Raw genomic sequence first — 72,089 nt, forward strand, 5'->3', positions numbered from 1 at the left:
CTAATTAAGCATATTTTCTGTATGCATAGGGCTGAGTAGATGTTATGAAGAAAGTAAGAGAAAAAGAGAAGAAAGACAAAGTCAAAATGAAAGCATAGTCCTGGTTCTCAAGAATTTATAAACAGTAAAATAAGAACATATTTATAAACATCTACAATGACATCTTTGTTTTCTGAGATCCAAAGATGATAAAATGTAGTCACCAAATATCAGCAGGAAGAGAGCCCAAGACCCCAGGAACGCTGGACTGGATTCTTAGTCTCGTTCCAGGAACACCGGACCCAGGCGATGACTGATTCACTCCTCAGCCAGCCGTCCGGGGAAAGAACAACCAGTCACTCTGCTGGATAACATAGTTGCTTGAGTTTTTAAACTAGAAAGGTTTAAGCATGGGCTTAAAGGAGACAATTCATAGGCAGTCATACCGATAACTGTACCATCGAAACCTGTGTTGTCTTTTGGCTAAACTTTAAAATGAAACGTTTGGAAGGCTAACCGTTAAGATGACCCCAAACTGGCCAGGATGATTGTCTCCCTATCTTTTCTCACCAATTTATAGTCCATCAAAAGGAGCTAGAGTTTGCTTCTTGACAGAAAAAAAGTTTTCTAACAGGTCATCACATAACAGCTACGTTAGACTAAGTGGTAGGTTTTAATCTTAGTAGACTAGAGTAGCTTTAGTTGTACACTTTTGACTACTTAACTTAAGGCTTTCAAAGGAAAACATTCACAAGAACCCCCAATGAGTCAGCAGAGACTTTGAAAAGATTGTGTATATTTTCTAAAGCTTATTTTAAAAATCACATAAAGGAGAAAAGTGTAGAACATGTACCCACAAGAACTAAATTTAAAAAAATGTGCGTAGCAGTGAACACATGCATAATAGCATATGGATGTAGCTGACGGAAGAGTTCCTGGCTTCCATTCAAGACACCACTCACAGCAGATGTACCGTCATAAATTTGAGCTACATAAACCACATCCTCACTTATGAGGTTCCAGTCAGTTATCTTCAAATCCAGTATGGTTGATGCACACTGGAACTTCAACTTTAATTTTAGATGGAAGGAAGAGAAATTTGTATCTGAAAAAGCCAGAGCACACATATCCCAGGTAAATAAGTACTTTTTCATTCTTTAGCTCTCTCAAGTCCCTGGCACCTTTTCATTTCAGCTTTTTTTTTTCCCCCCTAACTGATTTTGCACTGCAATCTGTCATCTGAGTTCAATAGTGTAGTAAGGATGAGCAGCAGTCCTTGGTAGTAGCCTCTGCATTTTTTCTAGGATTAAATTACACTTCTCAAGCAGATTAGAAGGCTCTGAGCATAACAGTGTAATCTTTATTACTTTATTATTTCATGGCTCCCCCAAAAGAACTACCTTTATTTATTTGCTGGTGGGAGTTCTTGGATTTTCACTTAAAATCTTGACACATTTTTAATATATTTATAAAATATGTAAAAGTTTTACAATTCAATATTCTATGAATCAAATAAAATATTTGAATCATCTCTGTATGGGCCTGCAGGTGTACTAGGTTATTAGAGCTTTCTCTTGACTGATTCAATAACTGAAGGCTTTCGTGATACAAGGTGCAGTGTTTAGTGGACTGGCAACTGGTATAATGTGCTCTATCAACAAATCAAATAGATGGTCATCTTGGGTCCTTCGCTGGATGGGTAGAGCAGATGTTGGAAAGGAGGATCCTGCTTTGCAAAAATCCTTTTGACAATAATTTGATAACTTTGGCAGAATTGAATCTGCTAATTTGATTCTTAGATTTCTAGGTGGTGGAACAGTACCAGATGCCTCACAAAATATTAGCATCCATGTTTAACTGCTCCTCATCACATCCTGTTCGCTCCTCGTTTGGGAGCATCATATTAAATTAGATGCAGCTGCTGAGTGAAAGAGTTCTTTCATGTTCCCATTTAGTATGAAAACAATAGCAAGAATAAACATTCAATTTCCTAACTTTTAGGAGTTCTTCCTTTGATTTTTACTTTTTTCTTTTTTGGCATGGAAGAGGGGTGGTTTGATCAGGGTACTGTTTTAGAGACAGACCATCTGAGTAAAAGAGAAAAATCACCTGGAGACCTACTCAGTGCCCTACCTCTCCATCAAAACTCACTAAGTGTGCCTGAGGTGGCACTTTTTGCAAATAATTTGTCTCACTTTTAAAAATGATATATTAGTATGTTATTTTCTCTAATTCTGACCATTTTGAATCAAATTTTTAGTTCCTTTTTTGCATTTTAGTGACATGGACATTACTTTGTTTAATTTAATTTTCATTGCTCAAGGAATTAAGTTATCATTTGTTGGTTACTAGGTTTCAAAAGAGAAGAAAAAAACATTTGGGGGGAAATAAGGAAGTTTCATCCCTGATCTGTATTACAGTTTCTGATATATTTTTAGATGCAATGAGTAATGTCAGATAACAGCTGTTAAAATGATCCTGATTGAACACTCACAAAGGAATGGGGATTTCCAGAGTGTTTTGTGTGCATACCTGGTTGATAATTTGAGAACTTGATTCTCTCTTCTCCTCCAATTCCTTGAGGTTTTTTTCTTTGGTAATGGTCTTGCATGTTTTCCAGCTCCCTGCAGTGGAATAATGGGGAAGATGAAGTCCATTTCCCACTCTCTTTATGTCATCAATCCTGTGCTAATGTGGTCTGGACTTTGGGATAACTTTCTTTGAAGTTTGTTTCCTGAGTCGCATTTGCCTGTTGATACGAAGTGTTCTGAGGTGCAAACCTAGAAGAGAAAGTCTGGAATAGGGCCTTTTTAATATCTGAAATCATTAATACTTTGACTACCTGTGGAATAAGAAATGTGTGATTTGGCTGGTTCTAGCAAAATAAAGTCCTTTCCCTTCAGACCGGTCTCAGTGGAGCTGCCATTTCCTTCTGACTCTGAGAGACAAGACCGAGTGCCAGATTGTCATTTAGTTTTAACTCCATGGAAATGAGGCAAGGGAATCTGACCATGACTAAACCTTTATATCCAGCAAAGGAACACAGGGCAATCAAGGAAGCCTGCTGCTGTCCTAGGAGATTTGCAAGACGTGTTAGACAGGCAGAGATGGAATCCCCAGGAACACAGAGGTGACAAAAACTCTTACAATTTATTTATTCAGGACTTTCATTATGCCAGAATTGAAGCACTTCCTTAAAGAGGCTGCCCTGAAGACAGCTGTGGCTGGCTTTTATCACCAAGAAAAGGTAAACAGAAAAACTGACCCACCAGCCACCAGGAGAATGACTACAGCTCTCAAGAGAGATCTAGCTCAGTGCACTATTCCAGCTGTTTTCCTTTCCTGGCTTCTAGGTGGGTGTTGTGGGAACACAGACATGCACCTTTATCAACATAGGTATTGCAGTTCTCCTGGTAAGTTGCTTGTACAAGACTCAGAGGAAAGAGAAATGAGCAGCAAAATACACTGTTCTCTTCCTTTCTCTTTCCTTCTTTCCTCTCTTCCTCCCTCTCTCTCCTCCTCCCTCCTTCCCTCCATCTCTCCCGACTAGTTTAAATGAAACTATTGAAAAAGGTAAATTTATTTGGGGAAGTAATAGCAACTTTTAAAATTTGTAAATATCTTTTAAGTCCATTATAAAAACACATTTTAATGTCGACCTTGCAGGTAGATGTAAAAATGTTGTGGACTCCCTAAAACATTTTTGTTAGTCCTTTCACATTTTCTCTATTATGAGTAATATATATAACAATGTGGACATGATCATTACATGCACCTAACCCTAAAGGTGTATAATGTGGTTCTAGCTTGGTGGGTTAGATTTTAAATTTCCAGATATCTTCTTGCTCACAGTCCTATTTCTATTAAGAACCAATTTAATTTCTTTCAGGTCTCAGGCCTGTGGCTTCAGGCCAATTTGCCAAGCTGCTGGTGTTGTATTGATAAAGTGGTTATATTCTTAAGGACTTTTGAACTAATAGCAAATTTATATTTATTAGTTAGCTTGATGGGGTAAGAATACTCAGTATGTTGCCCAAGTTTCAGTTTAACACTTCATTTTGCAAACTCTTTTACATTGCTGTTTTAAAACAGTATTTCTCACAACAATCCTGTAGGATAGGCTAATGCTATTGTCCGGAAGCTGTCCTGAGACAGCAACAGAGCCAAGATTAGAGTTCACAGCTCCTGGAACTCAGGCGGCCATGCCTTGTCCCCATCTGATGTGTCTCCCACCCTTTCTTTTAATTATATTAAATTTAGGTGCCATTGCAAAATCACAGGTTAAGATAAAATAACACTGTTTAAATGGAAATGGAGTCCATGTCCATTAAGGCCTTTAGTGGCTTTTTTTGTGACCTTGTTGCTCCCAATCCTTTGGAGACTTTTAGACAAATGGCTCCTCCAGAATCTGTTTCTAGTCTTCTTGGACTTCTTTGGCTATTCAAACTGGAAGATCATCTCATTCATTCAACTCCTTGTTTTGCAGAGAAGGAAGGCCAGTTCTGGAGAGATGAAGGGACTTGCCCAGGGCCTCAGGACAAAATTGGGTCAGTTTCAAGATAAGACCCCAGGTGTCTGATGCTGGCTTCAACACTCTGCTCCTAGACTACCCTGATTCTCAAGACTGGTTTCCAAGCCTCTTTCCAAAGACTTAGAAAATGAACAGAGGTCTTAGTCAATGTCCACACAGCATGAGTTTGGGATGCTTCTTGGTTCAAATGAAGCCTAGACCTTTACTTTGTGATCTGAATGTGAAGGATAATAGTTTGTTACCTACGTAAATTTTATTCTTCATAATAGTTGTTAATATGTAAAACTTTGGGTGAGAAGACCCAAGTTAGAAAAATAAGCCTATGCAATATACACTTTTGAAAATGTATTCTGAGAACAAGGGTTTCTCACACTTCACTCATTCACATACAACAGTCACAATTTTTACCATATCTGTGTTTCCATTAAATTGATTTTTTACTATAAGTAAGTGTATGAAAAGAGGAAAACTTTATAAAACTATGAAAAATGATAAGCCAGTATCATCTGCCATGAAATATTAAAATAAATTTGTAATTATAAATTTTTAAAAACATTTATCTGTGCACCCATTATAACTATCTCATGTATTATCAGCAGTGTGTGTACAATGCCTTGGGAAGCATTAATTTAGGCTGGCAGTTACTAATATTTTTTAGGGGTAAAGAGAGGCCCTTTGGGAACCATTTTTACTTCTAAAAATGTTTAGAACCCCCAAACATATTTTATTTATGTGGGTTATATCTATAAATATTTGTTATATTTGAAGTTAAAACCAGAAAGTGTTTAAAATATATATTTATTCATTTAAAAATAAACCCATTATGCAGTAACGTAAATATCATAGTTGTTATTAAAGTAACTATATTTTTCCAAAGCAAAAAAGGTGTATTGAGACTAGAGTGGCATTGACATATTTTTGTAAATTAGTGTCTTGCTTATTAGAAGACAGTTGGGTTCTCACTCCTATGTCTGCATTCACTATGTTGTGATATACTGTTTTGGTTGAAATATATGGAGAATATCTGGCTTCACACAGATATACAGTTGGAAAAAGAAGTGTATTTTAATAGTCTTTCTACATAATTGTAGATATTCTTCTTTGATACTGCACCAAAGCTCAACAAGATATAGAATCTGAAATCAAATCAATAAACTTTTACTTTAATATCTATTGGTCTACCTTCCACTTTGAATGAATCCTTTACCCATGCATGATTTTGTAAAAGCCTATATTGGTCATTTGGAAAATATTAGTTCACTGAGTTATGTAGGTCTTCCAAGATTTGGCACATTTCCTTATATAATATTTAAAAATCACATTTGTAAACATCACCATTGGTCACATCAGGAAAATAGTTAAGCACTGGAAAGATGTTAAGCTCATGGTGACTGATATAAGTTTTCCAAAATTCCAGTTTTTGCCTGAAAGTTTCAACTTTATCATTAGTAACAAATACTAAAAAACATAGTTTTCCCCCTTGAATTGATAGGTCCATTTAGTTCAGTTTAAAGAAAATGTCATCAAAAACCAATGCCCCAATAATCAGTTTGTCTGAAAATCAAAGTCTGTAAAGTGTGTAATCTTACCAGTAAACTGGTGCTCCGTGAGTAAATGGCAGCTAGGTTAGCTTGCAACTCAACCACACAAGTGCTTCCCTCAGACAACCATCACACTTTCGTATGAAGTAGACATACTTTATGTATACATATCCCATTTTGTCACACAAAATATTTAAATTACATGTATTCAAGGGTCAAGATTTAATAAAATTAATAACCCTGTCTTTATCAAGGACATTCTTAAGTGAAATTGGCAATTGTTTTTACCATGAGTACATTGTGTTGAAAAATACAATGACTATAAGGAAAGTTTGTTGTCATTGCCTTGATTCATGATAAGGGCCTAGTGAATTTACCCACCATTGTTTTAATACCACCAGTGCACATTCAACACTGAAAAAAGTCAAATAACATCTTAGTCTTAACATTATTGTAAAAATAGCTTTGTTCTCATAAATGGCCTGAAAAAAATCTTGTTGACTCTCAGGAATCTGTGGCCACACTCTGAGATCTGCTTATCTGGGCCAACCCCTAATTTGTAAAATTAAAGGGAAAAGGAAGGAACTTTCTATATATTAGGTACCTTATAAGCATTGTGTTATGAACTGAATTGTGTTCCTCCAAATTCATATGTTGAAGTCCCAACCCAAGGACTTTAAAGAGGTGATTAAGGGTGAGGTCTTAATCTGATACGTCTGCTGTCTTTATAAGAAGAGGAGGAGATACCAGGGATCTGCCTGTGCACAGGGGACTGACCCTGTGGAGAGGCAGCAAGAGGGCTGCCATCTGCAAACCAAGGAGACAGGTCTCAGAAAAATCCAACCCTGTCTTCACTTTGATCTTTGGGCTTCCAGCTCCCAGGAATATGAGAAATAAATTTCTGTTGCTTAAGCTATCGAGTCTGTGGTACTTTCTTAGGACAGCCCTCGCATACTAATACACATTGCTGTTTAACCATAAAATCTTCAAAGCACATATTGTTATCTTCATTCTATGGGGCTGGGAGTAGGAGCTCAGAGAAGAGGAGTAATTTGCCTATGCTGAGGCAGAAAAGAGAGGAAAGAGCCAAAATCTGAGTCCAGGTGTGACCCTGAAGTCAGTGGTCACAGAGCCAGTGCATGAGTGAGCTCATACAGGATGCTGGGTCCAGCGCTCTGTCTGTGACAGTGTCCTGTAAAAGCGAGGATGCTATTTCTTACTAACGATCTTAATAAATTCTGAGTCACCAAGTGGGAAAAGAAGTGATTCTTCTATAGAGAGTAGGCTGCTGAACCATTGTCCCTTCCGACTTGCCAATCAACAGCATATTGCAGGGACAGGCAGAAAGACGACGCAGGTTCAAGGAGGAGGTGTTGAGTTATTTATTGATTGATTTGGGCTGTTGGTATTAGCTCCTATGGACATGTCCATTAGAGCAAGTAGGGTGTGGTTGTTTTTAATAAATTTTAATAAACAATTTCTATTGCTAGTGAAATATAAATATTGCCCAAATTAATGGGTTTGCAAAAACTTACTTCTGCTCAACAGACACTCCAGTTTGGTTTTTAAAAAATTGTGATTATAAATAGAGACAGCATGACTCAAACACAGATTCTTATTGCAACTAAGAACTACAAGACCAACCACACCCTACTTGCTCTAATGAACATGTCCATAGGAGTTAATACCAACAGCCCAAATCAATAAATAAATAACCCAACACCTCCTCCTTGAACCTGTGTCATCTTTCTGCCTGTCCCTGCAATGTGCTGTTGATTGGCAAGTCAGAAGGGACAATGGTTCAGCTGTCTACTCTCTGTAGGAGGATCACTTCTTTTTCCACTTGGTGACTCGGTTTACCCCTCAGGAGGTATGGCTGAAAGTTCAACATCTAATGGGTTTTAACACCTACATTTTACCCTCTAATCTCCCTCACATCCAGCATTAAGGAAGCAGTTGCGTGTCCTGCCATAATAAATCTGAGTCAAAGTAAGGCCCATGCTCCCTTCTTTTCAGTGAGCACAGAGAATATTGGGGTTTGGATGGATGAGGAAGTTTTTGTCCAGTGCCCTGATCAGAGGAGGGCTGGAAGCCCCATCCTTTGGAAGAGAACAACTCTAAGTGCTTTTCCTGTGCCACATGCCATTTGCATTAGAATTTTGATTGCTGAGGATTTTAAGCTTTGCTGGTGAATTTCTAATCCTTTCTTTCAAAGTTCCTGCTTCAGTTGATGTCTTATTTTTTATGCATTTAGAATTAATTCGACAACACCTAAAGAAAAAGAAAAATGGTGCACACCTATGAAGTACTGAGCATAGATTAGACTCCAGAGATCTTAGGATAAACAGAAAAAGGATTGTTTTGGTCTAAAAGAACTTTTATTGCTTTTTAATGTTCTTTTAATTCAGAATGCCATTGCATTGCCTTATTTGTCTGTTTTATTTATAGTATTATTCAGTACCTGATAGTATCATATTTATTAATATGCTTATTATCCATTTCCCCAACCACAGTGAACCTCCATGAAAGCATAGATCTTGTCTTTTTTCTCACCACTGTGTCATCGCACCTGGGATAGTGCTTGAAACAGCACAGACGTCCATATAGAATGAGAAATCTACAGCTAGCAGACACTGGTGCTGGGCATTGCTGAGTAGGCCTGTGTGAGTTGAGAACAATGTCCTGTTTCTCTAAGGACACTAGTCTTATAACTGAGTTCAGAAGAATGGATACGAGCTCACCTTGTATACTATTTTCTTAGAAGAGGTTTTGGAACATCTGAAACCCATCTGAAGCTGTGATGTTCTGATGGTTGGAGTGATTGCCACAAATTCTCAGTACAGTAAAATGCTTCCCCAAGAATCCTTTTGGCTAATTGTTTATAACAGAATACCACGGACTGTGTGGCTTGAACAACAAACATTTATTTCTCACAGTTCTAGAGGTTGGGAAGTCTAAGATCAAGGTGTCCGCAGATCCAGTGTCTGGTGTCCATAGATGCCTTCTTTTGGCTGTGTCCTCACATGATAAAGGGGCAAGAGAGCACTCTGGGGCCTCTTTTATAAGGGGACCAACCCCATTCATGAGCGCTTCATCCTCAGGACCTAATCGCCTCCCAAAGGCCCTACCTTCAAATACCATCACAGTGGGTGTTAGGTTTCAACATATGAATTTTGGGGGATACAAACATTCAGTCAATAGCACCCTTTGTACCACCTCCTTGAGTTGAAATAGAAAACACTTTCATGTGGATTCCACTTTATAACCTAGCATTCAGAAACATCTGCTGTGACACTCTTACCTTGAATGATATAGTAGAATTTAAGCAACTTGTCAAGTGGCTCTTGAGGAAAATGTCTGTGGAGATTATCTTTACTATTTTGAGAAATTCTATAATCAGAATTGGCTTCTACCTTGCATGTGACTTCTGTGGCAAAAATTCTGTCTTCTGAGGCTTCCCTTCATCCTCTGAGAGATACATCTTGCTGTGATTTCTGGTTCTAGAGTAAGAAAAACATCTGTTGTCATTCAGTGTGATTATATACTTTTGGGCCTTTGGTTTATAGCCTTGAACGCACACAGAACATGTGTGCATGCATACTTTGTGTAGGTGGGTGGAGCAGTGGGAATTGGCCCTTTGCAGGTTGAAACCTGTGGTTTTCTCACACCGGGCATTTCCTGTGTGTGGCAGACCAGATGGTAAGAATACTCTGCATCATGATGGCTGTGACTGCTGAGAATGTTAGTTTTATTAACTATGAGTTTTTCTTGACTGTTAAACGTATCAAAGTTGGTGTAGTTAAGAGGCATTCACAGAAATTTTTTTCAGGTCCTTGTAAATAAGATACTTCCATAGCATTTCATATATATTTCCAAGTTTCAGTAACAGATGGTGCTGCTCTGCAATATAAGCAGCAATGTCCTCACGAGACTATTGATTTTGTTGGTGAAATATAAATCCCTAAACAGTGACTGATGGGGTGGTGAGAAGTGCTTCTTTAATAATTCAATAATTTCATTAAATGATCTGGTCCTAAGTGAAACAGAAGTGGTGAGAGACCTGACTGGACTGCATTTGTCTCATATAAAAACAATAACATGGTCTCCTTTGTTCATGTTTATCTATGAGTTTGCTTCAAGATGAAGTTTTTCAGCTTATGAATTCTAAGAAATAGGGCAAATGATGGCACCAAATTCTTCACTATATTTCACAGCAGCCATTTTCATGTCAGTCTGCCCAAATGCAAGGCAATGGCTTGGTTATTTGTTTGCTAGGTAGACTTGAACATTGATTTATTTTGCCTGCTTCTATTTAGTTTTGTTTTTTTGTGTGTTTTTTTCCTTAGCAGGCTCTCATCTCTATAGAGGATGGACTGTTTATAAGGTGTAGAAGCCAAGGTGAGTTCAGCATAGAACTTTATTACAGCTAAGAATGACATAATAACCAAAGCCGCCTTCTCCTTATGTGCCAGAAGCAACAAGCCACAAAAACTCTAAGAAACAAATACAACCTGAAGCTAAATCATGGAAACTCCTGAAAACAAAACTAACATTAACCCAAATGTATCTTCATGCATTTGTGTATTTATTACCTATGCAAAGTCCTATAGAATCATATTGATTTAACCTTGATTTAATTTAAAAAAGACTTAAAACATCAACAAATTCATTTATTATGCTTGCTTTTACAAAGGAGTTATAAATCTAATGTTTTGTATTCTTAATTTGTTATCTTAATTAAGGACTCCTAGATGGTCATCAAGATATAATATATCTTAAAGCAATACAGTTAACAGTTATAAACACATGTATAATTTATATATGTATATATTTTGGCAAGTCTTAGAAAAAAAATTTTGGTATGCTAATGAATTCTAATGGGCAAGTAGCTGTTACTTAAATAAATAACCCATTAGTCTGAAAAGTGAAATGTCATTAAAAGGACAGTTTACTAACAGTGTTGAAGAATAGTAATTAACTTATACTCTTTAGCACTGGCACAGATATTTGTATTTCATTTTGCTGATATTTGTGTCAGCTATGCCAAATTGATTAAATTAAACCAGCAACTATTTAATAAATCTCTACAGTTTGCTGTGCTAAAATTTTGGACTAAAAGAAAGTAAAAGACATGATCTAGATTCTCAGAGAAAATAGAGTGTAAGTGAGAGAGACAAGACCTAAGTAAATTTAAAATATAATAATTGTACATGTCAACAAATTGGGAATGTTTTAAGGCCTTACATCATCAATTATTTACCATTTTTTATCATAGTCCATCATGACTTTCTAACATTTGATGAGGAGTACTCGGTAGAAAAAAAAATAGTGCTGGGGTAAAACCTGGGTTTATCAAAAAGGTGTAAATCCTAGCTCCTGCATAAAAAAATCAATTATTTAATTTAGCAGATGGATTGCCAAAGCAGAAAGTCCCATGAATGGGAAAGGGAAAGAAAGCTGAGAGCTAGGATGTTCTGACAAGTTTTATGGAGAACTTGAGCTTGAGGCAGACTATGGCTAAACAAAGGAAAGGGAGGTGATGGCTTAGGGTGGGGACAAAGGCTGGAGCCAGCATCATAATGAGGTGTTGAGAGTGAGACTGGAGAAGAGATTTATGTAATTGGAACCATATAGTGTGGATTCTGAGGGTTGAGGAATTTGGACTCAGCCATCTGGAAGAGAGTGGCAGGATTGGAGTGATCTTGGGAAGACTGATAAGATAGAAGACTGCCCGGTAGATCTGTGGTAAGGAGTAGAGGCTAGAGGAAGCAAGACTGGCTGGGAGGCCCTTGAGAGGGGATACGATATGAACATACCTTCCTAAACCAAATCACAGGCTTCAGAAGGGGAAGAACAGTATTTTGCTTTTCATTTGTTTGTTTGCCTTTCTGTTACATTCAGTCCATAATGTATACTGCAACGTAATAACCCCTTTTCGGGCCACTAACTTGTGAGCTGTCTAAAGACAGGTGCTGACCTTGGCCTCCTGGAACAAGGGTGCCTCCTCATGAATAAAACAAGTTAGAGAAACCTAAGGAGATTCAAGCAGAGGTCATTCTATAGTGAGGTAATAAATTCTGGGACTATCAGGGGCTAGTCGCAAGCAGCCGTCATTCAATTACCTGGTAACAACAACTGGAGGTAAACAATTTGCAGTCTAAGCACACTGCAAATGCAAATGACTAGTTTCCTGGAGATATGATCAAATAAAACTTAGGTTTTAATTAAACTGTGACCAAGTTAATTGAAAGTTACTGTATTGTGTGATAATTATCAACTAGCATGGTATTTATTTTGCTGTAGTATCCTGTTTTCTTTATCTCCTTTTCTTCTGAAAATGTAAAAGTCCTTTTAGTCTCTTAGTTACAGTCATAGGCCAAAAAATTAACTTAGCAGAATGTATTATACATTAATTTGAGTTAAATCCTGGAAGCCTAAATTTCTTTTTTCGCCAACTGTATTTTAAGTTCTCAAGATAAATTTTGCTGTGGCATATCTATTTTTTATGAGCTTTTTATAAAATGTAGTAATAACAGCAACTAATAATGCTAACAAAAATGATGATAGCTGTCATTTCTCTCTGTAGTCTCAGTGTCCTTTGGTGCTGAGTGTTCACAACTGAGTCATTATGGTCTATGTTAAAGATTGTTTCTAGGTTTTATTTATCTTGTTCAGCAAATAAAGAAGCCTTTTAATTCAATTGGTTTCTTGGCTGATTGGTCTCTCAGTGTGATTAATCAATGGGAACTAGGGGCCCAAATCACATTTTCACTTAAGTTGATAGAAATGTCCAGTGTGGTTGTGATCATTTAGAAGGAGATAAGATGGGGTCAGTGACTTAAAGATCATTTTTTCTTATTTTTGTCCCCTAACTTTATTTTCCCCAGCAGGCTTTCTGGTAACTGATTCTCCTGGTTATGGAAGCCTACAGGGAGCAGAAAGGTAGGTAGCAATTTCTCTTCAGTAGACAGTTTCCATTAATTTTGTTATTTCTCATCAACAACTGATGTCTACCCAAAGGTGATCTAAGTGAAGGTAAATGATCAGCAATCTGTTTCACGTCATATCTAATACTTTCCCAAAAGCACTTGTGACCAACATCTGATAGACTTTAATAAAAATCTATAGCTGGGAGAAAATTTGGGGGCTATTTTGTTCACCCTCAAGTTCTTCTCCCCCATTTGGTATTAGACACAATGGTACTACATCTTTTCTTCAAGGTGCTCAGGCAGGACGATCCTACGGCAGCCCTAGGAAATTCATTTCAACATTAACATCCTTCACGGCCAGGAGAGAAGTAATTTGGCTCATATATAATCCGGTTGCTCCTCCTCTGTGTCGAAAGCCCTTAATGACCGGTGTCTTCCCTCAGCAGGGTTGAGGGCATTCTGTCAAATGCCATGATGGATTGTGTGCTTGGTGACCTTCTCTCACTCCCTGCAAGGCCGAGAGAGTGGGATAGAAAGGTGGAGAGGAGGTGGGGGAATACCCCTGTTTAACAGGAGGAGCAATTATTTAGGGAAAGAAGGAAAGTCACCTCTGTGCTCAGGAGCTGCCATTTTCAGGATTGTTGCAGTTTAATTAAAGGGAAAACTGACCTCATTCTTGCGCATCTCCTGTGGTGTCTCCTCTCACATAGACATGATATAAATTAGAATTCATTCAGTGTTAAACACACTTGGGCATTTCTTCTTATTTCAAGTTTTCCCCCACAAGAAAACACACACAAAAACAGTTAAGGAGCATAAAGAGCTCACTACATTTAAAGGGACTCAGTAAGAGGCTGTGACAACTGAATCAAGGGTTTCTCGTTTGAAAACTGCTCAGGTAAGGAGAGCACCTCTTCACCATAAAGGAGCCAACCACATGACAAAGACCACATTTAGTTTGTCCAAAATTGACCTCAAATTATAGACAGGGGAGGGTTGCAGGCAACGCTCTGTGGCCAGAGCCCACTTTGAATCTGTAACACATTTATTGGCAAGATGCACCACCATCAAACCACGGAACAGCATATTTCAAATAATAAAGTGTCTAAATTTTTATATTTGTGCTGTCCTACACTGGCATTCTTGTGAGGCCCCCTCACTACAGTGCATTGGCGCCTTGTCTTCCCATCAAGGCTGAAAGAGGAATGCTCGGAAAGCCTAGGACCTGGCGTGGTGTCTGGAAATGACTAGGCGCTGGTTAAAAATTGACCGGACTAAATGAATATACATGAAAACTGCCATCTTTCTCATAGGTTTATCCAGAAAGACGAGTTGACCCTTCTTTGGAGTTTTATTCTATTAGCTTATGGAGAAAAAAAAGAACAGAAAAAAGAAAAAAAAGTACAGGTTTCACCCGGGCTGTTTCTGATGAAGGTCATGGCAATTTATGGACTGAGAAAGGCAAGGAGAAGGGGGCACAGAAAGTGAAGGGAAAGCTTCATGAACCTCTCTGGGATCTTTTGGGTTTTTGCCGGGAACTTACTGAGACAGATTTGGGGTGGGTCCCCAAATGAGGGTCTAGATGATGCTCATTTCATTGTTTAATGTGCAGGAGACAGGAGATGTGAGGTACAAAGTCAAACCGAGGGGACAAATGCAAATGAAAATCATGTTTCCTTGAACACATTCTATAGCTTGTCATTTCTCTTGCCAGCTCATACTTATGGCAGCTTTCTCTCTGGACCAATATGTCATTTATTTTGGTTCTCCTAAGTCACACACCACTGGAATGCGATTGGTATTCTTACCAACTGAGAACCATCTGCTCTTTTCTAGACAACAGCTATTCTGTTCTGTCTCTCTCCTCCTCCTGCTTCTTTCAGTTTCCTCACATACTTTCAATCTTATGCATGCTTTTCTCTGGGAATAGGAAATAGTAAGCGCCTGAGGAATTATCTTTTTTGGTACATTTCTTTTCTCAGGCATTGGAATTTTAAATTGTTTTTTGTTCCTTTTCAGAGTTTTGATCATCTATATGTAAAATCAATGTTTATCTGTAACCCTGGCAAAGGGAAATGTAGATAAATAATGAGTCACTTTTTAACTGCTGACCATTTAAAGTCATAGTATTTCCCTTGTTTCTCAAAAAATTAGGTAAAAATGGTAAATAGTTACCAGAGGAAGTGGCAGGTAGCAGATAAAACACAGCGATTTTGATGTAAACTTATTCTCCTCCTTGTTGACAGACTGCCCAGCAAGGCTCATTGCATTTTTAGTTAGAACTTCAGAGGAGCAAACTCACTCCTGGGCTAGTGGTTTTTCCCTGGAGTTTATGGCTTTGACACCATGTCCAAGTCTCATTTCTCATTTATTTGTCTGCATGGAGTAGTAGAAATGGTGCCAGACTTAAAGGAAGGGGATGTGGGTTCAAATCCAACCCCACGTCAAGTTATAAACAGCTCTCCGGAACTTGAGTTTCCTCATAGGTAAGGTGCAGTTGACACCTACACTACACAGATGTTAGGAAGATTAACTGAGACATATGGAAAACCTTAGAATCAGCTGCTGTCCAGTAAATGTTGGTTGAATTTTAACCTGAAATTACTAAAGCTTAGTCCAGAAATGAATCTGAATAATTCATCGTTGCATCAATTATTTGGGCTATGCACAAAGAGAAAAACTCAGGGTTTCCATTATCTGCATAATTATTCAATTCTGCTCTGCATCTTCTAAACATACTTAAAGTTTAACAGGCAATCATATTCTTTTTGTAGGTAATTATCTGCAGGGAAAAAAATAGAATTTAGGAATTGTCTTTTCCATTTTGTCCAAAGATTTTCTTAATGACACTATTAAAAGAGACAGAAACTAATACAGCATGCCAGCCCCACATCAAAATAAACCTGCTATTATCCAAAATTCTCTGAATTTATCAAGATGTTGTGAATCTAATTAGTAGGATTTTCATCACCCCTCACCTTATTAGTATAAAAAGCATAAAACCACTGTTAAAGTCACCTATTAATCAATTTGCTCTTCTACTTTTTGGTAATTGAGTTTTCCAGATGAAATAGTATATCAGCTTTAACCCTTTTTATTCAATTAATGCTTTCCTTTTCCTAGTCAGACCATTTATGCTGTTTTGTATGAAGACTGTTCATACTTATGCTGTTAATCATTAAAATAATTAAAATTGTTTTTAATAGGCACTCTTTAGTTTCCAGACTCTAAGTCTTTATGCCCGATAATTTTTGATGCCATGTAAGGCCCTATCTAATATTATAATTGAGCAGTTTAACTTTGATGTATAGATTTGCTGTTAACTTATTAATGACATAAAGGTGAATTATAAAAATATCCCTACCATCTAGCATCCATCATCCATAATATATCACCAATCTTCCAGCCTTGAAACAAGTTCCTTTTTGGCCTAATATCATTACTTCATCAATTTTAGGTCTCATGATCCATTGAAATGAAATCCATTTGGTTGAAATCAATAAAATACCATATAGTAGCTGTCAAATTATCTTTTAAAATGACATTTTTATATAAAAAATGTAATTGGTCTATTTTATATCTTTGATTTTCCCCATGTTTATTATAGAATATCTCTTGAGGTCCAATATTATATTCTTTTAGAGACAAAGTAAGAAATATTAATACACTCGAATGAGGTAATTGAAAGAATTTTAATAAATGAACTACATAATATGGTGCAGGCAGGGTTGAAGAAAACCAAAAGTTACAGGAACATACTCCAGAGTGAGCCACTATGTGAGCCATTACCAATCTTAGGCATAAATGACCAAGGGGAGGAAGAAGCCATTATTGAAGCTGAAGGAGTGGCTGTGACTAAGAGAGAAGCCTGACTGGCAAGATCTATGTCTTTGTTGTGGACACGTTAAGCCCAAGGTGACCCTGCAGGTAGGAAGTTGAAGGAGTAAATACCCCGAATCCATTTTCCTCCTGCCCTTCCAACTCCTACTGAAAATTCCCACTGACCATCCTCAGCTAGAGGCAAGAGCACTTTAGGCGCAGTTCCTAGAGGTCAGCCTCTGTGGCACAGAGTGGGCAGAAGTGGTGGAGCATGACTCTGAAGCTGCAAAGGGCAAATACCAGGTACAGGCACTAAGTGCGTGGGTCTCAAACACTTTTTGGTTTTGATCCTTTAAATTCTAGTCACTTTAACTGACCAAACACTGATGGAAGATATATTAGATGAAAGCCACTTTTGTGGGCTCTGAGGATGCAGAGATAAATAAGCAGGGCTGGGCTAGGGTGAGGCAAGCAAGGCACCTTGAATTTTGCACCCAAGATGTTTCACTTGCTTCATCCTGGTCTAAGGCCTATAAATAAGGCTCCATCCTTTCCTTCAAGGATTTTTCAACCTAGTCAAACAAATATAAATAAAAAGAACTATAACACAGAAAGTTCAATTACAAGTACCTTGCTAAAAAGAAGTAGTGAGAAAGCCCAGATGCTAAATCTCAGTTCCTGGGATCTGGTATGGCTCCTTTCAAGACAGATCATCTAAGTGGGGTCTTGAAGGGCAAGTAAATTTTTACCTTTTTGTTGTTTTTGTTGTTTGTTAATTCTCACCCAAGGATATTTTTTTCATTGATTTTTAGAGAGAGTGGAAGGGAGGGAGGGGAAGCGAGAGAGAGATTGATGTGAGAGAGACATATGGGCCAGGGATAGAACCTGCAACCCAGGTATGTGCCCTTGACTGGGCATCAAATCCATACATAACCTTTTGCTGTGTGGGCCGATGCTCCAACCACTGAGCAACACCAGCCAGGGAGGGGGCAAGTAAGATTTTGAGAGATTTATTCCTTCAACGTGTATTTACTGAGCTTCTATGTGCCAAATGCTATTTTAGATGGTAGAAAAGACGAGAGACTAAGAGAGAGAGAAGGTCCTTGCTTTCATGGAGCTTATGTTCTGAGGGGAACAAAAGACAATAAAAAAGTAAATAAGAGGCTATCAAGAAGAGAAAAGTAGTGGATGTTCAGAGACTATTCTCCATAGATGTTTTGCAGGTCTGCATGAATATGAGCAAAGGCACTAACTTCCCTCTTCTGAACTGTCTTTTTATGGATAATTTTACAGCAAGAGCCTTGGAAAATAGTGTCCTCATCTGGAGCAGAATGGGGGTAGATCTGCTTACTATCCAGTACAAAAGATTTTGGTTCCCTAAGACCAGTGTTCTAACACAACCTGGTGTGTGTATAGCATTCATGTGGGTCCCTCCACATGAATTTGATTGGCATAAATTTGATCCCACTGAATTTGAGAGGCAAGGAGAAGTAACAGAAGCATGAAGCTCATGTCATTTGCTGTGCTGTGAGTAATAAAATACTCTTTCTCTAAACCTGGTGTCTTAGTCTATTTGGGTTGCTGTAACATAATACCATAGACTAGGTGGCTTATAAACAACAGAAATTTATTTCTCACAGTTCTGGAGGCTAGGAAGTCCAAGATCAAGGCACCAACAGATTTGGTGTCTGGTGAAGATTCTCTTCCTGGTTCAAAGATGGTCCTTCGGTTGCTGCATCCTCCAATGACAGAAGGGGCAAGGGAGCTCTATGGGTCTTCTTTTATAAGGGCACTAATCCCATTCCAAAGGCCCTAGCTCCAAATACCATCATAATGGGGAAACAGTCTATAGCACCAGGAGCCTTGTGTCTTCTGCCAGCATCCATGAAAGTATGGTAGGCTACTTTATCAGTTTTCAAGTAGGGTAAAATCTCAGGTCTTTCATAGTTCTTGGCAATTTTTGGTGAAAGTGTAAGATACTGACAGAATGGCTTTCTGGCAAAGAAAGGAGGAGGACCTCATGAATAAGCTTCAGGAATATGAAAGGACTCCATCACTTCAATTTATTTTATCATATAAACTGCCTTATTTTTAAATTGCAATCCAACAGCACTTATTTTTTTCCCTATTAGTGGGGTGTAATTTACATACAATGAAATTATTTAGTTTTAAGTATATGATTTGACAAGTTTTAACAAATTTATACACTGATGTAACTATCACCACAATCAAGATACAGAGCTTTCCCAACATCTCCAAATGTTCCCGTGGCCTCCTTTGCAGTCTATTTTCCCATGACCACCACTGGCTCAGACAACCATTTACCTGGTTTTTGTCATTATAGATTAGCTTCATCTGTTATAGGATTATATACGTGGAATCATCGTTATGTACTTTTATGTGTCTGGCATCTTTTATAGAGTAAAATGTTTCTGAGATTCATCTGGTGAGCTGCGTGCAGTAGTTTGTCCTTCTTAATGAGTGCCCTTCCATTGTAGAGATACCATAATCTGGTTATTCATCCACCTGCTGATGTACATTCAGATTGCTTTCAAATGTTTTGAGATTATGAAAAAACTGTTAAGAATGATCATGTCTTTTTGTTTTCCTTTCTTTTGGGTAAATACTTAGGAATGGAATCACTGGGCTACATGTTAACTTCATGAAGAAACTGCCAAATTGTTCTCCAGAGCGGCTGTATTATTTTATGTTCCTATCAGCAATGAACACAGTTCCACATTTCTCCACTATTTGCCAACACTTGGTTTTGTCAGCCTTTTTACTGACAGCCATTCTAGTGGGTGTGCATGGGTATCTCATTGTGATTTTAATTTGCATTTTCTTGGTGAATAATGATGTCGAGTATCTCTTTATATACACATTGGTCATCTGTATATCTCCTTTTCAGTGTCCAAATCTTTTGCCCATTTTTATTTTTTATTATTTATTTATTTTATTGTTGAAAGTATTACAGATGTCTCCCTTTCTCCCCCCATTGATCCCCTCCACCAGGAATCCACCCCCACCCCCCAGGCTTTCTTCACATTATTGTCTGTGTCCATGGGTCATGCATATATGTATATAAGTTCTTTTGATTAATACCCCACCCAATACCCTGACCCTCACCTTTCCTCTGAGATTTGTCAGTCTGTTCCATGCTTCTATGTCTCTGGATCTATTTTGTTCATCAGTTTATTTTGTTCATTAGATTCCACATATGAGTGAGATCATGTGATACATGTCTTTCTCTGACTAATTTTTCACTTAGCATAATTGTCTCCAGTTCCATCCATGCTGTCCCAAAGGGTAAGAGATCTTTCTTTTTTACAGCTGCATAATATTCCATTGTGTAAATGTACCACAGCTTTTTTATCCACTTATCTACTGATGGGCACTTGGGCTGTTTCCAGATCTTAGCTATTGTAAATTGCACTGCATGAATTCTTTCTGATTGGTGTTTCAGGGTTCTTAGGATATGCTCTTAGAAGTGGGATCACTGGGTCAAATGATAGTTCCATTTTTAATTTTTTGAGGAGACCCCATACTGTTTTCCATAGTAGCTGCACCAGCCTGTATTCTAACCAGCAGTGTACTAGGGATCCCTTTTCCCCACATCCCCACCAGCACTTGTCATTTGATGATTTATTGATCGTAGCCATTCTGACAGGTGTGAGGTGACATCTCGTTGTTGTTTTAATTTGCATCTCTCTGATGATTAGTGACTTTGAGCATTTTTTCATATGTCTCTTGGCCTTCTGTATGTCTACTTTGGAGACATGTCTATTTAGGTCCTCTGCCCATTTTTTAATTGGATTGTCTTTTTTTTTGTTAAGTTGCATGAGTTCCTTATGTATTTTGGAAATTAACCTCTTATCAGATGTATTATTGGCAAATATGTTATACCATATAGTGGGCTCCCTTTTCCTTTTGTTGGTGGTTTCTTTCACTGTGCAGAAGCTTTTTATTCTGATGCAGTCCCATTTGTTTATTTTCTCCTTTGTTTCCCTTTTCCTAGGAGATGTATCAGCAAACATTGTTACGAGAAATGTCTGAAATTTTGCTGCCTATGTTTTCTTCTAGGATTTTTATGGTTTCACAACTTACATTTAAGTCTTTTAACTATTTTGAATTTACTTTTGTGTATGGTGTAAGTTGGTGGGCTAGCTTCATTTTTTTGGTATGTATCTGTCCAGTTTTCCCAACACCATTTATCGAAGAGACTGTCTTTACTCCATTGTATGCTCTTGCCTCCTTTGTCAAATATTAATTGAGCGTAAAGGCGTGGGTCAATTTCTGGGTTCTCTGTTCTGTTCCATTGATCTATATACCTGTTCTTGTGCCAGTATCAGGCTGTTTTGATTACAGTGCCTTTTAGTATAACTTGATATCTGGTATTATGATCCCTCCAGCTTTGTTCTTCTTTCTCAGGGTCGCCATGGCTATTTGGGGTCTTTTGGTTCCATATAAATTTTTGGAGTGTTTGTTCTAGCTCTGTGAAATATGCCATTGGTATTTTAATGGAGATTGCATTGAATTTATAGATTGCTTTGGGTAGTATGGACATTTCAATGATGTTAATTCTACCAATCCATGAGCACAGTATCTTCCTCCATCTCTGTTTTCAGTGTCCTGTAGTTTTCTGAGTACAGGTCTTTTACCTCCATGATTAAGTTTATTACTAAGTATCTTAATTTTTTTGTTGCAATGGTACATGGGATTTTTTTTTAGTTTCCTTTTTTTGTGATTCACTATTGGTGTATAAAAATGCTAAATATATACATTGCTGAATTCATTTATTAAATCTATTAGTGTTTTGGTGAAGTCTTTCTGGTTTTCTCTGTACAATATCATGTCATCTGTGAATAATGACAGTTTGACTTCCTCTTTCCCAATCTGGATGCCTTTTATTATTTCTTCTTATCTGATTGCTGTGGCAAGGACTTCCAGTACTATGTTGAATAACAGTAGTGAAAGTGAACATCCCTGTCTTGTTCCTGTTCATAGGGGAAATGGTTTTAGTTTTTGCTCATTAAGTATGATGTTGGCTGTGAGTTTGTCATATATTGCCTTTATTATGTTGAGGTATGTTCCCTCTATTCCCACTTTGCTGAGAGTTTTTGTCTTTGTTGAGAGTTGTTGAATTTTGTCTAATGCTTTTTCTGCATCTATTGATATAATCATGTGATTTTTGCCTTTCAATTTGTTTATGTGATGTATCAGATTTATTCTTTTGCCCATTTTTAAATTGGTTTGTTTACCTTTTTATTATTGAGGTTCTGACAGTTTTTTAGATAATCTGGATACAAGTCCTTTGTCAAGTGTGGGTACTGTGAATATTTTCTCCCAGTCCAGCAGCACTTTTTAAATTGCTTTCATTTCAAAAGAGCTCAGCTCTAATAAACTATGTTTTGTTTAGTTCAAGACGACTGCTGTTGTTTCAAGGTTATTGTCACAGTATTTTGAATAGCATAAAAAAGCAGTGCATTTTATGTATATTCATTTCTATTTGTCCAATTATATACCTGTGGCTCTGAATGCTTCTTAAATTTTTGGTGGTTTCAGATCCATGGCTTGGGTGAAAAATATTCCAGTCACCATAATGAGGTGGAAGTTATGTTACTGAGTGTGGCAAGGATGGTCATAGCCTACCCCAACATCATTGTCCTTTTCTTCCTGATTTTATCAGAGGAGGCAATGTGCTTAGCTAAAATACACTTCCCAGCTTCTTTGAAGCTGGGTGTGGCCATGTGACTAACCCTGGACAATAAGTTTTCACCTTCTTGTGGTAAATAAGAGGAAGAAAAACATAGTAAGTTTTATGGATTTTTTTTGTAGTCAATGTCTTTAAGCTTAAGGCAAATGTCAGTGGTTCTTTTATACTTATTTAAAGATTTATTAGATGTAATATTATTGTTCTTCTCCTTTTCCTTTCTTTTTTCATTCCTTTTCTTTCCCTTCCTACCTTTCCTTTCTCCTCTCTTCTACCTCCTGTTCTTTTTCATCTGTCTTCCCCTTTTCTCATAAATCAGAGCTTTTTATATATAAGTTTATAATTATCATAGGTAGTTAGACTAGAGGTGGTAGGTTAAATGGCCTGAACTGGGTAAGGGGGATGCAGCAGGGTACAGTTTTATTTTGATGCAGGATCTTCCTTAAACTTCCATTCTAAGCTATTTTATACTTCTTCTCTGGCACTTAAGTTCATTTGCTTTTAATAATCTACTGTTCCATGGTTCTGACTTTCCATTGCCTCCTACACATCTGTTTGGATTGATATTCTGCTGTTCGTCATGCAAGCGTGATTTCACTTTGAAAATGATTTCCTTTTGATGGATGTTCTGGTTGTTCAGGCAAGCATGGTCTTGTGCTCTTAACGGTCTCTGTTAGCTGGTCTCAGCACTCCAATAGTCATCCCTCGGGTCTCAGGCATTCACTCATGCTAGCTCTGGACTTCTTTGTAATTAAATGCCAAAACTGTTGTATTCCTTGAATTAATCTACATCAGGGCTTGGCAAACAACTGCTGGTGGGCCAAATCTGGTCTTAGCTTGTTTTTGTATGGCTTATGAGTTAAGATAGGTTTTTATATTTTTAAAGAACTTTAAAAATAAAAAACCAAAGAAGAATATGCACTAGAGACGGTATGTAGTCCATAGAGCCTAAAATACTTACTTTTGGCTCTGTATTGAAAAAGTTTGCCTATGTCTGACCTATATTAATAAAATTAAGTTTTTATGTGACACCTACCTGGTCGTGCAAAACAGTGAGCTATATATCTTTTCAATGCTCTTTTTGGTATGGTTTGACTATAAGCTATGTAGACTATTAAATAATACTTTAGTGAGATCCAGGGAGATATCAAGAGATAGATAGTGATCTCCCAAGGCAGCTGAAATGGAGATTCAGTGAGAGGTTGTTTATGATTGAGATATACCAGACAAATAATGGCTGCAGATATGAGTCCCAAATTGAAAATAATAAGAACCAACGCTCCAAATTAAATGAAGACAGAGCTGCTTCTCATTTAACCTTCTCTATAGCAAGCTACATAGTGAGCAGCAGCACCAAGGATTTATTTCTCTGAAGATGAGAAACAATTCACCGAAGAAAACTCAGGAGGAAGTTAGCCAGTATTAAATAACCCTTTAACTCATTCATACCATTCATTATTCATATAGCAGAAAGAAACAGCCTTGGTTACTTGCCTTCTGTATTATGACATCTGCAATCAACTTGGGCAGAATACTAGTTATTTTTACAATGAAGAAACTTTGATCATATTGTCTCTCTAATCTAGCCCCAGCATTCATTCTATTTTCTCACTCTACTCACTTCACAAACCCCTTATATTATGCCACACTCCCTCCTGTGCCTTTGTCCAGGTAAGTCTCCACCTAGAATACCCTCCCCCTAATTCTGTCTATTGAAATTCTGTTTATCCTTCAAACTCCAACTCAAATATCACCTTCACTAAAAAACCTTCCCAGATCCCCTCAGATGGAATGCCTCCTTCTGAACCCTGGGGTTCCAATAGGTGTGGGTCAATTTTTAGGCTTGTTTCTTAGACCTGTGGCTTCCCCACCATGCAAATATTATAAATTCAAGTTGCACACCCAATTGTTCACAGAATTCGAGTTTTGATTTCTGGTAACTGTTTTCCAACCCAAGGCCCCAGAAGGCCAACAAACTTCCTCAAGCCTTGTCTAGGCTAGTGGAGAGTTTTCCTGGACCATTTTCCCTACAGCAGGCAGTGCTTCACAGCTCAGACATTTATTCTCAGGCCCAGCAAGCCTCACTGGGACCAGGCTGAACTTCCTGTCCTTGAGTTGCAGTCCCAAGGGCCTCCATGCCATCTAATCCCTTTTGGCTACTGCTGCATCACACTGCAATTGCACACTGCCCTGGCTTTGTCTTCTTTGTGTTTGCTTCCTACATTTTTACCTTGCTTTTGTGCTGGGCTTGTATAATGGTGTTGTCCTATTTTATCCAGCATTTCTATGTGTTGGAAGCTGTGCGTAAGACTGGTGATGCAGAGAGGGGCCTTCTCACATTGGCTCATTTTTCCATGTAGCCTGATTGTCATAGAACAGTATAAAGTTCTGTTTAATTATGGAAATTGTCAATATTACTCATCCCACTTAATTTAAGTGAATAGAAAGATCTAGAATATGCTTCTTATGTAATATCACTACTTCTTTAACATCTAGATATATAGGGCTCCTATACAATATTGTTTTTGAAATTTTCCAATTAAAGAAATAGATCCTGGTTAGGAATGGTTAAGTGGCCAGAGATGATTGGGAGAAAAGAGTTAGGCCAAGGGAAATTTCAGACTAATGAAAATATAGTCAATTTTCAATTATCTAGGCAGATGGCACTTTGCCACAATGCAGATAACCAGGAATTCACTTAGTGGCACAGTCAACTCTATGCCAAATTATGTTTAAATTCTAATTCAGTATTCTGAGCCCACACTTTGAACACTTTTCATATAACTATCGTGACTGTCACACGTCAAACAAGGGATAATTTATATTGAAAATAGCTTGCATTTATAAAGGCCAAATCTTATTTTACAGGTAAATGAACTAACTTCATGCAATTTCGATCAAGTCCACAAAGGGGGAATAACAGGGTTGATGATTAGAAGCCGTATGTAGCAGGGCATTATTTTATTTCTAAGTTTGGATCTACAGAATATTAAAGCAACTTGATCAATTACTTCATAATGCTCATTTTTCATAATCTTATATACATTACAAATGTGTATATGTATATACATATATACATATATATATTAAAACTTGAAATAACAAGTATCCTCTCTGAAGTTATAGCTCCCAGAGTGAATCCTTGAATTTATTCCTATATATACATGGCTTGGAAAGCATGAATTAAATCTTTTTGACAGGCAGGTTGTGCTTACTGCCAAGTCTCCATGAGAACAGATACTTAGTACTGCACTCTGTCAGCAAAGAATATAAAAGTGGAGAAAAACAACAAAGAATGATGAAGGAATCCCATATTTTACTCTGCTTCATGGAGCCACAGGGATTTATAGTTAGATGGGGACTGAGAGATTGTGAAGGATGGCTTCATCATTTTTATACATGTGAAACCTGACTCAGGAAAGATGAAATGACTTGTTCAGGGTCACGTGGCTGGAAGCAAGGCTGCAGCTGGAACCCAGCCTTCTTATCCAGCTCCGCAGAAGCACCTTCACTACTGGGATAATTTGAGGGGCTCTGTGTAACAGTACTTGAAGACAATAGTCTCTTTTGGGATAAATGTCTACATCTTGGTGTAATAAGCACGGCCTGTGTATGTGTAGCTTTGTTACAGAAGGAAGCACACAGTATATTTTTTTCTCCTAGCTCTTGATTCTAAGTCATAGGAATGTTTCTCAACACTCTGTAGTAGAAGGAATTACAACTCGTTTCTCATATTTTGTGCAGGGTGTGTGTGGTACTTATGTGTATTTGTGTGGACAGGTTGGGAATTATGATGGGAAGCTGAAGATGAAGGGGATGGTGAAAAAAGAAAGATTTGACTTTCTAAGGTGAACTCTGGAATATATGGCAAATATCAGAGTGTGCATTGTAAGACACAGCTGGGATCCCTGGCTCCCTGGTACATTTGGCATGCACTTTTTTCCCCCAGATTAGCAGATCCACAGCCTGTGAATTTGACATTGTTTTTTAGCACCTGGCATAGCCTTCTACTTGCAAAGTAGTCACAGAACACTTGTTGGTTGACTGACGAATTCTTCACATTATAGAACTGACCAGTCGTGAGGAGTTGCTCAAATCTTTATTCCACAGTTGAGCAAATAAACAAGAGTAAGGGTATAGGTTTAGACTCACAAATTGCATAGCATATCTGAGATACTTTCTGCAATTCTAATACTGATCTAGGAGTGTTTTTAAAACATTACTATGGCAACAATCCCTATTCAGTGGGGGAAAGGAATGCGTAAAGAGTATTTCAGATGATGCCTTTTTACACTTCGCAGATGTGCCCTGACCTCTCAGCGTTATTTTTGCTGAGGGCAGTGTTTGGAAAATAAAATTTGTAGTGAGTTCCTCACTGACTCTGGAAGATATTATCAATTCAAACACTATGTCATAGAAAGCAGCATCTCACTGATTTAAGATTTTTCTACAAAATGAATACTTTCATCATACTTGAAGTTGATAAAGCTATCATGTGAGAATATCATGAATAAAGATAATATTTTCAGCCAGTAGCTAAAAATTGCTGCATAGGGTGCATTACTAAGATGTAGAGTTGTAGGTGTTCATGAACTTGTTCATGTGGCATTCATTGAACCAATATTTATTGAGCACTGTCTATGAGAAAGAAGCATTAGATGTCAATTCCATCAGCAAGTTATGAAAGTCTACTGATGCTTTTCGAACATTTACAACCAGATTTTGCTTTTACCATTGAACAAGTCAAACCTCTGCCAAGAATGACCTTTCCACAGAATTTAGGAACATTAACCCACTGTTTATCTTTGTTTCAAAAATGAGAAAACTAAGGAAACTAGGCTGTTTATTCAGCATAAATTACAGTGTAAATTGGGAAATTTCCAAAATTTGCTTGATGTTGATAGCCAAAATTGACAGAACATTTAAAATATATGTATGTGTGCATATGCATATATATACACACATATGCATGTGTACAAACATATAAAAGTACATGAATTATCTGGATTCAACTAGGTAAGTAAATTACTCAAATGCTGTATGATTTCTTAAGCATGGTCCTTGGACCAGCAGCACAGGCATTATTCCAGGGCTTGTTAGAAATAAAGCGTCTCAGTCCTCACCCTAAATCTACCAAATCAAAGCATGTCTTTTAACAAGATTCCCAGGTAATTTGTATGCAATTAAACTTTGAGAAGCATTGCTGTAACAGATTTTAACCAGCAAAGTGAGTTGAGAGTCTTCTAAGGGGGCGAAAAACCTGTCTCAATTATTTATATGATTTTTAAGAAGTGATTATTTGGAGGGATGAGCAGGAGGTTGATTATATGGATAAGTACCTCAATTCTCAAATATTTTCTGCCAGTGTAGGTACTGCCGTGATGACTGTTCAAGGATAATCCAAGTCTCTTAAATCCCTAATAAACTGGGAGGTGCATAGCACTGTTCATCATTCAAAGATAAATTATTTATTGTATGAACAATGATAGGAATCAAAAAATTAAAAAGAATATTCTAAACCTCACCATGTGGCTTTCCAATTTCAATGCTTTGCCAGTATCTGTATATTCACATATGTTTACATAGTTGTATTTGCACACTAATTCATTTATTCCAAGCTAAGGGGTGAATGTGGACAAACTTGTCAAGGTTAAATGGAAAGAATGCGATGTTTGAAGCTTTTGTATTTCTCTAGTGTCTTGAAATAACTGTAATCATGATTATTAACAATTCCAACTACAATCACACTCCCCAATGGCTGCATCCCATCCCATGGAGTTGATTAAAGATTATTTAACCATTCTCCTATTACATGGATATTCAGATCATTTCCATGTTTTGCTTTTATAAATAATATAGTAATAAACATCTTTATACAATAATTACATTCATTAAGTTCATTTTCATAGCATAATTTACCAGTAATGGAATTATTGGACTCAAGTGTATGTAATGTTATAGGCTTTTGAAAACTTATGGATAAGTTGTTTTAGAAAAAGACATAATTTATGGTGAAACTTGCATTGTTAGAACATTCCAGTTTCACCACATCTTGCAAGTAATAGAAATAATTATTTCCAAATTTTCTAATTAATCAGTATACAGCTCATGATTTTTCACAATGAAAATACTTTAAACTATCACTAAGATCCATTTTTTTTACTCTTGTTTTCTTAGATCAAAATTTCCCAACAGGTGTTCTGTGGCCTAAGCCATAAATGGGCTATAGATGTGTTGAGATAGTGTGCTTTATACTCTTCTGAGTAGGGCTGGAGGCAACTAAAGCTTCCTGGATAACTCCCCCCCACCAGGGACAGATTGAGAAAAGTTGGGAAGTGTAGCCTTATGTTCATTGTTGTCCCTACTTCAGCTCTCTTCTCACTCTCTTTTTTTAATTAAAAAATTAACATACTTCATTTTTTGAGCAGTTTTAGGTTTACAGAAAATTGAAAAAAGGCACAGAGAGTTGCAGCCTCCTGCACCCAGTTCTCCTATTATTAACATCTCGCATTATTAGTGTGGTACATTCATTACAATAAGGCTTACTCCTCGTTTTGTAGATCTTGTGGGTTTTGACATATATGCACCATTACATTAGCACACAGAAGAGTTTAACTGCCCTAAAAATCACCTGTGCTCCACCTATTCATCTCTCCCTTCCCCCTGAACCTCTGGCACCATTAATCATTTTATTGTCTCCATAGTTGTGCCTTCTCCAGACTGTTGTATAGTTGGAACCATACAGCATGTAGTCATTTCAGATTGGCTTCTTCCACTTGGCCATAAGCAGTAAAGTTTCCTCCGTGTCTTTTCATGGCTCAAGAGCTCATTTCTTCTCACTGCTGAGTGCTAGTCGGCTGTATGGATGTGCGACAATTTGTTTACCCACTCACCTCTGCTGCTTCCAAGTTTCAGCAATTATGAATAAAGCTCTATAAATATTTGTGTGCAGTTTTTTGAGTGAACTTAGGTTTGGGGTTTTTTTTTGTTTTTTAAAAAAATATGTCTATTGATTTCAGAGAGAGGAAAGGAGAGGGAGAGAGAGAGAGATAGAAACATCAATGATGAGAGAGTCATTGATCGGCTGCCTCCTGCACGCCCCTGACTGGGAATCGAGCCCACAACCCGGGCATGTGCCGTGACAGGGAATCGAACCCCGATCGCCTGGATCCTAGGTGAACTCTCAACGGCTGAGCCACACTCAGCCGGGTTGAACTTAGGTTTTTAACTCATTTTTAGTTAACACTAAGAAGCTCAACTGTTCCTTGGTTGATAATATGGTAAGAGTATGTTTAGTTTGTTGATATCCATAAGTGGCATTTTGATTGGGATTGTGTTGAATTATGGATTAAATTGGAAAGAACTGACAACTTGAAAATATTGAGTCTTCCTATCTGTGTATATGGAATATCTCTCCATATATTTAAATGTTCCTTGATTTCTTTCATCAGAATTTTATTGTTTATCTCATATAGATCTTGTATATCTTGTTAAATTAATACTTAAGTATTTTTTGGTGCTAATATAAATGATTTTTTAAAAATTTCAAATTCCAATTTTTTTCTTGCCAGTATATGAGAAAGCGATTGACTTCTGTATATTAACCTTGTATCCTGCAACCTTGCTATAATTGCTTATCAGTCCCAGGATTTTTTGGTTTATTCTTTCTCACTTTTTATATAGCCAATCATGTCACCTGTGAACAAAGTTTTATTTCTTTTCAACCTGTATACTTTTTACTTCTTTTTCTTGTTCTACTGCAGTAGCTAGGGCTTCCAATATAATGTTGAATAGGAGTAGTAAGAGCAGACATTCTTGCCTTTTTCCTGATCTTAGGGAGAGAGGATCCAGTTTCTCACCATTAAATATGATGCTAGCTATAGGGTTATTGATGTTCTGTATCAAGATGAGGAAGTTCTCCCTCTATTCTTAGTTTGCTCAGAGGTTTGTTTGTTTTTAATCATAAATGGTACTAGATTTTGTCATTTATTTTTCTGAATCTATTGATATAATCACGTAATATTTCTTTTTTAACCTGCTGATATGATTATGTTAATTTATTTTTTAATGTTAAATTAATCTTGCACACCTGAAATAAATCTCACTTGGTGATAGTGTATAATTCTTTTTATACATTGTCAGATTCAATTTATCAGTATTTTGTTGAAAATTTTTGCACCTATATTTTTGAAAGTTATTGTTCTGTAGTTTTCCTTTTTAGTAATGCATCTGTCTAGTTTTAGAGTAATACTGGTCTCATAGAATTAAGAAGTAGTCTCTTTGCTTCTATTTTCTAAAAGAGATTATAAAGATTTGGTATCATTTCTTCCTTAAATGTTTGGTAGAATTCACCAGTGAACCCATCTAGGCCTGGTGCTTTCTGATCTGGCAGGTCATTAATTATTGATTTAACTTCCTTAATAGATATAGGCTTATTCAGGTAGCCTATTTCTCCTTGTGTAAATTTTGGCAGGTTGTGTCTTTCATGAAATTGGTCCATTTCTTCCAGGTTGTGAAATTTGGGGGCATTCAGTTATTCACAATATTTTGTTGTTATTCTTCTAATGTCTATAGGATCAGAAGTGATGGCCCCTCTTTCCTTTCTGATATTAGTGATTTGTTTCTTCTCTCTTTTTTTCTTAGTTAACCTAGCTAGAGGTTTATTGATTTTATCAATCTTTTCAAAGGTTTGGTTTTGTTGATTTTTCTCTATTGATTTCCTATTTTCAATTGGTTTACATTCTAGTTTTTATTAATTTTCTTCTGCTTACTTTTGGTTTAATTTTTTTCTTCTAGTTTCTCAAGGTAGAAGCTTAAATTATTAATTTTTAGATGTTTTCTCTCCTAAATATGCATTCAATGATATAAAAAGTCCATCTAAGCACTGCTGTCACTGTACCCCACAAATCTTTGTAAGTTGTATTTTCACCTTCACTTAGTTCAAAATATTTCTAAGTTTCTCTTGAGATGTATTCTTTAATTCATGTGTTATTTGGAAGTGTGTTGTTTAATGTACAAATATTTTGGTGATTTTCCAGCTATCTTTTATTGATTTCTAGTGTAACTGATTGTGGTCTGAGAATATACTTTGTATGATTTCTATTTTTTAAGTATCTGTTACGTTGTGCCTTATGGCTCAGAATGCAGTCTGTCTTGGTGAATGTTCCAGATGAGCTTGAGAAGAAGTGTATTCTATTGTTAGATGGAGTATTTTATAAATGTCAACAATTAGATACAGTTGATAGTGCTATTCAGGTCAATTGTATCTTTACTTATCCCTGCTTGCTTGATCTCTCAATTACTTGAAAGAGGGGTGTCGAAGTATCCAACTATAAGAGTGAAGAAAATAGCGAACAAAAAGACTATACAAAAAATTGATAAAACAGAGATGGTTCTTTGAAAAGATTAATGAAACTGACAAACCCCTGGCTAAACTCACTAAAGAAAAAAACGGAAAAAGAACCATATAAGCAAAATCAGAAATGAGAGAGAAGTTACCACAGACACCACAGATATACAAAGGATCATACTGGAATATTATGAAAGACTATATGCCACCAAATTCAATAACCTAGAGAAATGGATAAGTTCCTAGAAATATATAACTTTCGTAGACTAAATCATGAAGAACTGGAAAATCTAAATAGACCAATCAGCAGTGAGGAAATTGGAACCACCATCAGAAACCTACCATAAAAGTCCAGGACCAGATGGCTTCACCAGTGAATTCTATCAAGTGTTCAAAGACGATTTAAAACCTATCCTTCTCAAAATCTCCAAAAAGTTGAAAACGAGGCAATACTTCCTAACACATTTTATGAGGCCAGTATAACCCTGATACCAAAACCTGGCAGGGATAACACACACAAAAGAACACTATAGACCAATATCTCTGATGAATACAGATGCAAAAACCCTAAACAAAATACTAGCAAATTGAATACAGCAGTACATTTAAAAAACAAAACAAAACATGATCAAGTGGGGTTCATTCCAGGGGCACAAGGATGGTTCAATATACATAAATCAAGCAATGTAACACCACATTAGCAAAAGAAAGGATAAAAGTCATATGTTCTTATCTACAGATGCAGGAAAAGCATTTGATAAGATACAACATCCATTTATGATTAAAACATTCAATAAAATAGAAATAGAAGGAAAGTATCTTAACATAATAAAGGCCATATACAATGAAACCTCAGCTAATATCATACTCAATGGTGAAGAGCTGAAAGCTTTTCCTCAAAGATCAGGAACAAGACAAGGATGTCCACTCTCACCACTCTTATTCAACATAGTTCTGGAAGTCCTAGCCAGAGCAATAAGGCAAGAGAAAGAATAAAAGGCATCCAAATGGGGAAGGAAGAAGTAAAACTGCCACTTTTTGTGGATGGCATGATTCTGTATATAGAAAACCCTAAAGATTCCACCAAAAAACTTAGAAACAATAAACAAATACAGTAAAGTGCAGGATACAAAATCAATGTACAAAAATCCACTGCCTTCCTGTATACTAACAACAAAACTTCAGAAAAAAGAATGGGGGGAAAAATTCCTTTTGCAATTGCAACCAAAAGAATAAAATACCTAGGAATAAATTTAACAAAGAATGTGAAAGACCTATATACTGAAAATTACAAAGCATTATTAAAAGAGATTGAAAAAGACACAACAAAATGGAAAAATATCCCGTGTTCATGGATTGGAAGAATCAACATAGTTAAAATGGCCATATTACCCAAAGCAACATACAAATTTAATGCAATCCCCATCATAATACCAATTGTCATTTTTTAAAGAAATAGAACAAGAAATCATCGGATTTGTATGAAACTGCAGAAGACCCCGAATAGCCAAAGCAATCCTGAGAAAAAAGAATGAACCTGGAGGTATCATCCTACCTGACTTCAAATTGTACTACAGAGCCACAATAATCAAAACGGCATGGTATTAGCACAGAAACAGACACATAGATCAGTGGAACAGAATAGAGAGCCCAGATATAAAACCACACGGATATGGGCAGATAATTTTCAACAAAAGATCCAGAAACACACAATGGAGTAAAGATAGTCTCTTCAATAAATGGTGCTGGGAAAACTAGAAAGCCACGTGCAAAAGAATGAAACTGGATTACAGTTTCTCCCCATGTACAAAAATTAACTTAAAATGGATCAAAGACCTAAATGTGAGACCCGAAATAATAAGTTACATAGAAGAAAACATAGTTATCAAACTTATGGACCTTGATTGTAGAGAATATTTTATGAACTTGATCCCAAAGGCAAGGGAAATAAAGGCAAAAATAAATGAATGAGACTATACCAAACTCAAAAGCTTCTGCTCAGCAAAAGAAACTGACAACAAAACAAAGAGGAAGCCAACAAGATGGGAGATGATATTTGCAAACAGTGGCTCTGACAAAGGTTTAATTTCCAAAATATATAAAGAACTCATAAAAACGCTAAACAAACAACCCAATCAAAAAGTGGACAGAGGACCTGAACAAACAGCTCTCCCAAGAAGACATGCAAACATCCAATAGATATATGAAAAGATGTTCAACCTCACTGGCAATTAGGGAAATGCAAATCAAAACTACAATGAGATACCACCTCACACCTGTTAGAGTGGCTATGATCAACAAGACAAGCAATAACGAGTACTGGAGAGGTTGTGGAGAAAAGGGAACCCTCATTCACTGCTGGTGGGAATGTAGACTGATACAGCCACTATGGAAAGCAGTCTGGTGTTTTCTCAAAAAATTAAGAATAGAGCTACCATATGACCCAACAATCCCTTTCCTGGGTATATACCTGAAAAACTCGAAAAGGTATTCCCAAAGATATATGCACCCCTATGTTCACTGCAGCATTACGGTGGCCAAGACATGGAAACAACCAAAGTGTCTGGCAACAGACTGGATAAAGAAAATGTGGTACATGTATGTGAAGGAATACTACTCAGCCATAAAGAAAGGAAGAAATGCTGCCATTTGTAACAACATGGATGGACCTTGAGAATATTATGCTAAGTGAAATAAGTCAGTCAGAAAAAGCTAAGAGCCATATGATTTCACTCATATATGGGATACAAAACTGAAACTCATGGACATAAACAGCAGTGTGGTGGTTGTCAGGGGGAAGGGGATGGGGGTGGTGGGTGAAGGAGGTCTTAATAAAAGGAGATGAGAGAAGATATGACTTTGGGTGGTGGACAGACAGAGCAATATACAGATCTTATAAGATAGAAACCCACACCTGAAACCTATATGTTCATATTAACCATTGTCACCCAATAAATTTAATAAAGTGTTAAAAAATAAATAATAAATAAATAAATAAATAAATAATAAAATAAAGAACATCTTTTGGGTACTACTCTTTCCTTAACACCTTGTAAATTCTTATTTCTGTAAGAAGGACTTTAGGAAGAAGGGCCTTTGTAGACAGTTCCGTTAGATGAGAAAATAGATAGATGGGAAAGGCTGAGACTGGAAAAAGACAAGAAGCTACTAAACACATGAAGACTGTGAGCATATACTGTGACTATTTGAAACCACTATTCCTATGTACAAAATTCCAAAGGGCTTCCTATAGTTTCTACCACAAAATTACTGTGTAACAATATAGTTTTAAATGATGGCCAGAGAATGAAGGCACAACAGAGGTACAGACACTCTGAAAAAACAGTGCCATTTTACATTCCCACCAGCAATATTAGTGATTCACTTCCTTCACATTCCCCCCAACGTTTGGTACTGTCATGAAAATTTTCTTAGCCGTTTTGATTGGTGTATTATATATTCTAGATACTGTAAAGAAACTTGGGAGTTTGGGAGAAACTTGGAGTTCAGAAATTAGGACAGTTTAGGCTTGTCCCCTCAGAGTCTGTGCTCAGAATGCAAGGTGAAGGACGCATCTATTTTGGAGGAATTAGATGAACACAACAGGGAAGCAGTTAAGTTGGGTTTGGAATGGGTGTGGGTAGAACAGTATGAAATGGGATTGTGGGAGACCCTTGCTCTACAGTAACCAAGGAATATTAGAGCATTTGTTCTTATCCTGGACTCAGAAGTAAAAGAAAGCAGCACAATGCAGAATCAAAAGAGGAGTGAGGCTGCCAAACAGAAAGACAGGAGCAAGAGTCTGCTCTTAGAAACTTTCTCCAGAAGATTCTTTTCCCCTAAGTGTAAGTCCGAAGTTTGGCTCCAAAAGCATCAGCTATCCAAACACAGAATGGAGAACTACCTTGACAACAGCTGCATTCTCCCGCCCCTTCCTCTCTCCCGGCATCCAGTCTAGCACAAGGAAGCCCCACGCAGAGCTGAAGGCGCCGCTCAAACCCTTAAGACATAAATACATGCTTGAGCGGTTTTAGCAATAGTGTTCAGGGCAAAGAAAGAAAGTGCCCCGCTATATCCTCTATAAATCAGGCCGCGCCCACAGAAACCGATGCAGTGTGAGGCTCCACACTCGAGAAGGCCGTGACGATCCACCTTGACCTACACGGACTGGAAATTCTGCATAAGGAATTCGACACCAAGTTGCATTCTGGTTGGAGAGCAGCAAATGCAGGAAGCAAGGATCTCTTTCAGAAGGAAGGGTGAGCGAGAACGGCGGCAGGGCCCCTGCCTCCTGAGCGGCCGGAAGGCGATCAGATCCGCCGGAAGCGCAGCAAGCGCGGCCGGAACACCGGAAGTGGCGCCGACGGAAGCGGTCACGGAGGCGCGACGCGCAGAGCGGAGGCGGGACGCTGGCGGGCCCGCGTGTGTTCCAAAGCGCCAGGAGCGAGGCAGTCGTCCCTGCGCAGGTGACGAGCTGTGACGCCTGAGTGGTTGCCCGGGTGCGGGTGCGGCGCGGAGGGGTTCGGAAACCCGTGACTCCTTTCTTCGACGCCCCTCTAGTGGAGAGCAAGTGGCTGCGACTGAGCCGTGGGCGGCCGTAGGGCCGAGAACCATGAGGCCCGGGGGCGCGGGCTGCCCTGCCAGGCTGCTGCTGGCTGTTGGCTGGTTGTTCCTGGCCGGCCTCCAGTCCGCTTGCGGGGCGAACGTCACCTCCGAGCCGGATCCCGGCTTTGCCAGCCCAGGGGATGAAGAGGAGGGCGAGGTCCTGGGCCAGGGCGAGAGCATGGGCATGGGCCAGAGCAACGAAAACGACGGCGAAAGCGAACACGAGCATGCGGGCGAGACCGACGGGGAGGCCCAGAAGGAGGCGGAGCATTACACCGGCGAGGCGGAGCATTACACCGGAGAGGCGGAGCATTACACCGGCGAGGCGGAGCATTACACCAGCGAGGCTGAACACACGACCCAGCCTGAGGATGAATCTGAGGAGGATGGTGAAGGTGGGAGGCTCCTTGGTGGGGACAAAGGCACCTGTTGAGGGCAAAGCCCAGCCTTTTGTCCGAGGACACAGAATTATCCCTGTTAACATTTGTAGAGCTCTTTGGCGAACAGCCACAAGTTTATACCTTTTTCACTCACATAATAGCTTTGAAGAAATATATGTTAAATTTATAAGGCCACAGCAAGCTGAACAAGCCCATATCTAGAAGTTGCTACAGAAATACTGCTAAAAAGAAGCTTTATTTAGTTTTATTTTTTTAATTTATTTTTTGTTTGAAATATTACAGATGTCCCTTTTTCTCCCCAATGACCCGTTCTACCCCGTCCCATACCCCTCCCCAGTGCCTCTCCCCACCATTGTCCATGTCCTTGGGTTGTGCATATATGCATATAAATTCTTTAGTTACTCTCTCCCCCTCCCCCACCCGCCCTTCTCCATCCCTCTGACATTAAGACGCTTTATTTTTTAAGTGGTAGGAGTCGGAAATAGTCTTCTACCAATTGGAATTATTTTGACGCCCTTTGCAGTTGTTTTAACTTCCCATTGTAGGTTTTTGTTTTTTTTTAAAGTTCCAAATTGCTTGAGGTTTTCTTTCCATATTTGCACCGTGTTGGAACAAAATGGAATCAGAATTCCCCTCATTGTGACACATCTAGATAGATCAATATGCTAACAAAACTGCCCAGAAGCCCCATGGCAGCTTTTTGCAGCCCCAACGTTGAGCACCTCTGTAGCATGGTGGTGGTTTGTTTGCATGTTCAACTTCGAACCACAAAGAAACAGTGTGGCCTTGGAAAACACCTATCAAGGGATCCAACTAGTGCTTTTGTTAGATGATAACATGTTAACCACGGGAGAATGAGCTTGTGCTTGGTACATAAATTTACCTTATTCTGCTGGCTCATTAAGCAATAAAACTTGACAAGCTGTTGTACATGTTATATTGATTAGAAACTCACATGCTGGTAGGTAAAAGGTCAGTTGCAGGTTTGCAGCCATCTAAAGGAGAATGATTCCCTTACCTCATAAATGACCCAGCTGAGATTCTTTTAATAACCTTAGCAGTCTCTCCTGTCTCCTATACATATAGAGTAGATACTATATTTATCAGCTTTTCCTTTATTTCCTGATGACAGATAGTGACCCTCAGTGACAGAAAGAAATTGACTATCTGAGGTTAATGATGGGATCTGAGGTTTGTTATTGCCTTGATAACATTACATTACAGAGAGCTTGGAGTGGTTCTTGACTTTGGAAATGTGAAAAAAAGGACTAGAAAGAGAAAAACATGCTCTAAAGCGTAGTAGCTATTGCTTCACTCCAGTTTTAGAAGTAATTGAATTGACATTTTTAGTATTAAACTAGTCAAGGGATAGTTCTAAGTGTAAAATGCTAAATAGAGTTTAGGGTAAACCTGGATGATGGAGTTATTTATAATGCCTTAGAGATTCAAATTCAAATGCAAGATATTTATTCTCTGTGTCTCCATTTCCTTATCTGTGAACTTCAGGGAGTCCGTGTACCTTCTGGAATTTTATATATACAATTTCATGCATAACTGCTTTTTCCTGGGGAAAGTGATAATCCAGAATTTTAAACAATCTGAGGTGTCTGAGATCTGGATATTTCCAGAGCTATTATTAAAATTTGCAAAGTCCTTCTTAACCCTCAGTGGACCAGTGTAAAAATACTCAACACCATTTATGATCCACTGGACATTTTATTTTTTTACTTTTAAGGTATTTTACAAGTAATTTTAAAAGCAAGAATAAAAGGGTAGTGAAAACAACTTATTTGAAATTTTAATAATCTAAATATGGAAAATCCCAAAATTTCCCATTTTTCTGGTTTTGAAGATGTATGGACAAAGTACTTTGAGTGCAATTAAAAGCTCACTGGTTGTTGTGCATGAATCTCAAATATTTCCATCTTATAAATACTGATTCCAGATTTCAAGTACATCGTGTAATAGATTCTAGTTATCATTATTCTTGTTCTTTTTGCACTTGCATTGTCAAGACACAGTACTTTTGAAAATTATGAAGGCACATATTTTGTTGAAGAGAAGACCACCATATTCTTTATCCATATTTGCAAAACTATTTTATCTTAGATTTATAAAAAATTAGAATTATTGGTCCAATGAATTTATTTATTTCTACATCTGTTTTCTTTCAGTCAGCGTTGTGTACACACCTGGTATTGATTTGTCTGTTTACAAACCTCCTCATGTAAATTTTTGTGTATAAACAGCTTTAAAAAGGAAAGGACACCCTCTCTATGTATCCTTTTAGCAAAACAGTATGGTCTCATTTTCACAAAGTAGTTCAAGATCAAGTCCTTCCTGTTGAAAGGGCTAACTGGATGAGAATGCCATATATCTTTTTTATTTTTAGAAATATAATGTTCATTCATTGATTCTTGAGTTAGAGTGAATTCATCTAGGATATTCATCTAAGATATCATCTCTAATTTTGCTTATGCAGTCAATTTTAACATCACTATTAGCATCCAAAGTGCTGTTACCTGTTTCTCTATGTTCATCTTCTGATTCATCCAATAATTGTGAAAGTTTTCACTGTCAATTTTCTTCCTTTGTCATTATGGACAAAAATAAATAAAAGAAAAATTCTAAAATCTCAATTGTGTTCAATGAAAACTGAAAATAGGTTTTGAGAAAGGTGCCTCTAAACTTATATCTTTCTGAAAGATGATGTGATACTTTGGGCAAAGCAATAAGAAAACAAAGGGTGATGTAAAGCTACAATTTATTTCACAATTATGTCATCTTTCTAGGCAATTCTAACCATTCTTCCATTTTATAGTCTTTTTTAAAAACATAGGAGTAATTGATAAGTAATACTGAAATCTGTTATTATGGATGATGAAATAAAATGTTTCAAAATATAGGAAAAATCACTAAGATACTATGTATACACTCTTAATCCTTTTATACCTCTATCCCTATGCCTTTTATACCTTTTATATACCCTTATACCCTTTATAAATCTAAGATTTGTAAATTTACTCTTAACCTATTTACCTTTAGATTTAGAAAAGGGACCAACAATAGACCTACATAATAATTGCAAGATAGAATGAGTTTTAGTCTATAAAATGAGGTTTATTATATATATATATATAAAACTATACAGTATTTTCTCTTTTTCTTTGGAAGACTCTAAGACTAAAAATCATGAATACTGACTTTACAAATCAACTTTCAAAAAATAAACTCAAAAATTAAAATTGGACTGTGATGAAATATACTAACAGTTAAAGTGTCCTGTAAAAATTAAAGAGAACAATCCAGGATCTGGCCAGAACAGAAAAATAGGATCATTATCTGCATCATGGTAGATGCCAGACTTTTATTAGCACAGTCTTAAGACCCAGTAGATTTTTAGTGAAGCCTCATTACACTCTTGACTCCTATTAAATTCACTATTGAACTCTCCTTTTCACCTGTTCTAAAAAATTAAGACAGCCTATAAAGTATTTTGGGGACAGCTGACTTTTTAGCTTACATACAGGATTGTATTTCTACAAGGTTTCATTTTGTTAATTTTGCCCAGTTTTCTACCCTGTCATTATTAGATCAAGATTTATCTTCTAACATATTCACTATCCTTTCTAGTTTTCCAGAATCCCCAGATTCAGTCAGCATAAAATAAGTATTATCCAAGTCATTAATAAAAATTTTGAATAGTACAGAGTCCTGTGACACATGACTCCTACCACATTGACACCAACCAATTAATTAGCATCAGTAGATCTGATAGTTTAAGAAGTTATATGTAAAACTTTACTGACATGCAGACCATATTTTTCCTTTTTGCTCATAGGTATATAATGGGAAATTTTGACAAATATTACACTGAAGCCCAGATACATATAATCTCCCTGACGCATGATTATAAGATCCCCATCAAAAAGAAAGTCAGTGAATGACCTCATGGGCACTCATACTCAGGGCTGAAAGGAACTTTGGAGATAATCTGATTAATCTCGATTTTTTTTTTTTAAGTTAGGAGAACTTAAGTAATTTCCTAAAGTAGCATAGGTAGTAAATAGTAGAGTTGATTAGGTATTTGTTTTATTGAATGGTTTTTGAAAAGAGGTTATATTTGAAAGTAGTCTAGTACTCATTCTCCTACCTATGTTTTCTGTGCTCAGGATTTGGCTTTTAATTTATATCTCATAATGTGCCAGCAGAAAGTATCCAAGCATTTCAAGCAAAAATGTTAATTCAAAATTGATCATGATAGTCTAAATAATTTATTTAACAAAGTCAATATTGATTAACATATTTACATCTAGTGCTTACTATGTATTCAAGGCGCTGTATTTGGTGCATATAAGTATATAAAAAGAGTTTATAAAAATATTGTCTTGCAGTAATAAAAATAGGAAAAAAACCCTTAGAATTATATGAAATCAGTAAGTACAAAATGAGTGTAAATGAGGTTATCTCTTAAGCATTTTTATAGTACTAAACAAGTGATAGAATGCTTTCACAGGCATTCTCTCATTTAATTCTTGCAATAGTCAAATGAAATAGGCTCTCCTTTTCAAATTTTACAGAAAGGTTAACTAGGTCTGAAAGAGTTTTAAGTAATTTACTCAAACTCAAAGCAGCTAATTAGTGGTAGAAGCAGCAATTTGGCTCCAACTCTAATGCATTTTCCCATGTAACATTGTTGCCTCAGGATACAATGCCTTTTAAAAATTACATTCTAATACTTCATTTAATATTTTTATCCTTTGAGATCTTAGTCTTAATCTGAGCTATGAAGAATTGGTTATATACTGCAGCTAGTGGGATTCATGCCAAACTCCAGAATGATGAGAAAAAAGAAGCACTGTATTATGTGATTTGAAACCAATGATATTTAACTATTCAAATACACATGTATTCCTAGATTATCCTGCTAATAAATTGTTGAAGTAAATTCTTAGAAATAGTAGAACCAAGCTATAACACATGATTTTAATGAACATTTGGTATAAAGACTTCTGTTTTGGATGAAAATGATATACTCAAATTTTCCAGAAAATACAGACTTGGGGGGGGGGGGGAGACAATTGGCTGGCTTTTTAATGTTTTTCTGACTTTCTGTAGCATTTTAAATTCATCACATATTAAACTAATGAAAAAATTATTTTTAAGTTATATACAAGGGTTAAGTATAAACTTTCTTTGCAAGTTATTTCTTAATTTATTACTTTAAAGGCTTAGGCTTCTTTTGTTGTAAACAATAATAAATGTACTAGGAATAGTATTGCTTTTCTGATTTAATAAAACTTTTAAAATGTCTGCTTCCCATATGATAAGTGCTTGTATCTCCATCCCCAAGTAAGAGCTTTTCACTGAGAAAAGTTTTCATGTGATTAAATAATGTGTCTTTGCATTTCATGTTTAGTTGCAAATACGAAAGTAGTCAAAGAAGTAGAATTTGGGATGTGCACCGTTACATGTGGTAAGTAGCGTAGGGTATATAAACAATATTGTAATTTAGGGGGAGGAAAGGTAAAAATAGTGTAGCAATTTTTATTTGTAATTTGTGTGCTCTCATTCATCTCTCATTGATTTCTATTTCTAATGACTATAATTTACACACAAAACACAAACATTGCTTTAAAAGGTTGGATATATCAATTTATAACCTCTAAGTCTTATTTTAAGCCAACTCCCTATATTTCTTGGCATATACACTGCCTTCACCAAAGTAAAACTTCCTCTATCTCACAGATGTTCAGAAGATGAAAAATCTTGAGATGCATCTTACAGATGTCTTCCCACACATGGTGTTGGCAAATCTATCAAGAAATTTGCTTATTCGTAATAGTCTATTCTAAATTCTACATTTGTCAATTTATATGTCATATCTTGGATAAAAGAGGTATTGACTTTGTGGGGAAGGTAATATTCAAGGATTATGACTTATTTTGATCATTCCATAAATAGAAATTGGACATAAAATCTTTTACATGGGGGTGGGATTAAGGCAACACATGCTCTACAACAGACCAGTGTTTCCCAAACTTAACTGTTCACCCCAAGTTCCTGAAGGATTTGTTAGAACACAGGTTTCTGGGCCTACCCCAGAGATTCTAACTCACCAGGCCTTCAGAGGGGCCTAAGAATTTATATTTCTAAACAAGTTCACAAACGAAGTTGATGCTGCTGGTTAGAAGACCATCTTTTCAGAACCACTATAACGTATCATGCTGAGAAGATAATTCACAATGAAATTAAGTTTATTGTAAATAGAAACTGCCTTGGAAGAAAAAGACAATGATGAGAGGGAAAGAAAAAACCAGAGGGTAAGAAGACAGAAAAATTCATGCAGATCTAGATCAGAACAATTTTGTGTGTGTGTGAGTGTGTGTGGTAAAATATACCTAACATAAAATTTACTGTTTTAACCATTTTTAAATGTACAATTCAGTGACAGTAAGCACATTCGCATTATTGTGTAACCATTACCACCATTCCCCCAGCCCCTGGCAACCACTGTTCCATTTTCTGTCTCTTGAGCCTGTTGTGTGTTTTTTTAAACCTTAACTTCTTAATGAATGAAAGAAAATGAGAAGAATCCATGTAATAAACCTGTGATTATTCACTTGCAATTTATATCTTTCTTCTATTGCTTGAGTCATTTTCGTAAGAGAATTATATTTATGACAATTCTAATAATTGATATATTGTCTTACTCTACTTCTTAAAGATGTGTTTCAGAAATTCTATATTTGTTCATTCAAATGATTTTCTGTTTTGGGACTTTTAGAAGTTTTTTTTGTCTACAATGTGCCAGGCATTGTTCTAGGTGCTGGGAGTAGAGCAGTGAACAAAGCAGAGGAAACTCTGCCTTCAAGGAGTATGTATTTTAATTGGGGCAAAGAGATAAATAAAAGTAAAATATGTACTATGTCAGATGGTGATAAGTCCTCAGGAGGAAAACAAGAAAAGACAGTGTTTCAGGTCTAAAATATTTTTTAAATATTTAAAAGTCTTTTCCATTTATAACAACTATTTAGAGGGGGAAAAAATGCTTTTGTGAAAATTCTGTTGAACTCCCAAAACAATATTTTAGCAGTCAAGTTTTTTCTTTTTCTGGAATACACAGGCAGATTTTTAAGTGTTACTTGGACTTACAGAAAATTTTACCTATACACATCACTGAAATGAACTGTATTTGGCTAAATAAATACATAAAACACCTGTTTAAAATTTTTTTATGCATTTCAGAATAAGGGTGCACTTCTAGAGAGGGGCTTTTTATAAAGTTGAGTCATGCTGTAGCCATTCTTAGGCATCTCTTTTAATCAAAAGACCTTTTCTCTTCCAACTTGCCATTTCCTTTCCCATATGGAGTCCTCTCCCTTGCTACTCAACGATTGGTCCAGAGACCAGCCACATAGCCTGGGAGCTTGTTAGAAAAGCAGACTCTCAGAACCTACTGAATCAGAATTTCATGTAATATCTCCAGGTGATCTGCATGCTTGCTGAACTTTGAGAAGCTTTACTGTAAGTCATCTCTAGATTTCAACTCTCCCCTGCCCTTGAGGATGGATTTTATGATTAACATCTTGTAGGGGTTAAAAGAGGGAATCTAGTAAACAAGGAAATCAAGGTGGATAGATCCTTAGCCTGTGACTATAAAGTCTTTTCATAGGTCATGTTGACACAAGGAACATCCAAACATAGAGAATTTTTATGAGTTTGAGCCAAACCGACAACAATTGCCAGGAAGCAAAATCTCAGCAGATTGAGAAAATTCTCCAGAGAATGCCAGTTTTGCAGCTTATTTTACAGAATAAAAGGAGGATACTTCAGGAAAGTACATGAAATCCATTGCTGGTAGATTAAGGGGGCTGGAGAAAGCAATCCAGGGAAATCTCTGGGGCTGGATAGAAAGGCCAAACAGTGAAACATCTTTTACATAGGTGGGTACAGGATAGTTAGTAATTAACTGTAGAGACGGTAAGCGAGGAACGAGAGAACAATGACGGTTCTGTGGTTGTGCTCTCTCATGCCTGCGGTTGTCACTTGAGGGATCTGGAAAAGAGAGTCACTCTGACTTTTCAAATATATGTTATCTTAGATGCAAAAAGATAATAGGTAGGCTTACTTAAAGATTGACGTTTGTCAAGGAAGCTACAGGCCTAGGACATGTCTACCCACCGCGACTTGCTTTTAGTTAGGAATTTTTGTGTTCAGGCCATCCTATGTCATTACTTGAGTTTGTAAGGCCCACCACGAAGGCCCCCCTGAGCTTGTCAGGTTTGGTATGTGGCCCCTTTTTCATCCACAGTTATTTATCATGGGACATGTTCAGCATGTTGCTGATCCAGCATTTTATTATCTCCATTGGTTCTGGTGATGAAAGGCAAACTCTGGAGACTTGAGATAGTAAAGACTTGATTTCTTGTTATAAAAATGTGTGGCAATTCTAAAGAGTATGTTGTTAGAAATGGAGATTTGATCATTAATAGTTTGTCTTGCTATGTTTATTACCAATCTAAATATTAAAAAGCTTCATTTATGTTCAAATGTGATTTTGGAATTTCCTCCAGAAGCTCCAAGCCTCCCTACTGCTACTAAAATTCCATGGTCAAATAAATTTGGGGGATCCTGTGTACTACTGCATTTCATTAGATCTACCACTTTATTGGCTGTGAGAAGCACAATTTATGTACCTCCAAAAAGGAAAATGCTGCCAATTTGTGACATGCCATCAATTCTAAGATGCATTCTGATTTCAAAGATGTTAAAATGTAAAAATTTTACATGTTAGATCAATGAAAGTTTACACACAGTAGCATGTTAATTTATTAGCATATTAAAAATTCTCCTGCTTGGCTGGGCGTGGCTCAGCAGTTGAGCATAGATCTAGGATCCAGGAGATGAAGGTTCGATTCCGGGTCAGGGCACATGCCGGGGTTGTGGGCTCGATCCCCAGTGAGGGGCTTGCAGGAGGCAGCTGATCAATGACTCTCTCATCATTGATGTTTCTCTCTCTCTCTCTGCCTCTCCTTTCCTCTCTCTGAAATCAATAAAGATGTATTAAAAAAAAATTCTCCCCAAATTCTGAAGAGGTCTTTTTAATTTTATTTAATATATTATTTTCAAATGTGTATAATCATGGAATTCTTTTTCTAATGGTAACAACCAGAAGGACTAGTGTTACATGTAACTCCCTTTGGGAAATGCTGTTTCACGAAATAATTCAAAATAAGGGGTCTAAAAAATTCTACATGTTATAAACTTGAATTTGGGAATTTAATTTCTGAAATTAGGAGAAAAGTCTCAAAAAAGACTTAGATGGTAAAGAAAAAATCATGTGGAATTAATTTTTCCTAACATTTGCCAATTTCTTTTACCAAAGGTGTTGGTATTAGAGAAGTTATATTAACAAAGGGATGCCCTGGAAGTGAATCAAAGTGCATTGTACGGGTGGAAGAATGCCGCGGACCAGTAGACTGTGGCTGTGAGTCGGACTCTCTGTTGGAGGGAGACTGAGTGCAGAAGAGTTTACTCTGGGGAAATCTTTAACCTCAGGTTGTCATGAGTAGAACTGATAGACTGAAAGGAAATCATAAGAAAACTTAAAATACCACTCTTTTAGACAGTTATAGCTCTGAATAACTTCTGCTTTTGCTTTACATTTTTCAGTGATGTCTAAAATATATGTTCTCTGCAATACACTGTAACTTTATTGTACTCGGGGCCTGTGGTCAAGACTGTCCTATAGTGAAATGCTTTTGACACCTTGGTCATGACATTTTATCAGTAGATTGGTATACCCTAAATTTTAAGTGATGTTCTCTGTCAAAGTACATTACTATGAGATTTCATTATCTCTAATGGGGGTCCCTAACCAGTAAATTGGAAGCCACTAGTAGATCTCAAAGTCTATTAGATCACTGAGTTGGTCGCCCCTGCTATGGTTATGGTGCCTTCTACCTGCTTCTACCTGCTACTCCCCTTTGCTTTTCTACACTCAAACTCTCAATAAGTTTGATAACTTCCAGCATAGAATTGATTTTAAAATTGGAGGTGGCTTTTAAAAGTAGTATTATTTATAAAGCAATTTACAATGTTTAGTGGTATGTATGTATTTAATTTTCCCTTTTTTCAGGGGGTAAACCACTATCAGAGAGTTTTGACAGTGTTAAACTGGAATGTGTTCATACATTTCCTGAAAATCGGTTCAAATATATTTGGAAAATTCTAAGGCCAGAGCAAGTGAGTAATGAATGTATGTAATTTGGTGCTTTCTAGTGAGTGATAAAAATTGTTTCCCAGTGTTTGATGACTCCCAGAAAACTCTCTTTAAAAGCAGTTTGCAAAAATGAAGTTAATTGGGATTTAAAATTTTACATTATTTACACACTTATATATGTTTTAGAATCAGCTATTATCAGAATTTAAAAATGTTCATTTTATATAAAGTATTTTATTTTGGAAGCAAGGTTTTCATTTGTATACATAGGAATTGTATTAATGATAACAGTAGCTAACATTAATTGAGGGCTTGTTCAGTGCCAGACATACACCGAATGCTAGTGTTTCTTTTAACCCACATAACAATACTATGAGGTAATTCCTAATATTATACCCATTTCACAGATAAGAAACGGAAATGCAGAGAGTGACTTCTGGGTCACACAGGCAGGAAGTGGTAGAATTGGTACTTGATGTCTGGATTGTCTGACTCTAAAATCAATGTGCGTAATTAATTACTGTCCTGGACTGAGAAGCAATGGCTCTTTTTTTGTTACAGGATATAAAATTATTTCTTGATCTTAAGTTTATATGAAGAATGTTGATACTTTTTTCTTTTAAAATAGCAATCCATTATACTTTCAAATGATTCAGCAATCCTGGAAGTACATAGGCCAGTTCACCCCTTGGATTTCGAGTGTAATACCGTGGAAAATAATGAAGTAGTAGCATCTATCAAATTCACAGTCTATGCATCAAGTGGTAAGTGCCTAACAATATTTTAGTTTGCTTGTCTCAAACTTTATGGAGAGCATCAAAATCACTTGGGCCCTAGCCGGTTTGGCTCAGTGGTTAAAGTGTCAGCTGCAGACTAAAGGGACCAGGGTTCAATTCCAGCCAAGGGCATGTACCTCAGTTGCAGACTCAGTCCCAGGCCCCAGTTGGGGAGCCTGTGGGAGGCAACCAACCCATGTATCTCTCTCCCATTGATATTTCTCTCTCTCTTTTTCTTTCTCTCTCTCCCTTCCACTCTCTCTGAAAAGCAATAGAAAAAATATTCTCAGGTGAGGGTTAAAAAAAAAAAAATTACTTGGAGGGCTTCTGGACACACAGATGGCTAGCCCCATCCACAGAATTTCCAATTCAATAGATCTTGGATGGGACTGACACACGAATTTACAATTTTAACAAGTTCCCAGGTGCTGCTGGCAGACACCACAGTTTGAGAACCACTGATTTATATCATTTAGACTTTTCCACAAGGTAGTGCTTCACTTCTTTTTCACGAAGTAGAGTCAGATGTGCCTCACTTTGGGAAACTAGTATATTCCTGAAATACCTCCAACGAAAAATCCTCCAACTTGGATTATATTCTTACTTTTACTTCTATCACAAAAGTGAAAATGTATACATGGAATTCTCATGGATGCTTATAAAAATTTTGGTATAATAAAATAAAATTAAGAAGCATTATGTCAAGGCATGTCTTTTTAAAAATTACTCATTTGAAGAAAACATTTTTTGATGAAACAATAAGTGTCATCGATATGTGTCACAAAAGGGAAATCTTGTCCAGAACATAATTTCACGCGTTAAAAACTGCTTCTCTTGTGAAATGGAACCGTGTGCATATCCTTTTAATTTAAACTATGATATCTTCTTTATCCGAATAATTATTTCCTTTAGTTCAGTTGCTCTTAACCATTTTTATTGTCGTTGTTATCTTTGTTATTGGGGAAATGGGGGTTTGGTCACAGGATTGTTTAAGATCCAATTAAGGCTCAGGAGGCTTTTACCAGAAAAATTCCCACATATACAATCATGCCAAAAGTTACCTATAATTTTAAAGGGATTTCATGGATTTCTTGAAGGTATTTCTTAATCCCAAGTAAACAATATATGCTGTAGTCTAGAGATACCATGCAACATCACACCTTTATTGAAATGAAAACAAGCTAAACTGCTTTGGGGATGGTTTTTAAAAATTAACTATTTATAACTTTCTTTGATATGTTGTATAGTGTCTTTAAAAAACATCTTTCTGGTGAAAGCTAATAATCTTACTACAATTGTTATTGAAAGGATAATTTTAAGAAAGTGCTATAAAAGGCAAAAAAGGACCAAACATCAAACTAAAAAATATCTCAATGCATCTAGTTCAGGATATTATAGGTTTCAGGGGGCATTCTTGGTCTTTGTCCCCATTCTTGAGGTGTTAGGGCATCTCAGTGTGTAGCTCTTCCCATGATTAGAAGGCGACATGCATTTGATAGTACATAAGCTAAGAGCTGGAACACAGGTCCCAAAATGTCAGCCCTTACTTACCTGTCATCACAGTTTAGGGCTGGTAGGGTAGCTCTGCTATCTCAGTACATGCCCTGGTTAAGTGATAAAATATTTTCAGAACACTTAAGATTTAATAGTTTCTTTTAAAATAACAATTGGCTACACCACTGTGACAGACCCTTTGGGTTGTTTAGACATCAAACAAATGTGTTGACTATAAATGTCCACAATATGGTACTGGCTTGAAACAAATATATAACTGAAATCTTTTGAAGGTAAATATGATTTAGTTAATGAAAATTTCCCATCCATTCCCTTATATATCAGATTTTTCACATCCACAATAGTTGTCCTCCATAATTAGGCATTGTTTTGGATTGAGTTGTGTCCCCCTAAAAAGATACTTTCAAGTTCTAACTCCCAGAACTTCAGAATGTGACCATATTTGGAAATAGGGTCATTGCAGATATAATTAGTTCCGTTAAGATAAGGTCATTAGTTCAGTTAAGATAAAGTCCTGTTAGAGTGGGACTTCAATCCAATATGACTGGTGTCTTTATAAGAAGAGGAAAATTTGGACACAGACAGAGAGATACAGAGGAGAATGCCCTGTGAAGACACAAAGACACGTGGGAGAAGACAGCCATGAGAAAACAATTAGAAGCTGGACTTATGCTGCCCCAGCCTGGGAATACAGGAGCTACCAAAAGCTGGAAGAAGACAGAACAGATCCTCTCTCAGAATCTTTGGAGGGAACATGGCTACACCCATACCTTGTATTCAGAATTTTAACCTCCAGAACTGTGAGACAATAAATTTCCTTTGTTTTTGAGTCAGCCACTGGTACTTTGCTATGGTGGCTCTGGGAAACTAATGAAAACATAAGCTTAGTTTTACTAAAAAGCTTAATTTTACCAAAAAAAAAGTCAGCCTATTTTTTCATTAGAAAATTTCAATAGGAAATGCAGCTTTTTTTGTTATTAGATATAAAAGCAACCTAAGTCACCCTTGCAGGAAGAGCACTATTGAAATGTGCTGAAACCTTCATGCCCTCATTCTCTACCCTTTCTTGGCCAGTATTGCAGGGCAGTAGATAAATGGAAAGGAATTTGGCATTTCTTCTCAGGTTTTAATCCTAAAAGGTGTCTTTGATTTGAGCTTTAAAAATCCCACAGCTTCTATAAACTAAAATTATCAAAACTAAAAAGGTTTTTAAAGTCCAGCAATAATGGAAGATAAATATGATGTAATTCCTCTATCATTTTGGAACTATTTAGTGAGATCACTAAATTGAGTGTATAACTCTAGAATTACTAAGGAAAATGGAAAATTATACTCCATGGTGTTTAAAGAATGGAAAGAAAAATTCAGACAAATAAGCAGTTGAGATTGCCCATGTAGAAGACTTCCGGTAGAGTAGTACTTACCAAAATTAAAATATTAAAACACATAAAACATAGCTTGCAGAAATCATTAAACCTCGTTGGACATTGGTATGCTTATTGGTACGATTCAACAGTTGCTTCTGGTTCTTTCCCACATAAATCTTTTATGACTCTATGATTTAAGGACCAGAAAGAGCCAGAAGAAAGCTATATAATTCACAAAGTAAGCAATACTTGATGTAAATTGGCTTTGTACCAGTTTACACTGCATCAATGTTGTAACACATATGGCAGACTGACTTTGTCTCTTTAATAGCCTTATTTGCAAGAAGAGCATGGGATATGGGAGGGAATGCCTGATTTAAAAGTGGTGAGTGACACAGACAGTGGTGTGGAGAGGGACTGGGGAGGGCATGGGGCAGGGTGAAATGGGTCATTGGGGAGAAAAAGGGACATCTGTAATATTTTGAACAGAAATTAAAAAAAAAAAAGTCGTGTGCGGATATTTGTCTGAAAAACAATGAACTTCAACCCCCTGTCTTACAACGTGTATAAAAATGAGAGATGTATCATAGTCCTAAAAGTAAAAGCTAAATCCATAAAGCTTTAAAAAGGAAACGAAGAACATCTGCGTGACTCAGGAGTAAGCAAGGGTTTCTTGGACATGACTCAGAAAACAATCACCATAAGAGGAAACATTGCTAAATTAGGCTTCACCAAAACGAAAAACTGCAGTTCATTAAAATAAATTATTAGAAAAATAAATAGGCAAGCCAAAATCTGAGAGGGAAAATTTATAAAACCTGTGCAATCAATACAATCAGTTTAAGAAAAAATCTTGCAGTGTCTTGGAAAACTAAGCATACCTCCACCTTACCACCCAGCAGTTCTACTCTTATGTATTTATCCAAGAGAACACAAATGTGTGTTCACAGAATGACTTCTCCAAAAATGTTCACAGCAGTTTACTTATAATAGCCCCAAACAGGGACAGCCTAGATGTCCATCAATAAAAGAATGAATATGCCCGGCCGGGCGTGGCTCAGCGGTTGAGCGTCGACCTGGGATCCAGGCGATCGGGGTTCGATTCCCGGTCAGGGCACATGCCCGGATTGTGGGCTCGATCAGTGACTCTCTCATCATTGAAGTTTCTATCTCTCTCTCTCCCCTCCTGTCCTCTCTCTGAAATCAATAAAGATAATTTAAAAAAATAAAATAAAAAAATAAAAGAATGAATAAACAAACTGAGGGATACCACTCATTAATAAAAAAGGAAAAAGCCCGGCCAGCAAGGCTCAGCGGTTGAGCACCCGCCTATGATCCTAGAGATCACAGTTCGAGTCCCAGTCAGGGCACATGCCTGGTTGCGGACTCGATCTCCAGTAGAGGGCGTGCAGGAGGCAGCGGATCAATGACTCTCTCATTGATATTTCTCTCTCTCCCTCTCTCTAAAATCAATAAAGATATATATATATTTTAAATACAAGAATAAAAACCTATTAATACATTGCTAATATAGGTGAATCAACATATTGATTTTAAAAGTCTTACACAAAAGACTACATAATATATATTTCCATTCTTGTGAAGTTCTAGAACAGGCAGAACTAACATATGGTAGAAAAGAAAATCAGGACGGGTACGGCTTCTGGAAGACGGGGCAAGGATTAACTGGGGGGGGCTCACGGGCACTTTGTAGGATATAGTATTATTCTGTCTTGATATGGGTTTAAATTACATGTATGTGTTTGCATATGTCAAAACTAAACAAATGTGCATTTAAGATATTTGTGCGCCTGGCTGGGAGTGGCTCAGCCGTTGAGCATTGACCTAAGATCCAGGAGATCAGGGTTCGAGTCCCGGTCAGGGCACATGCCCGGGTTTCGGGCTCCATCCCCAGCAGGGGGCGTGCAGGAGGCAGCCGATCAATGACTCTCATCATTGATGTTTCTCTCTCTCTCTTTCTCTCCCTTCCTCTCTCTGAAATCAATAAAGAGATATTTTAAAAAAAAAAGATATTTGTGCAATTTATTGTTTGAAATTTTACTTCAAAAGAAAAAATATAAACAAATACTGAACTATAGTTAATAATACACCAGTTGGAGAATTTTGCTTGGAAGAATTTGCAGCATCAGCAGATTAAAAAAATGCATAAAAAAATATAAGATGGGCTGGAAGGATGGACAGATGGATAGCAAAATGTTGTTGGTAGTATCTAGGTGGTAGGAATACATGATGTTTATTGTCAAAGTCTTTCAGCTTTCTGCATGCTTGAAAAGGACATTTTAAATGTGCAGAGCAATTAATAACTTGCTGTCCACTAATTCTTTCTGTTATATGTCTAGAGTTGTCTTTCAGATATAAAGTTTCCATTTAAGTATCCATTTCCTTTTTCTCCAAGTAGTAATAATAATCAGGTATGTGTTTTCTTCTCTAGAATTGCAGATGAGAAAATCAGGACGAGCAGACACTGATGCAGTCCTAGTTTTTGTGCTGACCATAGGAGTTGTGATGTGTATATTTGTGATTTTTGTACTGATCTTCATAATTATAAACTGGTAGGTGAAGTACTGAAACTGAGTCTCACCCTTGATCGATGTCTTCCTCTCTGACCCTCCCTTGCCCCATGAATCCAAAGCCCTGTCCATGATGCCTCTCACATGTGTCTTCAAACTGCCCAACTCCTGCAACTCTCCTAATCCAAGCTACCTAATCTCATGACTTGTTTCCCAGCCATGAGAGAGCTTTTAAATGCAATTTTTACAATTTTACATAGTAGTTGCTTAAAAAAGTTTATTGAATGAATATTTGTGTTGTCCAGTTGTAGTTATGACAACCTCCAAAATTGGTTATTGTAATCTACCAGTGCATTTGTAGGAGAATATTTCTAATACCTGCATGAGTATTACACCCTGTTACATCTGAGGGCTCTACTGTCACAGTGCAACTGATGCACCACAATCTAAAAATAAATTGTGACTAAGGAGGCACTACTATATAAAGAAAATGAAACATAAATCTAATTTTAGTTTTCATTTCACATAAGAGATTTTTTGTTTTTGTTTTTGTTTTATCTCCCAGGGCAGCAGTAAAGTCTCTCTGGGAGCCAAAAGCCACAGAAACTGAGGTACGTTCTGAGCTGACTGCAGTGAGACACAAAGTGTCAACTTCTATTGAACAGTCAACAACAAGAGTACATGGACGTGAAGATGATGCACTGAGCGAGTGGAATGATTAATGTATAATAGGCCAAAGGAGAGTAGAGCATACAAGATGCATTATTATAAAAATAAAATATATATTGAAATACTTTAATAATACTGTAAATGATTTACCACAGTCTGAAGGTAATTCAATATGAGAAGGACCTGTTTTAATCAGTACATCTTTGTGGTAGACTTATCAAAAACTTTTTAATTTGTTCTCAATATTTACCATTTCAGGTAATCACTTGGTAACATTTATCTAGAGGTACAAACACACAAAATCTTCCTAACACATTTTTGATCACTTTGATCACTTCTAAGATGATTTGCCTATTCTGTCCCCCCCAAAAGAAAAAAATATAAAAGATGCCTTGCATATTATACTTTCTCTCTTCTGGGAGCCCTGGATAGAACTTGCTAAAGCCAACCATACTTTAGAATCTCTGCAGGGCATGAAACAGAGTACTAGTTGTCACACATGAAATGATAGCAATAATAACAAATGATAGCAAATCACATTTAGTGACTACCATGTGCCAAGCTTTTCTCAAAGCACTTTACATACATTAGGTAATTTAATTATGATTGTATATAGGAAACATGTAAAGAAGAACCCAGGAGGAACTGGAGGTGGCTGAGTAAAGGACGTGAATTTTTTTTTTTTTTTTTTGGTTAATTCTCACCCGAGGATAATTTTTTCCATTGATTTTTAGAGAGAGTGGAAGGGAGGGAAGGAGGAGAGTGAGAGAAACACCGGTGTAAGAGAGACACATCGATGGTTGGTTGCCTCCTGCACTCACCACAACCAGGGTGGGGATCGAACCTGCAACCCAGATATGTGCCCTTGACCAGGAATCAAACCTGAGACCCTTTGGTCCACAAGCCGATGCTCTAACCACTGAGAACACTGGCCAGGGCTAAATGACATGAATTTAACATGTCCTGTATTTCTAACAGAAACTGAACTAAAAACTTTTAAATAACCACAAAGCACCTTCATTGTGTTTTGTATGCAGGAGATAACATCTAAAACCAAGGTACTATTTCTGAACATCATCACTGCCTTTTTGTCCTGTGTCATTATGTGATACAATTATGAACAACTTTCAAACAAGATACCAAGGCATTCGATAATTTGATTAGGTAGACTTCATCAGAAATTAACTTTCTAAGGTTATGAAAGTAGTAAAAAATGCACTTAATTTTTTGTTTAGATGAGTTCTATGCCAACTTCATTAACATTATGGGATTTTATCTGATGGCTGCATTAACTCTGCACATCTGTGAAGACATTGCACATGGGCATTTATACTTCCCTCTAGTAGCCTAGAAATAGGCTGAGTTGTGGAATTACCCATGCTTTCTATTATATAGCATTTGTATCGGGGAGAAGTAAAGAAAAATTGGCTGGGAAAAGATTTTGTTACCTGTTGTGGGAATTTACTAGAGACTAAGTGAGAAGTTGTTCTCATTCAATATTTCCAAAGAATTGTTCTTTTGACACTGTTCCTCGCCCCAGATAAGTGTGAAAAAAAATCATCCTTCCCGTTTCTTATTCCTGATTAAGTATGGTCATGCAACTTTAGCAGAGGTGGTAAACATTCCTGAATAGTAATTATTATCAATTCTCATTTTTAAAACCACAAATAGCAGTGTTTTCCAACTGTATTTCAATGACCCTAGGTGTTCAGTCAGGTTAACAGGTGTAGTGGCCAGTGCTGTTCACTGACTATTTCTGGCCATCTCCTTTCCAGGCGTGTGGCAGGATAGCACCTCTCAGCTTCATGGTTGGGTGGGGCAATGTGACTAGTTCTAGCCAGTGAGTTATGAGCCAAAATTTCAAGTGTGACTTTCAGACTAGAAACCTCCAGAGCTCACTGCTTGCAGACACGGACCCAGGGAAAGCCCCAAGACTGAAAATGAAGAGAGGGCAGGGAAAGACAAAAGAAAGGGGCTGGCCACCCCAGTCTGGTGACAGAGTTTAACCTTGGGAGGCTGCAAGAGAACATGGCTCCCTGGGCCACTTATCAGGTGCCAAAGAATTATACAGTGTGAAGACAGGGGGATAGTTACGGGCACTAGTGTACAGTGCTACCAGGTGCAGAAATTACATGCTTGACCAGGTCAGAACAACGGCTTGTTCCAGGAATCAGCACATAGGAGGCAGGTGAAAGGTGCTAACTTATGTCAGAATGACATACATCAATTACATCCAGACAGTATCTAAGAGGGATTTGTGGAAAGCAACCTCCATTCTGGCCCGGGCGCAGCTTATGGGACACAGTGGTCACATGCCGGAAGCCGTTCCATCCTTGCTGCTTGGCACATCCTCTGAGGAGGAGACATCCGCCCAGCCAGTGCTCCACGGGACTTGGTGTTGGCAGATCCCTCTTCCCATGCTTGTTCCCCTTCCTGACGCTCTGTGTCCTTACCCGAGTCACTGCACCAGAAAAGGGCATCGCCCTAGCTGGGAATTTTTCCCTGGCAGGGGAGTCGGATAGAACTGGAAAAGACAAAGATTCAGTAAAAGCCCCAAGGAGTACAGAAATATCATGTGGCGCCTATAACGAACTCAGACTCAGACTGTCAGCAGAGTTTAGGACTTGTTAGGCCACTACCACAGGAAGCTCCCCACCGGGGGAGAGGCCTGGGTCCGGGCCCTGCTGACTCGCCGCGCAGGGCCATCCACAGGGAGGCCACCAGGGAGTCCCCACGGAGGAATGTATTACTGGGGGATGTTCATATTAATGGAAAACTCTGGGAACCCCATAAGGAAAGAGCAGTCTAGGAAAGAGGTTATTTCAATCTACACCTGGACCCTTATCGTACACAGAATAATCACACACAGAATATTACAGTGAGGACGGACTGCTGCAGGGAATGTCAGCGGGGAGACTGAGGCTGGGTGCAGGACAGGCGGTCAAACCAGAGCTAAAAACAATCACGCGCAGGCTACAGAGCCCTGACTTAGGACTCAAATAGCCTTCACATAAGAAAAGCTGGCTGAGTTATTCTCCTTTTAGCTACATAGTAGAGCAATAAAATAGTAACTTCAGAATATAAATAACAAACTAGAGATTAACCTGTAGAATAGCCTATAGAAATATAAACAATAGGTAAGACTAAAATTAACATACCTAAACAGATGTAAATTCTTTAGCAAAGGTCCGATAAGAAGGTATATTAACTGTGAAAGGCCAAAACAGAAACCGGAACAAAGCATGATGTCCTGTTGTTTAACCAGCAATAAAATCAAATAGTATAAATACAGTTGTAACAAGGCAATAAAAAAAAAAGAAGCTGATTGTCCTGATGCTCTGAAGGCTGTCTCCGCGTCCTTCATTCTTCGCTGACACCGTCCACACCTTTGGGGACCCCTGGACCACTGGGGCTGGACCCCAGCAGTCACATAATGGAACAGTCTCTCCTCCCATTTACCTTCTCTGCTAGAGCACCTACAAATGCGTAGATCCCAGCATGAGGACTGCATGGCACAGGATCTCCAGTCGGCCACCAATGACTATGTAGCAGGAGAGAGGAATAAACTTTATTTTAAGCCACTGAGGGTTAGAGGCTCTTCAATACAACAGCCTTCTTAAGACTATCCTGACTGACACACAAATGTTTCCAAAATACAAGTTTTCATAGTCAAACGAGCTGAAGACTTACTTAGTTCAGGACTATCCATCAATGTGCTATGCACATTGCGACTCTCTTAGAAGGGGTTGGAGGTGAAATATTTCCCAAACTTACTAGTGGTCTGTGGGACAAAATGAAAGCATGCACGAATGTTAATACTACACCAACTCAGAAATACAGTTTTGAGCAGGACTGTCTGATAAGCCTGTCTACAAGGAGTCAGGTCTCAGTGAGCTAGTCTTTCATAACACAGCAAATCAGCAATGCGCCTTGACAATAGTAGCACTTTTCCTCTTAGATCTCTGGGCGTTACTTAGATCTTCCACTGGTCCAAACTCACCTTGATGGCCTTTGTTAAAATCATCCTACTCCTAAGACCAGGGGCTCCTCTCTCATAAATACTATGATCTTACTGCATTATGTTAAAATAATCAACAAACCTTATATTGAAGTAGATTATAGTATGCTCCAGGTTTCCATGAAATCACTCCAGGTCTCATGAAGACCCTTCGCCATTTGCCACTTACAGTCTATGTGTTGGGGGAAATCTCTTCCCTGCCATGGTCCATGAGATCTCCATTGCACATCAGTTAAGATCAGTGGGGCCAATCACTTCCTTCTCAAAGTAAACTAGGCCAGAGGCTTTTTCTAGTTCCCATCTAATCCTAAATTCCAGGCATCTGTTACTTTTCCTGCTCACCAAAATATTCATAGGGAAAGCCTTGACATTTGCATCTGTATCTCCAAGGTAAATAAAGCCAAGCAGTTAGATATCAAGACGAGGCTTTCCATTTGGACCCCAAGACATTAGTCTCTGCACATGCAGCAGCAGAACTTGGTAAAATATTCAAATAATACCTTAAAGAGAATCTTTCATTCATACTTTCATTCAACTAACATTCATTAGGCTATTCCTATACTAGGCACGAGGAAGACAGTTTGTGCAAAACACAAAAAAGAGAAGATCCCTCTTCTCTTAGAGGTTGTCTTTTACCCAAGACACAGACATTACAATTAATCGTAACTGGGATGACTATATTGAAAGAAACCCACAAGTTTCTGTGAAGTTGTAGTAGAGGAAATGACAAAGGAGACTTAAAGCCTGAACAGGAGTTACTCTGGTTAATGGGGAGGAGGGCCCAGGTAGAAGATGAGTCAGGATGGAGCATGACACATCCTGAGGGAAGACTGTCTGAGCTGGAGTGTAGAGAAAGGGAAAAAGAGTCGTGGGGAATGAAGATGGGGATGTATGCACGAGTAGGTGGGCTGTGTGTGTGTACATGTAAAATAATACAGCTAAAGGACCTGAGTATACATATCAAGAGGGTCAGTGTTGAGCAGGGACCTACGAACCAGGAGGTCACGGTTCCATCCCAGTAGGGGCTTATGCCAGGGTCGCGGGCTCCATTGCCAGTAGGGGGCATGCAGGAGGCAGCTGATCAATGAATATCTCATCATTGATGTTTCTCTCTCTCTCTCCCTCTCCCTTCCTCTCTCTGAAATCAATAAAAACATTTTAAAAAGAAAAAGAAGAAAAAAAAAGAGAGGGTTGAAATGAGCACTCCTGATTTTTTTTTGCTACACCATATTTGCCCACACCTTCCTGGAGTTCACTTGTTATTGGACTTTTGACAAATAATGACTGTCCATCCTTACTTAGATAGAGTAGTTCATACTTTAATCTGGATTCCTTTGAGTTTTACTGAAATGCAAGTTTGCATTAATTAGACCTTAATTCTCTTCCACAATTGTTCCAGCTAAGAGCTAGTTACAGGAGATTAATGACCAGGCCTGGTGGACATACCCCCTGGACCAGCGGCAAATGGTAAGGTGGTTGCTGGACATAGTAGCTGCATTTTTTTACAATCTTGGACATGACATGGAATGAAAAGATAGCATTTCTCATCCTGTTGAAACACATTCCAATTCCCTTCGGTTACCATATGCATAATATCTCAACTCAAAATGGTTTTCTTCCCAGAGTAGTTTTAATACAATCTTTCTGTTCTTTGTTTCTGTCTTCTTGAACTCTTAAAAATTGATGCGATTTTTTTCTATTTTTGGTTCCACTTTAACTATATTTTAAATGTACTTCTTCAGTCATTTTATGTTATGTTCTGGAGGACAATCTTTTTGGAATTCATAACCCATCATTGTTGTGATCCACCATCTGTTTCAAAAACTACAGAACCCATATACTTGGTTATTTAGGCTTTGAGGTTTGCGCAATTTTATTATCTGTGATCAAGTCATTTGTATGATGAAAAACAGTTTGTCTTTGACAATTTTCTTATTCTTGTTGAAAATGAATCTTGGATGTTGAGTATCAAGGGTTTCTCCTCCCCACCATTTAAAGGAAATAAAATGCAAAAAAAGAGCACATCTTTCTTTGATATTCAACTTCTACATTTTCTGAAAATATGAAGTACATTTAAATAAATGATTCATATTCAAGTCTTTTTTCCTTGTTAGGAAGAAAACTTAAGAATAAGCAGCAATCATTTAAATCATGCCCTTAGAGACATGTATGCTACTTTATTATTTTTCATATCTACGTATTTATAAATACAGACCTTATTTGAAATTAATCCTCTAGGCTCTGTAGTGAGTGTTTTTACCAAAAATGAAGTACCTTAGTATCTCTGCTAAGGGAACCTTGCATGAGCAAAGGTTCAAAGGTAACAATGCAAATTGTTGCTTTATGTCACCACGGTAGGATATGTCCTTGAGAAAAATTTCCATAGCTATAGAAGAGTTATGCTGAGCTACCTATGATGCCCACAGAATTTCTCTTTCACGCAGATACACTTTTTTTAGTGTGCATTATTTGTTGAGGACAGTAGAAACAGCATAGTTTCCTTTCTGTACATTAATCTGCCTTTTTGAAACAGATATGATCTTCTTCCTGGTATTACTGAGACAAAACTCAAGGTGCTTCTGGACAAACAGGCTAGGCTTAAACCCTGTCATCAAAGAGGCATTATCAGATGTGTATTATTTATGCAGTACCCCGCGGTAACACCAATAAGGACTCTACAAGAAACAGAAATCATCTGACAGTAATGAAATCATGTTCTTCCAGAACGAACACTATAAGGCCCTAGAGGTAATAGGGACAGAATAGTACAGTACAAGTGATAGTCTTGTATACTCTGGGGGAAAGCAGCACACAACATAGAGTTATTAGAGCTAGCAAGCTTCATAAAGGAAGGGGATATGCTGGGATTCTTTGCGGCAGGAATAAGAGCTGTGTTGATGTGCATGGGTTGGGAGGTCTGCGTGGGAGGGTGACGACAGTGTAGGGTGTTGGCCTGAAGTTATGAGGGCCTAGATCTAATAGCTACCGATGCCAGAGGAGATGACAGAGCCAGAGGAAGGAGTGGGGGTGAGGTATGGCCTGGGGGGCTGTAGGAAAGATGAGGAAGAACTGTAAGCAGGTGCAGAGTCATGGGGAGGCTGGAAGGTGAAGAGAAGCCAAAGCAGAGTGGGAGAAACATAGTCTGAACAGCAGGAAAGGAAAGTGGACTTGGCAGTAACATTTGGCAAAGACTAGAGTAGAAAACTGATGAGAAACAGGCCAATGAGAAGGAGTTTGTGTAAATCAAGGCAGGATGTGATGAGTGTTTTGGCAGCAGAGAGAAATAAAAAGAACATATTTTAGGGGGGTAAAAAGATTTTAAGTTAAACTAGATATGAGGATGTACAGATAAAGAGAATGTAAACCCAGGAGCCAAGTTTAATCTCTCCTTATAGTTACCTTCCCTCTCCGTATTCCCATGTCAATTAGCCCCTATGTTGTCAAAAATCTTGCCTTGACTTTAGAGGACAGTTTTTTTCTTTTCCATCTACCTCTCTGTCATGCCTTTTCTTATGGCTTTAGTCTCTCTTTCAGATGCCTCTAATTATATGTCTCCAACTTGAACAGATCTTCAGAGCTTTAAAATTTTGCATTTCTGCTCTTGGACATTTCCTCATGGATGCACTGTTATCTCAGAGTATATAAGACTGAAGTTTTCTTTATATGCATGTTTTAAAAAACACCTCCTCTGTGGAATCAATATCCTCCAGTCATCCAAGCTCAAAACCTCACCTCCACATATCCAAATAGTCACCAAAGTCAGCAAATGTCTCCCCTGAATCTGTTCTTCCCTCCCATCCCAGCTCAGGCTCACCTTTCCTTTACCCCCCTAGGGGTACCTCTGTAAGCTGCCTCTGGCCATTCAATGCCCTTCAGACAGGTTTTCTATTAAAACATGGTTTCCATTTCCAATGTGAAGAATTTTACTTTACTTAGCTTTTATTCAAGTGATTCCACAATTTAGCCCAAACCCAACTTGAACTCTGTTATCCCTCTTGGATATATATCTTTAGTTTCAGCAAAATCAACCCATCAGCTCCCCCTCAGGCATGCCATGTACTACATCCACATCTTTGCTCTTATTTTTCTGCAGGTGGAAATTTTTATGTTAGAAATTGGGTGCTACCTAACAGAAGCTATATTGCAGTATTTTCATGCACATGGATTAATAATACTCCATTACTGCCCTGGCCAGGTGGTTCAGTTGGTTGGAGTGTTATCTCATGCACCAAAAGACTGCGGTTTCAAATCCTGGTCAGGACACATGCTCAGGTTGAGGGCTCGATCCCTGGTAGGGGGTATGCAAGAGGCAGCTGATCTATGTTTCACTCTCAAATCAATGTTTCTCTCTCTCCTCCCCTCCCTTTCTCTCTCTCTAAAAAATCAATAAAAATCTTTAAAAAATAACAACCACTCATTACTTCAGAAGACTAATGGATCATGGCTCCCGATGCTATGCTCCTATTGACAAATTTCAGACCAATATATGACTCTTTTCAGCAATCTGAAAAGTGTTACAACTTCAAGGATTCCACCCCTCATTTAGTAGTCATGGCCCTTTTGGGGGACCTGGGGTGAACTTTATAAAAGATAAAAAACTTCCTTGGTGAGCTAACTCTTATGAAATTTTATTGGCCAGATGGCATCTTCCATGCAATATTCTAGTTCAAGGGCAACTCAAGAAAGGAAAATCTTCTAAAATAATTGTTAGCCAAGAATGCCACTGTATTTTGCCTTGGCCTTCCAGCTTATGAGGGTGTTTACCAAAAGGGAACAGCAGAGGAGTGCTGTCTGATGCTACCTAGGGGAGGAGCTCCGTACTCTGTGATAATCTGTGGTTTACATCATCACAGATGGGTTTCTCACTGTACTTCAGAGAAACTCATTACGTAAATTTTACCCACCAGTGGGATTAGAAATCTAGAAAAGAAGAAATTTATTCTAAATCAATTACAGTGGCACCTCAGTTTTCGAACGTCTCCATTGATGAACATTTCGGTTTACAAACACCGTAAATCCAGAAGGAAATGCTTCAGTTTTTAAACACGCTTGAGAAGTCAAACATGCCCACGGCTCCTGCTGAGGGCAAGATCTGAGGCCCAGCTGTCGGCTGTGGATCCCTTGGTTTTTCGAACGTTTCTGAACTTGAACTGTCTTCCAGAATGGATTACATTCGAAAACCCAGGTACCACTGTCGTTGAGATCAGCTAAAAGAAGAAGATATTGAGAGGAAAGTCATTATGCAAATATCAGGTAACCCAATAAATTTAAGTTTAAAAAAATCTTATATTAGGAAAGAAGGAGGCAGTCTCAAAAGTGTTGTTTTTTTTAAATTTACTTTCTATAATATAGTTGCTGTTGTTGTTGCTTTTAGCATTTCCTGTTCTGTTTTGATAGTAGAAACCTTCTGAAACATTATTGATATTTATCAAGAGAAACGATATAGGATTTCAGGTTAGAGTGACATGGAAATTGTGTCTCTGCCACTTATTTTTGTGTCATCTTGGGCAAATTATGTACATTCTCTGAGCTTATCTTTTATTATCTATAATTATACCTACCTCCTTGGGTTTTGGAGAGGTGAGAGAGATCCAAGTATAGAGCACACATATTAACAAACTATAGAAATGATCCCCGAAAGAATGTCTTTAGAGCACCCATATTAAACACAATAAATGGCAGCTGTTACTATTACTACTACAATTTTTGTAACCGCTGTGGTACAAACACCACATTAACAAAATTAGAGCAGTGGAAATATAACATAATAAAATCTTGGAACCACATTTACCCACTATAGCAATTTATAAGTATCAATTTTATTTGCATGATTCTAGTTCTTAAGGAATACCAGAATTCCCAAAATATACTATTTAGACATTCATATTCACAATATAACTATCTAATCCAGACAACTGAGTAAGAGGACAGCAGCCTCTGACCATCAGGAGCTGACCTGGCACTCAGAACTAAGCCATGGTTTCTTCTCTTAAACAACTTCACAGAAAACAATTTTCAGACAAAAACATGAACATTGTCCAAACCACAAAAATGATCAGACATCCCCGTGTTCTGTCTAATGTGAAGGATTGATGATTCTTTGCCAATCATAACTTTAGCCTTGCTTTGTTCTTCTCATGTTTTAAATAAGAATTATTAGGGTACCCAATTACAAAATTACTGCTGCTTTTTGACAGCATTCAATCTAAAAATAGCCCCACTTTCTTAAAACGTCCTCCAATTCTTGAGTATACTTTATTTCTTTTGGAAGTTAGACACTGATCTGCTATTTATGTCATTAATTGTAACTAAAGAGAAATCTTTGAGGTCAACCTATTTTTTGCCTCTTTGGAAACATTTTCCTAGCTGTGATTAAAATTAAAATTTATTTTTTTTATTCTTGAAGATCAGTAATTTTATCAGGATATAACTTGGTATTAATTATTTTATATCATCTTTTATGGACTGAAGTTTTTCTTTCAATTTGTAGATTCAACTATATCAATTATTCCCGAAGAGTTTTCTTCTATTGTATTATTGAATACTTTTCTCTATTTCATATGTTCTGTTTTATTCTTCAAGGATTCCACTCATCTGCACATCAGATCTTATATCTACCAACCTCTGTCAAATCACATTACTTGCATTTCCTGTAGCCACTCCCAGCTGCCTGACATGTAGCCAAATTTTGCTCTTCTGATCACAACATCCTTAAATAGGCCTTTTTGCACAGTGACCTTTATTTTTAGCTCTCTGTTTTGCCAGAGGTCTGAGGAAGTACATGTTATCTCTCAATGTCCTCATTCATTTTGACCCAAGTTTTATAATATTTGGCAGATATTTTATATTATGTGATACAGAGTTGTTGCCTTCTCCTTGTTGTAACCTTTTGCTATTTCGGGTATGCTTCTAAAGAAAGAAATTTCATCTTTAGCTAAAAGTAACAGAGTTGTTCACGATAATTGTTATGTAGTCCTGGCACAATGGTGGTGTGGTTGGAAATGATAGTTTTCTTTTTTGACACTTGTTTCATGCCCTTACTTGGTATAGAAGTCATGTGTCTGGGAGATGACCTCGGTTTCCAGGCATGTCCGTGAGTATGAGATTGTTTCAAGATTAGGCATGTGACAGTGAGATGTGAGATGAAGTTTGCAAAGCTTCTGGGAAATGTTTTCTCCATTGTAACAGCAAACACAGAGAAAAACAGCCCTTTGTTCCTCTGTTATTAGCCTGCATGCATGTGAGGCCCAGAAGTGATGCAACCACCTTGATTTCATCTTAAGGATGAGGCTAACATATGGTATCTTCAGAGACATGAAAAACTATGGGCAAAGAAATTGGATCCACTAAATCATGCTCTCAAGCTGCCCTGCCTTTGGACTTCTGTATTTTAGCCAATGACGACATATTTCATTATTGTTTAAACATGTTGAGTTTTCTGGCAATTTCAGATTAAAACCATCCTAACTAAAAAATACTGTTATAGGTTCTTGTTCTATCTCAGTGGGGCCTGTATTGTATGACTGGTGTTTTACCTAAGTAGAAAGTTCACCTAGAAATATGCCAGCCTGGCCGGGCATGGCTCAGCAGTAGAGCATCGACCTGGGATCCAGATGATCAGGGTTCGATTCCTGGTCAGGGCACATGCCAGGGCTGCGGGCTAGATCAATGACTCTCTCATCATTGATGTTTCTATCTCTGTCTCTCCCTCTCCTTTCCTCTCTCTAAAATCAATAAAGATATATCTAAAAAAATAAATTAAATAAAATGGCCAATATATATATATATATATGCCAAAGTAGTTCAGGTAACTACAGTGGCAAAAAAATCCCAAGCTTACCTGTCCTTGTTTGATAGAAAGAGGGTCTATACTTTGTCTAAAAAGTGTTCTTTAGATGCCTTGGACCATGGTATACACACTGAAATGCCCCACTGAAATTTTTAAATTTATTTCCATTATAACAATACAAGCAAAGTAATCATAGACCAAAGGCCTCATTGGCTCTATCTCTGTGATTTTTAGTAAGAGCTGTGATTTACTGCCTAAGAAAAGTAATACTTTCAGAATATATATATATTTTTGTTCTCCTGACAATGTTTGATGGAAGTGCTGGTGTTCAATAGAGATATTTGGGAACTGTAGAATGATTGAAGAGTTATAGAATGAACCACATATGGCTAGAATAGGGTCTTTATTCCAATTCATTCCCTTCCATTATAACTAATCATACTGGGGATAATTTTGGTTTGAAATAAAATAATTTAATCTTAAATAAAATTGATTTTTCTGTGACAAAAAGGGGGAAAAAACTCTCGTAATTCCATCCTTGAATTTTTTTTATCCACTGGCTATATTTTTATATTGAATTATTAATCCTTTTATTCAATAACCATCTATTGAGCGCTATTTGCTTGTCACATTGCCAGACACCAGGGGGTGAAGGGGAAGTGGGACAAGAAGACATAGGGGATTCTCAGTCTTTGAGGAGCTCCTAGTCTCTGAAGAAACAGACACAAAGAAACAATCCTCCTGAAAGTAGTAAGATCAATAACATAGTTAAAAACCCAAAGGTAAAAATTGTAACTAATCTAACAACTAATTTATGCTAATGCATTAATACTTCATACTGTGTTCACTCTCCCAAGGATACCCTTTTCTTTGTTTTAAAGTAGAACTTCTTGGGTAGCATCTTTTAGATCTTAGCAGTGGTGGACAGTGAAGAAGAATGTTAAAGAAAACAATCTTCAGGTAACATGATTCAGAGTCACCTCCTCTGTCCAGGTGTACTAAAGACTGGACAAATACATTTACATTTATTTTTAGCAAATGGCAATGATGGTGAGTTTGAATCGTGATTTACAATAACAGACATTTTCAGCTAAAGTGAGTTTTCCTATTGCAAAACTTTTCTCAACCCTTAAATGAATGTGGAGGTTACATTCATTTCTTCAGGTTATTCAAGTGCTAATCATTAAATTAAGGCGGCAATGTCATATTTCAACACCAGGGACCCAAGGTGTTCTTTCCACTTCAAGATGTACCTGACTTGTATCCAGAAAGTAGCTCAGAATATCCAGTTCACATTTATGCTTGTGCTTTAAAGCTCTCTTTGACAGGTTAGAATATATCTTCAAACTCTATTCTCATAAACACAGGTGACTGTTAGAGTGGAATTTACAGGGCAAGGATCGTACATCTAGCTTTGGGGTTATTTTTATCTTAGAAACTAGCACAGCTTTCCGTCCCATGATTAGCGATGGACATTAAGCAATAGTGTTCTGGAGCAAAATTAGCCTATCTCTTGGTAACATCTTATAATGGTAATTGGCAGTCAGGGCAATTGATTCATCAATAAGTGATTTGTGGGAATTTTACCCTGGAGAAGTAGTTAGAGCTATCACTCTCAAGTCACAATGCCAAGTTTTTTTGGGTGATGATTGTATGCTATTACAGAAATTTCAATCTTAACCCCAGATTTTTCTATTGAAAATGAAAACCCACAAAAGGAATGTAGAATTAAAGCTCAGAATAGCCAAAAAATATTTTTGCGAGAGTGCTGAATTTGCCTTTTTTGGAGGCTGAGCTCAAAAGCTTGCATTGTTCTTCCCTTCTGTGAAATTAGGTGCAAGGGAAGGGGAAGCTCTAGTTCGGGGGCTCAGTGCACCTGTCTGCTGTCATATTTTCCAGTCTTTTCTACTAGATGTGATTTTTCAAATGCTTAATAATTTTGGGGCATATCCAGAGCCAATTCCAATCACAAAACCCTACAAGACATCTGTTAAATGTAGGCCCTTTGCCACCTAAGGTGATCTGACACCGAGCTGTCTCCATCTTATCAGTAAGTCTTAAGGGGTCACTAATGAAGTTGGTCTCCTACCGAGGCTTCACATGGAACACATTTGTTTTACCTTCAAACCTAGTGCCCTCCAGCTTCCTAGCTCTGGCCCCAAACCTCTTAAGAGGCACATGGCATTGACACCACTTATTTCCCCTCCATAACTTCCAGTTGGGCTATCTCTGGGAATCTCTGTGTTCTGCTGAGGACTGACTCCCTCAGGCTACCTATGGTCACCAGGAACTCAATTTCATCAATTGATGCCCTCTTCATCATTACCCATCAGCCTTTTGATATAGAGACCCAAGGAAACTCAAAGTTTGTCTGAAGGACTCAGAAATACAAACAAACGAGCCTCTTTAGCCCACAGTTAGACTGAGCCTGTGTACAGAAAGAACCCACATCTTCTGCTCTACATGGGAAGCATTACAGATATTACTTTCAACTTGATCAAAGGCTTGGGAATAGTCTTTTGAGCTGGTTGAGCCACAGATACCCCTGTTCATGGTTCATGCCAACTTGTAGACTATCCATCAAAAGCACGTCACCCAGGATATGCACCCTGGAGCCATACGGCCCTAGCTCATGCTTCCAATGTCCTGTTCCAATAGTACCAGGTTTTTGATGCTTCAATGGACATGCAACTGACTATGAGAACTTTATGAACTCTATACCTTTGCCCCCCAAAATCCCCAATTTCTTACTTTTCACTACATTACACTGTGCTAATGTTACACTCTCCTTACTGAAGGCTACTCTGCTTCACCTCTTCGAAATGAACTACTCTTCTCTCTGTGTTCTCTGTAGTACTCTTGCCAAGGTTACTACACAAATGGTTTTATGAGAAATCCCTCTTCATTATCTATAAAGCTTTGGCTAAAAATATCCACTGAACCATGCCCTGCTTTCTAGACAGTGCCCCAGTAAAACATTTCTCTCAGCTGGATAGGAGGATACGCTTTATCTCTTATAATGAGTTGGTATGTTTCCTTCTCCCAAGTGTTATAGCCCTAGTTTTGCCTTTACTGCCAGGAAACTTAAAGCTAAGTTTTATATTCCTTCTCAGTAATGGGAGCTGTTTCGATATCTGCTTTGCTCCTCATAATCTATTCATTCTCTATTTTTATTTCCATTGTGTCAGATTTTTTTTGTATTTTTCATTTTTGTGAACAAACTCAGATTATTTTTATAAATAGAGCATAAACAAAGGCCAGGACAAAGTGTTACTTTAGAATGATACTTGGAGAAGGTATTTATGTGAATGGGTATAGGAATTAGGTCCAAGTGAACAACTTTCCCAGGACTGAACTGAACTTAGCCCACTAATGAAGTGCTGAGTGCCTAGGAAACAAAGAGAATCTCTCTCAAATTATTTTCCGTACAAAACCATCCTCTTAAATGATTTTTGGATAAAGGCTAAATGTGAGGTAATTTAAATGAAGGTAGGGAGCTTTAGCAAGATGAGTGGAAGAGAATATGAATCTATGACTTTGGGCCAAAGGGGAGAGAAGGGACCTAACTTGGGAAAGTGTCTGAGCCAAGTGATTTGATAGAGTGGGTCCACACTGAAGCATCTCTGGATGAGCCCTCATTCTGTGGGGAGAGAGGCTTATGCTGCAAAATTCTTCTTGCCTTAAACCCAACAGTAGGTGCTGAGTCAAGTGGGAGTCATCAGGGTAGGGTGGGATGGGGAGAGGAAGAACTCAGTGGGTTCCACTCTGGAGGGTGGAGACAGAGGGAAGAAAAGCAAGACTGGGGTTAGACATATAGACTCCATGCTCATGTTTTCTAATGACCAGTACCTACTTGCAGTCCAGTCCAGCCTTTCTTAGTCGGTCCCTTCATCACCATTTTTAGCAGAAGATAATTCTGAGACTGAAAGAAACCAAGAGCCAGTGGACCCTAGGGGTGTCCTCATGAAGCCCCATTTAAACTGGCAACAGCCCTCATACCACCCCATTCTCGCCACGATCAACTTATCCCTATCAGCCACCTTCAAACTCCCTGTCAGGAGAAGTTGGGAGGGGAGAGATGTAAATCTAAGGATTCCTTTTCTCTTCAGGGCTGTGGTATCAAAGGTAGGTGGAAAAATGGGAGGCAGAGAAAGGAGAGGCAAGTCCGATTCCTAGTAACACTTTAAGGTTAGGCATAAATTTTTTAGGCATCTTCTGAGAATGCCAAATACTTATCAGAAAAGTAAGCAAAACTATTATGTTTTTCTTTTAAAAAAATTATTTTTAAATTAAAATTGATTTTAGAGTCAGAGCAAGGAAAAGAGAGAGAAAGAGAGAGAGAGAGAGAGAGAGAGAGAGAGAGAGAGAGAGAGAGAGAGAGAGAGAGAAACATTGATTTTTTTGTTCTACTTCTTTGTGCATTCATTGGTCGATTCTTGTATGTGCCTTGACCAGAGATCGAACCCATAACCTTGGTGTATTAGGACGATGCTCTAACCAACTGAGCTACCTGGCCAGGGTTATTTTAATTTTCTTAATAACTTTCCCAGACTTAAAGCAGTGGACTCCCCAGCCAGGAATGTCACTTTCTCAATAGAACTATCATTCCCTTGCCACCATCAATGACAGGAATTGCCAGCTTCCTCAACCCTCAATTTCTGTTTCAAGTTCTTGTCTCTAAACAGGACTCCAACACTCACTGTTCGCTCATTTCTAACCCAGGAGGGGTCCTCCCACTGGAGAGACTGCCAGAGAAGATGACTGTTTCAACTGCAGCTTCTGACCAGGAAGGCAACAATCGTTCCCTGAAGGATTCCATTTCTGACTTTCCTCTGCTTCTGTGTCTGTCTGTCTCTACCACTGGCTCTGTTCTCTAGCTGTCTCTGTAAGTGACCCTTTCCCTGACAGCTACTGGGTTTCTCATCAAAAGACAAGCAAGATATTTTTGTCTGCCACAGAGGGTACCTGGAACTCTCTTCTATTTCTTTCTTACCCTTTCCTTTCCTCAATATCAATGAATATTTAAATGAATTATTTCCAAAATCAGCCCTGGTAGAAAACCTCTATAAAGCATTTATTATCTTGATAGTGATGCATAGTTCACAGGTCAACTTTTTTCATTAACCTCACCATGTTTGTTTGTTTTTAAAGTTTCCTTCAATATCTGAAATTAGAAAAAGTTCCAAATTAAAATTTACATGTGTTTATTTCATTAAATTAGCTTTCAGGTTTACTTTGGATAAAAGAAAACAGCAGCATCCTAAAAATGTACCATCTACTTAATTGAATAGCCTGAAGACAGTCCTCTTTCCTCTTCCCTATTAAACTCAACCAAAGCAAGCAACTTAAGGTGAGAGAATAGATAAGAGAAACAACAAGGCCTAATTACATAACAGGTAGATTGAAGATCACCTTCAAGTTTAATATTTATTGCCAACTCTTTGTTGTCTACCCTTGTGTGTTTTTTCTGAATTGCATCTTGACATTTTTGCCCAATATGAATGCAAATAGTAGCGATGAGGCATGTACATAGTAATGCTCAAAAATGTCATTGTGACTTGGTCTGAAAAGCAAAATAAAGATAAGGGAGAAAAAGAAACTAAATATATATTTACTCTTTGAACCATGGTGCATTTCAGTGAAGGCTTTAGAATGAGTCTTGGGGTCATCCTTCATTGGTTTATCTGTTTTTCCCTAAGACTATCTAGAAAGCATTATAATAGATTTTAATAATGAGAAGCTACTCTAGTTTAACATATTGACATCAATAAAGTTTACTTTGAATATAACAGGAATATAAAAGACCTGAGAGGAAGGAAAGAAATAAACATGTAATCCTTAAGTATATATTTATAGTACGTCTCTGACAATATGACAGATGATTAGGCAAGTTTGATTTCTTTTCTTATATTGTAAACATCCCCCCCACTGGTATAATTTTCTTTCTCGTATACAGTTTTCCACAGTTATAGCATATAATTAATTATATAGTTAAATACAACCATAATTAAATACACAGGACGACATTTTAATAGGCTCAAAATCTGCTGTTCTCAACTCGTTGCACTGAGTGAGCACAACGAGTCATTTTTGCAAACACTCTAGTCTCATCAACATGATATTCATTTACTACATATTCAGTTTTCACTAAGATCCTTCTTGTTCTAAAGCAATACTCTTAGCCCACACCATGCTACTGATGGATACATTCATGGCATACTATGGCAGATAGAAGAATGTCAAGAATTTGGGATATATGGACTACATGTGTGTTTTCACTTATTATTTAGAGTAGGTTTGAAATATTTTAATTTGTTAAAGAAATAACTTCTCAG

General features: G+C 37.6%; 1 protein-coding gene across 2 annotated transcripts; it reads left to right on the plus strand.

Moving 5' to 3' along the window:
* Positions 1 to 36,470: 36,470 nt before the first annotated feature.
* SPACA1 (sperm acrosome associated 1) lies at positions 36,471 to 54,000 on the plus strand. Of its 2 annotated transcripts, XM_087817151.1 has the most exons (9): positions 36,471 to 36,620; positions 36,690 to 36,746; positions 36,810 to 36,873; positions 42,299 to 42,340; positions 46,253 to 46,354; positions 47,006 to 47,112; positions 47,718 to 47,853; positions 53,200 to 53,320; positions 53,844 to 54,000. In XM_087817151.1, exons 1-9 carry the CDS (start codon positions 36,471 to 36,473, stop codon positions 53,998 to 54,000), a joined length of 936 nt encoding a protein of 311 aa, XP_087673277.1. The 2 variants fall into 2 exon arrangements, with proteins under 2 accessions (XP_087673277.1, XP_087673276.1); XM_087817150.1 differs by having other exon boundaries at positions 36,471 to 36,767; positions 36,849 to 36,852; positions 42,284 to 42,340.
* Positions 54,001 to 72,089: the final 18,089 nt, after the last annotated feature.

The sequence above is a fragment of the Miniopterus natalensis genome, chromosome 5 (assembly GCF_054644295.1).
Source record: "Miniopterus natalensis isolate mMinNat1 chromosome 5, mMinNat1.hap1, whole genome shotgun sequence".
Taxonomy (NCBI): Eukaryota; Metazoa; Chordata; class Mammalia; order Chiroptera; family Miniopteridae; genus Miniopterus; species Miniopterus natalensis.

What these genes read in the sequence shown, in the direction of transcription:
- SPACA1 (XM_087817150.1), top strand. Translation starts at nt 36,471, where the DNA reads ATGAGGCCCGGGGGCGCGGGCTGCCCTGCCAGGCTGCTGCTGGCTGTT. An exon ending in GATGTGCACCGTTACATGTG is followed by an intron (nt 42,341 to 46,252) that starts GTAAGTAGCGTA and finishes CTTTTACCAAAG; the next exon opens with GTGTTGGTATTAGAGAAGTT. An exon ending in AAATTCTAAGGCCAGAGCAA is followed by an intron (nt 47,113 to 47,717) that starts GTGAGTAATGAA and finishes CTTTTAAAATAG; the next exon opens with CAATCCATTATACTTTCAAA.